General features: G+C 34.1%; 1 protein-coding gene across 1 annotated transcript; it reads right to left on the reverse strand.

The window, feature by feature from the left end:
* Window positions 1-32,896: 32,896 nt before the first annotated feature.
* On the reverse strand, window positions 32,897-36,325 carry LOC141714706 (ATP-dependent DNA helicase RRM3-like). The gene is made up of 4 exons (XM_074518207.1): window positions 35,749-36,325; window positions 34,072-35,640; window positions 33,174-33,316; window positions 32,897-33,091 (listed from the first exon to the last, which is right to left on the reverse strand). Exons 1-4 carry the CDS (start codon window positions 36,323-36,325, stop codon window positions 32,897-32,899), a joined length of 2,484 nt encoding a protein of 827 aa, XP_074374308.1.
* Window positions 36,326-72,089: the final 35,764 nt, after the last annotated feature.

The raw sequence follows: 72,089 nt of genomic DNA on the forward strand, positions 1-72,089 counted from the left end.
CAGTCTCTAGAAGCTTGTTTAAGTCCATAAATAGACCTCTTAAGCTTACATACCAGATGCTCTTGGCCTTCCTTAATGAATCCTTTTGGTTGCTGCATATAGATGGTTTCTTCAAGACTTCCATTAAGAAAAGCTGTCTTGACATCCATTTGCCAAATCTCATAATCGAGATGAGCTGTTATAGATAAAAGAATACGGATTGACTTAAGCATGACTACCGGTGAAAAGGTTTCCTCATAATCGATACCTTTTTCTGAGTATACCCTTTCGCAACAAGTCTTGCTTTCCAGGCTTTCACCTTTTTATCTAATCCCCTCTTTTTCTTGTAGATCCACTTACATCCAATAGGTTTTATACCTTTGGGTGGTTCCACGAGCTCCCAGACCTGATTAGAATACATTGATTCTATCTCAGATTCCATCGCCTTTTGCCAAAGATCTGCATCTTTTTCTTGTACTGCCTCTTCGTATGTACGGGGATCATCATCATGTTCACCAGGGACCAAGTCTGAAGACTCTCCCAAAAACATGAATCTATTAGGCTGTTGAACAACCCTCCCACTACGACGAGGCACTGGTGCGATATTAGTGACAGGTTGTACATTATGTTGTGGTTGTTCTACTTGTACTACAACTTCATGGGTATTATTTGTCCCTCCCACTAGTTCCTCTAAAATGACACTACTCATGGGTTTGTGATTCATTATATAGTCCTCCTCCAAGAATCTTGCATTGGTGCTAACAATGACATCCCGATTCTTCGGACTATAAAATAAATATCCTTTCATTCCCATGGGGTAGCCTACAAACAACCTTACTTCTGTACGAGATTCTAACTTAGTCGCGTTCTTGTTCAGCACATGTGCTGGACAACCCCATATTCGAATATGTCTTAGACTCGGTTTATCCCCGGTCCACAATTCTAAGGGGGTTTTAGGAACCGACTTAGAAGGTACTAAGTTCAGAAGATAAGTTGTTGTCTCTAAGGCATGTCCCCAAAACGACTTGGGTAAATCCAAATAACTCATCATCGATCTAACACTCTCTAAAAGAGTCCGGTTCCTTCTCTCTGCTACACCGTTCTGCTGGGGTGTGCCTGGTGCAGTTAACTGGGATTCTATCCCATTTTCTAATAAATATTCCCTAAATTCTCCAAGCAAGTATTCGCCACCACGATCTGATCATAGTGACTTGATACTTTTATTAAGTCGCTTCTCCGTTTTAGCTTTGTACTCTTTGAACTTATCAAAGCACTCAGACTTACGGTGCAACAAATAAACGTACCCATATCTAGAATAATCATCAATGAAAGTGACGAAATATTCATAACCACCTCTTGCTTGGATATTCATGGGTCCACATAAATCAGAGTGAACCAATTCTAACAGTTGTTTGGCTCTATTCCCTTTTGCCTTGAAAGGCCTATTAGTCATTTTACCTTCCAAGCAGGATTCAAAAACTGGAAATGGCTCCACTGCCAATGAGCTTAAAGGCCCGTCTACTACTAGTCTTTGAATCATCCTCAAGTTAATATGACCTAATCTCACGTGCCAAAGATATGTTTGGTTCAAACTAGAAGGTTCCTTTCTTTTAGTAGAGTTAGAAGATGTGTTGTTCAATTCCCTAAATTGCAGTTGCAGTGCAGGTTGACTAGGATTAATTATATTCAAATTGTCTTGCAATGTACCAGAACATATAATTCGTTTATTCATCATAATAGAAACATTACGATCCAAACAAACATTATAACCATCCAAAGCAAGTTTAGAAACCGAAATTAAATTCCTTCTAAAAGAAGGTACATAAAGACAATTGTTCAAAACCAAAATCCTATCAGAACCAAAAGATAAATGAATAACTCATACTGCAACTACTGCTACTTTCGTAGCATCTCCCATGAACACGTATATCTCGCCATCTCTAAGCATTTTGGATAGTTGGAACCCCTGCATAGAATTACAAACATGATCAGTGGCTCCTGTATCTACACACCAAGTGCTCGTAGATATAGCCGCTATAAATGTTTCTGTAACTAGAGAAAGAGACATACCAGTATTGTTTGTCTTCTTAGGTAGAGGACAATCCTGTTTCCAGTGACCTGCCTGTTTGCATCTGAAGCACTTTCCCTTAGGCTTTTTTACACCACCCTGAATTCCCACTGCCTTCACAGCTTTCTGTGTCTGAGCCTTTTTCTTCTTCTTAATACCTTTCGGCTTAGAGGAAGAACCTTTCTCAGCCACATTCACTTGAACACTCTGCCGAAATAATCCTTCAGCTGCCTGAAATTCTGTCAGCAGTTCCGTGAGACTATACTGCCTCTTGTTCATGTTGTAATTCAAGCGGAACTGCTCAAAAATCTTGGACAAGCTCATAAGGATAATGTCAATCTGGGTTTCCTCGTCAAGTTCAGCACCAAGGATCTCTATCTCATTCAGATGCGACATCATCTTGAGAACATGATCCCTTACAGGTGTGCCTTCAGCCATCTGAGTGTTCATTAAAGCCTTCATGGGTACTTGCCTAGCAGCCCTATTCTGATCTCCAAAAAGTTCCTTGAGATTAAAGAGCATATCCGAAGCAGTGGCCATAGACTAATGCTGATGCTGCAAAATACCCGACATTGCTGCCAGAATGTAACATCGCGACATCTCATCAGCCTTAATCCACCGTTTATAATACTATTTCTCATCTTCAGGAGCATCAGCAGCAGGTTGTTCAGGCTTGGGTTCATAAGTGCAAAACTTGTACTCCTCAGCAGTCAACACAATGTCCAAATTTCGTTTCCATTCAATATAGTTAGGTCCGGTAAGTTTGTTATCCTTAAGTATGGTGAATAGTGGATTAAAGCCCATTTTATCCTGAGAATCATGCATAAAAACATCATATAAATAAGGGTGCATTAATTATTAAGATCTAAATTATTAAAATTTAATGCACTAACATCTAAACACCATAACTTCTGGTACGCCACGATGTGTGACATGTATACCACCTAATTTTGTTTAAATGTTACTTCGGTCCTATTACTAAACAATATGCCACGTTGGGGTGGACTATATTATTTTTCATAGCTAAGTGTATACCATTATCAAATCTTAAATTATTCAAAATCTATGGAACTTGTTACGCCACGATGGGTGGCGTGTATACCTTCCAATATTCGTAATTTTGCCTTGAATAGAATACTTCAATTCAATATTCATCAATGGTTTGATTTCCAGGTAGTGGAGGAGTCACATCGGTCTCGCTTAAAACCCACAGCCTTACAAGTTCAATGAACCCGTTTTTGACAAAATCGCCCCAAATTAGAAATACAGGAAATCCGTATTTATTCCTTTCAAAATTTATTAATTTAAGAAGTTTGTTCTAGTAATTTCTATAACATTCTAGACACCATAAATTATATGCCACGATGGGTGACGTATATATAATTTATATTCGTCTTTATGTTAAATTACCTACAACCAATAATGGAGACCATGGGATTTAATTTCATATTAATTCCCTCTCTCACTTAGATTTTTTTTTATTAAAATTGAGGAATTTTAAAATTAAATGGGGCCCTATGTTGTTATAATTATGTCTAATCATGCATTCAAAATACACACATAATTTTAGCAACATATAACATTTAATTAAAGCAATAAATAAATTTTATGTCCATGTCGTCCTAATTAAGTTAAACATGCAATTTTAAAAGAATTACACACATAATTAATGACACACATAATCAATAAATTAAAGCAATAATTAAAATTTAATGGAAAAAATTAAAATAAATTTTCCACTATTATGGCCCTTGAAAAAAAAAACCAGCTCTCAAAAAAAAATCTGCCCCAAGCACGCCCCGACGCCCCCAGCAGCCCCAGCAGCCCCAGCGGCCCCAGCAGTCCCAGCAGCCCCAGCTGCCGCAGCGGCCACAGCGCGCGCGCCTGTTGCTTTTCTCTGAGTTTTGTTTTGATTTTGTTCGATCCAAACATCAACAGCAGTCCCTTGTAATCGCACAGCGGAACAAAAAACTACCGGAATTGATTTCCGATAGCACATAACTATTACAAAATACCCGGAACAATTACAAAAAAATAGATCTAATACAAAACTAATTTTGTAAAATCTATTCTAACACGATCAACCCTCGTGTAAATTACAACCACAATTAAACCACGTGGAAACCAAAACAAAAATTAACCACGATTAAACCACGTGGGATCCAAACACATAATTAAAATATACATGGCCATAATAGTGGATTAACAACCTGCATCAAAACCAATACAAGCAAAATACTATATACACGAATATATAATTACGACATGGACATTATATCATAAAATGTAGAACCCATTACCAGGCTCTTGATACCAATTGTTGGGAACCACGGACTTAGGGTGTTACTACATTTTACGATAAAGATTACGAAAAGAGGATTACCTTGTTAATGGTTGATTCCACGCTCTTCTATTGTATTCCCAAATTCTCTTGAGTGAAGTGTGGCCTCCGTCTTCTCAAGTTATCCTCTCTTCTTGCTCCTTCGTGACTACAATATGTTTTCACACAACTGCCAAGCAAGAAGAGAATAAGAATATATATAGGCTACAATAGGGACCATGGATAATTAGGTTGAGCCTTCTAATTACATCTTGAGCCTAGCCCAATGTAATTAAATATTAATTCAATCCACTAAAGAATTAATATTTGCACTACCTTTCCTAATACCGTAATTTAATTAATTCGGTTCCAATATTATTTGCTTATTAAATTCCCCATGTTTAAAATATCATATGTCCATTAATTAAATAAATTACTGATAATTTATTTAATTAATATCTTTTATCCTTGATCATCCACTCAACCTTTATTTAATTATGCCAGAATAAATTCCACCTGCAGGGTTTCACATAATTAAATCTTTTTGAGCTTTCAAGGGGACATCATTAACCCGAATATTATCTGGACATGGATTCCTTCAATAAATAATATCCACCATGTATATAATTCCATCACCCAAAATATAATGATATAATTCAGAAGAATTATTTCATATATAAATCAAAGCATGTAAATAATATACACATGTCAATTACTATTTCCAGATTAAGAACCTAAGCATTAATAATAACATAGAATCTTAGTTCTCCTTCTTAATCAGTATTAAGGGAACAATTCTAAATTTTATCTTGTTCAATATACACAAAGTATATTAGTATTATTTATTAGTCAATATAAACTAATCTAAATAATACTACAGCCATACCAGTGGATTGTCCAACACCACATGTGCTGTGAACCTTATTATATTATATAACCGTATTTAACAATCTAATATTCTGTATCCCATTTGATACTAGATTGTTCATAATATATAATATTAGACAACATGTAAACATTCAAATGATTCTCAAATAAACTGGCCAGAAATATATGTACATAGTTCAAATAAATATTTTCAGTATACACTAATACACTCTAGTAAAAGTTCTATGCAATTAAAGCTATCTCAAGATGTTAGTAAAGACAGACTCCAGAAAGCTGTAGTAGGACTCTATCAAGATAAGGAGTTCAATGAGCTACTGGAAGTTCTAAGAGTCTCTCTAGACAAAAACTACATCACCTATAAGAGAGCTTTGTCCGACAATATCAATTTCTTAAGAGTGTTAATAGTATAGGTTGACAACTTTTTGGAGAAGATGATAGTAGCCAATGTCAATGACTGTGGCTTAGACAGATGTCTGCAGGTGTCTCTCTTAAATATTCAAAGTATGAAAGCATCCGAGCTGGATGTAATAATAGACAGGGTTAATACAATAATTCCAGAGGACACTCAATTGCTCAAAAAACTCAATAAAGCCCAGATAGGTGCTTTTCCTGAAGCCTGTCTACATCCAAGCAAGGGGTGGCCCACATTTGTCCAAAAACTAAACAGTGCAGATACTTCACAGTACCCAAAAATTGTGTAAGGGGAAACATAAAATTAATTATGACATTGGAAACTAATCTAAAAAGGAAGAACTTCAAAACAACTGAAGATGAGGAGATGATTAGGATGCTGGGAAGATTCCTACAAAATGCTGAGACCATGTTGCCAACTACACAGTTCAACACAATAGATGACAAGGATGATGATGAGCAAAAAACAATGAGCAAAAACCTTCTGACTCAAATCCAAGTCAATCTTCTAGAGAAACTGGAAGCATAGTAGAAGACAAGAGAAGGATGATCAGAAGAGGGGAAATGAAAGAAGAAAGAAAAAGAGGAAGATGGTGAGGGTACCAAGAAGAATGTACTAAAAATTCAAACCTCACATACTCAGACCCTTAAGCCTATAAACTCAACCACCCTTAACCTCTAAGCCTAAACTTTTGTTCAAACAAACTGCAAACACTCTACTCAAAGTACCAATCACTTCTAGTCAAACCACCCTAAAGAAAATCTCAAATCTAACTTCATTTAAGCCACCAATCAAAACTCATTTCAAATCTGTTAGGAGAAAACTAAAGAAACTGCAAGTTAAAGGGGGGGCTATCTAGAATTGCTTTAATTAGACTAATTTTCTACCTTTAAATTGGTGCATCACATATGATGACTTCTTTCAACAATTAGCTGAGGAAATAGTCAAATTTTGGGTTGTATCATTAATAGAAGTCAAAATCTACTATCAAGATGGCTCATTTACTATACTTGGAAGGGATTTAATGGACACACTTTCAACCACAAAAGTTAAGAGGGTGATTAGCTTGATGAAGGATAAAGACATAAGTACACAGGCATAGAGGGCTGTGATGTGTGTATGGCTGAGAGTAAGAGATGATAGAAGAGAAAATACAAAGGCTGAAAAGGAAGAAAGGGATAGGTAGTATGCAGAAGAAGTTGTCATGTTCGAACAAAGATCAAATAAGCTAAAGGCAAAGGGGATGAGCATAATTTCTAAGGATGGATACTTTCTGAACATTAATGTTGGTAGATTCTCAAGATTCAGAGTAGGTTACTTGAATGGCTATTTATTGGATGATTGGCTCAAGCTTGTGGAAGCTCTAATAAGGACTAAAATAAAAGAGGAACTTCAGGTACTTGTAAATCTAAAGGACCCCGTTAGAAAAGAATCAGGCTATGAAAATTTTATGTGATGGATGTATTTATTAAACCCATGTAATCACTCTGTGTCTAAAAGTTGTATATCTTATTCTGTCAATTTTCTGTAATCATTTTTTGTTTTGTAACGACATAATTAATTTTAATACAAAGTGAAGTGAGTTATGAAAATACTATGTGTGTTGTGCATGCTTTATCATTTCTTTTAAACATAATATCTCAACAACCTAATTTTTTTTAATCAACATCCACAATAGTTTAAAAAGGCTAAAATATCTAAAATACATTCACCTTCATGTGTTGTATTCAATATCTAACATAAACGATCTTAATGAAATACATACATCATAAAGTGTTTGTTGTAATACTTAAATGAATTATTTAACTAGAGATTGATTGTAGTGGAAAATATTAATTTGTTAGGCCGTAATCAACTATAGAGGGGGTGTGCATACAATTTATGTAATCAATTCGAAAAAGCTTCAACAGAATCAACAATTTTTATATTGACAGATAAAAATTGATTACAAATGTACTTTCTCGAAAGGATGAACAATTATCCTTGAGAGCTTTTACGTTATGCGAATGATATAACACTTTCATAATGCATATAGCATGAACCTAATATGTGCTTTATATAGAGCATAACTATAAAATCAAATAAGGAATCCTATTCTATTTCAGTTTGGAAACCTATTCCATATCCATATTTGATTGCTTCTGAGATAAAGTCCTTCACCACCTTGAATTCCTACTTTTCTTTTCCATATTGAATATCTACTGAAGTGACAAATCCCGATGACATCATCTGCTGATCATCAAGTACTGATATAAGTAATGATGATGTCACACTTCAGTAAATATTGATATAAGTTCTGATATGAACTTCTGATAGTTTATGTTGATATCATCAATTATATCTAACAATATCCCCCAACTTGTGCATTATGACAATATGTACAAGTTCCAATTTGATGATGTCAAAACTATCTAAATGCAAAAATCAAGTAAGCATATTCTTTCTTACTTCGGTGAATATCAGACTTTACTCTTCATTCTGAACTCTAACACATTCTGGAAAATCTTCAAGAAAATTCCTCAGCAGATTTTCTTCCATTACATCCAAATACCATTGCATCTTCTGTTTATGTTCCTTTAGTTCATCTGTTGATTCATCATTCTGATAGATGGCAGCCATGAGATTATGTATCTTCGAATTTCCAAGACATGGATCATCCAGCTCCAGAAACCCAATTTTGTTTCCATCAGGATTAAAGGTTAAAATTTTAGTCCCTATACTCATTTTTATCTCTAAATAAAGGTTACACCCGTGATAAGACTTAATCACTTTTGGGACTGTAATAATAATCACCTTGTGGATTGATATACTCTATTAATGATTGGTTCGTTTCCAAGACAATAACCTGTAAGTGTGTGTGTGGATAAGTGTGAGGTCATAAAGGTGTGAGTATTTATATATTATTATACGAGATAAGTATTATACAGGATTCAAGATGGTGTGGCCTCCTAGATCCCTAACCTTGGATTTTGGGGCTCCACAGAAATGGTATCAGAGACTTAGGTTATCAAATATTGGAAACAATAGGATTATAAAATACGTAGACATAAGAATAATAATATTCAATTAGAACTCAAGTCGAGTTCATCGTTAGACTGCATGGGTAGTCTTGACAATTTTACCCTCAAGGGAATTCCGACTCTAAGTTAGTAACACCTTGCCTATTGTGTCAGGTACCAGTGGAGCCTATGGGGGAGGTTGACCATGTTGAGGATGTTATGTCCCTTGAACGCGACCCTACTCCCAAGCCAGAGGACCCACTTATTGATGAATCAGATGATGACCCTATCGAGGATCCCCCGGAGGAGGAGACCGACTTCCCTACCCCAACGCTGATGATGATGAGGTGCCCCGGGACGATGGCATAGACTGGATAGACATAGAGATGTACCCTCTCCGGACCGTTCACCCTCCCACACCTTACCCAAGGATGATGAGCCCTTTGCCCTATACTGATGAGGACGGGGATGACAAGATGGATACACAGACCTACGAGGTTCATGACATATCCTCCGGTAACCCGGACTCACCTCTACCACCCCCTAGTGATGATACATGTAGCTGTGCATGAGTGGATAGTGGCTCAGCTTAATAGTGAGATCACCGCGCATCTACCTGCATTATGGAGCTACAACGGGCGCTGACCGCCGAGAGAGCCATCAGGCTAGGATGCCTAGGGGACTTTAAAGCTGCTTCCCCGGCTATAGCTCACCGGGACATTGATGGGATTGAGCTCTGTACCTGGGTACAGATGAGGATGACGGCGATGGGGGATACATCCCGGTAGTTGATACAGAGCTGATGTTGGCAGGAGCGATGAGGACGGTTTGAGACCTCACATGTAGTGACATTGACTAAGAGGCCAGTGACTACTTATGGACCTTGTAAAGGGCTGGTCACCAAATTTGTTAGGATAGCTAGTAGTATATATCATTCCTAGCCCTTCAGGGTACCCAGTATATGTATTTATATTTCAGTATTCATGATGATTTAGTGATGTATTGTATACAGGACCATGTATGGAGTATGATGGTTATTTTATCCCCAAAACATAGTCTTGGAGACCCTATGATATATTATATAGCAGTTATTAAGAAATTGTCTTATCATATTATTTTACCTTGATAGAAGCATGCTAAATATTTAAATAACATGCTTATCTACAAATGAATTAATCCAAATGTAAAATATGCAATTGTATTGACATCATTTCATTATCAGAATGATGCCACCCCGTAGAAGAGGAACCAGGGCACAGCCCGTGAAAACTGTCAATCAACGATAAAATGAACTTGACCATAGAGTGAATGAGGAAAGTAAAGAGGACCTAGACTTTAATATATTTTATGAAGAAGGATATGTAGAGGAAGAAGCTGAGGATACCCATTAGGGAGGAAACCCCATGAAATAGAAAAGTCTTTTGAGATACTAGGTGTTGAAGAGCGACACCAGACCATCTTCGCCTCTTACATGTTGAAGAGAAAGCTAACTACTGGTGGGAGTCTAAACGTAACCTTGAGACTGATGTTGTGATCCCATGGGATAGATTTACACAATTGTTCTGAGATAAATATTTCCCTAGGTTTATGGAGACTCAGATGGAGATCAAGTTTCTAGAGTTAAAAAAGAATAGAATGACTGTGGCGGAATACGAGGCCAAATATACTAAACTGTCCTGATTTGTAACATAGTTTGTGAATACTGAAGAGAAGAAGACACGAAGGTTTCAGCTTCGTATAGAAATTCTAGAGCTAATAGATTATGCCACCTTAGTGCAGAAGGCCTCGATTATTGAAGCATGTAGTGAGAAGAGTTTGAAAGAGAAGAAAAGTAAAAAAAGGAAGATAGTAACTCAAGGAGCAGGAGGAGGAACCGCGAACAGGATCTTTCCAAGAAAGTTCGTTAAGGAAGTGATGTCCCAACATGTGAGAGGCCCTATATTTAGAAAGACCCCAAGTGAGAGCGTAGGCCAGGGCGGCGGACCATCTAGGGAAATATTTCACAGCCAACCCCGCGCCCCGATACCAGAATGTCGAACATGCAAGAAGAGACACCTTGGTGACCAGGAGAGAGCCCTGCTTAAATACTACATGTGGGACCAAACCTGACACCTCGCCAATAATTATACCCCACTCAACGTGGCGTGTTTCCAGTGTGGGAAAGTAGGGCACATGAGGAAGGATTTCATGGCACTAAGACCCCCAGCCTCGGGGATGAGCAGAGCTGCATCCAACCGATCCCCAGTTGCTAGGACTTTCTGTGACGCCCTCAAATCCGGGGTCAGGATTGGGGGTCACTACACAACTTTACATAATAATAAAAACCTGTATATTAAAATAAATATACAGATAACCCCTCATAATCAGGATCGCTTATATGTTATAGTATGAAACAAGAATCTAACCTTCTAAAATTACATTATCTAGGTACAATTCCATTACCTCATTACTGTGTTTCCTTGTATTGATCACTCTGACATTTCCAAATTTCTCCAGCTGGAATCTCACCACTTTTGTTGTCTATTAAAAGCTATTAATTTTTCCCTCATTTGATACTGAAAGAAATAAGAGTTCAAAAAGCAAGAGTGAGCCAAAAATGCCCAACAAGTATCATAAATGGTTTCCAGGTATCAGATCAGAAAACTCCTGGAAACGATTGTTGAATGATTTGAAAAACGTCTTTATATATTTAGATAGTTGAGCGAATAAAACATCGACCCTCATTGGCCTTTAATCATAAATCACATTTTTCTGTAAAAGAACAGTGATCGTTTCAATATTTCATCCTTTTGAATCAAATCTTTGTTTGATTTGTAATTATGAACTATTCAGGAAGAAATGCCATTAATGGCGATCAATAATAAACTAGACTGGACACTAGAAACCAACATATGCACTATAACATGCTGATCAAACATGATACAGTGCGGATATATACCCAACTGCATAGACCTAACCAACATATGGGGTACCCAGACAATTATGGCCTAAGGGTCCGGTCCATCCCCGACCCATAGGATCCAGCTCATCACTGGTCCTCATAATAACCGTCCAGCCCGTAGAGTATTTTGATATCAAATCATTTTGATTTCAAAACATCCCAAATTAAGGTTCGCAAATAACCCGAATGAATGGGTATTTGCTCAAGAGAGCAATCGAATTATAGGAATAATAATGAAAAGAACTGGCATAATAAGAGTAATTGCAGCAAAATATAAAACAGTTAACTATTCTGAACTTAGAATAGGAGCGAATAAATATTTGCAGTATTTTATGAGAAAGGTTAGGAATACTTGCCTCAATTGAGAATCCCTCTGATCTTTAACTATCTTCCATATTACTCGGTTCTGATATATATGTATTTCCATTAACATGCCACTTGTCCTTTCTTAACAACCGCTATTTCAAGTTCATCTCTTTATTCTGAATCCACTCGTCTCATTACTATACATACTCAGGCTTTACTTTAACAATCTCTGTCTGGCCTTGAACGTCTCGCATTATGTGCATCTATCACAAATTATACTATTCAATGAACTGACAGTATATAATTTTCTAGTCTATACATTTATCCCTATCGTTTACCCGGCGATAATAATAGATAAGGATCACATCTCATTCAAATAACGTTTAAAAGACATACTGACTCATTATCCACATAACACGTACACATATGGCGTATAATCATATTATTCACATAACACATAATCACGTAATTTATGTAGCACATAAGTTGAATCATCAAAAGATAGATCTTAATACATTTAGAATTGAAATCGGGTCAAAAGAATATTTTATCGATTAATTATTGACTCGGAATGTTCCATAAAACAAACATCCTTTTGATACAAAAAATTTAGGTCTCGAAAATATTTTTAATAGAAGCAAAATATTTTTCTGAGTCTAGACGCGTTCGTTTCGTATTAAACAGATGAACGGTTGATTTATTATGAATTTTTGAACATTTTTCGGAATTAAAACTGGACTCCGAATCATTTTATAATTAAATAATGGGGTTCGAACACCCGAATCTGACTTTAAAATAATTTTATAATAATTATCGAGCCTTGAAAATAATTTAAAATAATCTTTTAAAGGTCACAACTATTTTTCAGATTTTTAAATCCAAAAGAATTAATTAAATCTAATTAATTAATCAATTAAAATTAATTAATAACTAATTAAATCAATTAATCAATTAATAATTAAATTAATTGATTAATCAAATAATTAATTATCACTTAAAATTAATTAATTAAATAATTAAGATTTAATTTCAAATTTATAAATTTTTAAAATCAAAAATATTGATTTTTGATAATTTAAAAATAATTATAAACAGTTTTTTGAAAATAAACTATAAACTGAATATCGTTTTTGAAAATAACTAAAACTAAAATCAAGTTTTTGTAAAGATTTAAAACAGAAATTCTAATTTTGCAAGGTAGGGAAAGTTCAGGGGCTAAATGGTAATTTCGCCACCGTCACCTTCCCCACCTCGTTGGCTCCAGCAGCGGCAGCCATTAACGCCGCCACCGAGCTCGCCGGGAAACGCAATATGTGCCCAGAAATCGACCATATTAACATCACATGATCTCCTTGCTGTCAGGAATTCAGTTAAGCCATTAGTTTGATCAAACAAGCACAAAATCGACGGGAAAATCCGTCCCAACATTCCGACGCCGTCGGTTGTTCGTTTTCCGACCAACACCTTTCATGTATCGTCTGCTAATTTCATCTATACCATTCGATTCGTCTCTTCACGATCTATATATTTATACAATCTATTTCATATAATAACCCCAAATAAAGAAATACCCAATTTCCAATTAAGAACATTCAAAGTTATAAACCCTAATTTTAAAATCCGAGAATCAAACATCAATTTCTATATGTTATTGAACTCCAAATTTGAAGTATAATATACCAAAATGACCAGAAAAAGATTATCTACATGATGAAATCATCATATCATATCAAAAACATCAAGAACAAAAATTCCTAATTTAATTTATAATTAATTCGAAATAAAATAATTAAATTAGAAAAATACCTTGATTTCTGCATAAAAACAGATGATTGATTATGAAATTACTTTTCGAGAGCTTCATTTTGATATGTTGCACTCCCGAATCGGAGTTCGATAACACCCTCGTTCGTACGTTTGATTCTCAAGAACGTATCGTTTTTAGGGTTTTTCTATGTAATTACTAAATCTTTACTGGTTATAAATGAATAAACAAATAAAATGAAATAAGAAATATGCTATTTATTTTTACGGAATATTGGTTCTTTCTGGATCGTTAAATTAGTTGCTTAGCCGCTAAGTAACTGCAATAACGCTCCGATTTGATATCAGTTTTGGATAATTATCCCACCCGGGCTTTTTATAAAACACTCTATACAAAAATAATGTAATAATATCTCATCTTTTGAAAATACGGGTTTCGTTGATTTACCGAAATGATTGTCGTATCGAAAATCTTGCGTCGGGCCGCGCACGAGTCAAAGCCTAATCCGGATCGAAAAAGTCAAAACATGGAAAATGTCCGGAATTACCAGATTATGTTAGGAAGGAGTTTTCGGAAGAGTTTCGGGTTGTAAAAACGGTTGAAGTCAGACGATTCCCGGCTTTATAAAATAATTTTGTAATTATTCAGAAAATAAATAATAATTCTTAAATTATTATAAAATCATCTAACACTCCAAAAATTACCAGAAAAATACCTTAATTATCTATATTTTATGCTGAACATATTAAAATTTACATACTCACATTTTATTACATACAAACATCCAAATATTATTATCAAACACCAGATAATTCACCAAAAATGCATGTAATATTCACTTAATAATCATATATATTGATACAAATAATTACACGATATTTCCCGGATGTTACATCCCAATTGTGACGCCCTCAAATTCGGGGTCAGGATTGGGGGTCACTACACAACTTTACATAATAACTAGGGACTTTTTGCCCGCGCTACGTACGCTCTAAATTTGTTCAATTTTGAATTTTTATAACATAAATGGTTATCTTCTAGTTTTATTTAATTTATTTATTACAGTTATTTAGGTTCCGTTTATTTTAAAATATAAAATTGATATTATAGTTTAACTTTAAATCTCAATATTTTATTTTAATTTTCTTTCTCTCACATTTAACCAATTAAAATTCTCTTAACTCATATTTTAACATATCTCTTTTACGTTTTTAGTAGTCAATATTTTAATAATTTTTACAAAAAAACTGAGTATATATATTTTTTAATTAAATACTTTTTAAAAAAAATACAGTAAATATTTTTTTTCTCCGCTAACACAAAAAATTCGTCCATAACTTATATAATTTTAACTATATTATGAAAAATGCCACAATCTTACTTAAAAAAATGCTAAAGTTTTAACTTTTAAAGTTGTAAAAATTTACATATTATATTAAAAAATGATGTAATATATTATAATTGTAAAATTAGTAATCACTATTTTTTTCTCCGCTAACACAACATTCCGTCCACAACTCAATAAACAAATAATTAAATTCAAATAATTATGTTTTTAAATTTATTATAATAATTATGTAAAATTCAAATATTTTCAACATATCTCATTTGATATATTACGTAATTAAATTAAATTATTTTTATATTGTTTAGTCATACAATAAAAATTTATTTATTGATTCATAAAAAGGATATAAGTCGAAAGTAGTTGAATTTATTACTTCTGTCTAATATACAAAAGGGGTTGCATGCAGATATATGACCATCTCGACTCCTGCTCAAATCCCCGGGGTAGAAGGTCTATCAATCCTCATACCAAGCTCAATCCTCAGATAATCTACACTAAGGTACTAATTCATCAATCCTCTGTTACTGTTTCTTTAATTTGAAGTTCGGTTGTATGCTTCAATTTCTCCCAATCAGTTGTTATAGTAGTTTATCTAGCTTATCTGGTCTGATCTGTTTGATCATTGAGAATGTAATTCGAGTTGTATTGATCTTAATTGATGCATGTAAATACTTAATTTAATCGGGTTATGAATAGTAGTATCCACAAAATTTGAGAAGCAGAGCAAATTGATGTTTTATTTTATGAGTAGTAAACATGTAGGTATGTTCTATTTGATATATGCATTCACAATTGTAGTTTTTCCTTTTATTTAAAATCATGGTAAGGAATTTGATATGGGGCACTCTTCCCCAATTGTACATTATATGTTATACTCGGTGCCCAATTTATCATTTTTTTAGTAGTCTCCGCACAATGTGAGAAGCAGAGAAAATTGATGTTTAATTTTAGCAGTAGTAAACATCAAGGTATGTAGAATTCGATATATGAATTCACAATTGTAGTTTTTATTTTGTTTAAAGTCATGACCAAGTCATTTGATATGTGATACTCTGTTGTAATTGTACAGTACTTGGTGTTATACTCGGTGTAGAATTTTGATAATTTAGTAATGGTTAATATAATGGCCTTTAGTAATAGTAAATACTTGTTGTTCTACTCTGTTTTTTCAGTCGTGATACCATGATAGATTTCCAAAGTTTAGTTTGTTGCAATGGGTATAATGATTCGAATGTGTTCCTCATTCTTGTTACTTAATTGACAGTTAATTTAGTATAATTTTTCTAGCAAGTAAACATCGGAACAGTCTTGCTACTTTTTAGATGTATTAGGAGATGATAGTGTTACAGAGACTCTGATATACAATCATTGTCATTTCATATGAGCTATATTGCCTCTTTATATTACAGATATGAGTGGAAATACTGATTTCTGTAGTGCAAACATGCAAACCTTGAAAGATTCAGATATGGTAAACTAACATTCACTATCAATCCTTGTAATGTACTATAGTATATTAATAATTTCTAACTCTACATATTATGTGTGCTCTTTATCCAACATTACATCAGTTTAGGTACTTTAGCGAGGAAAATCCATCGTTCTTTGTAACTCTCCCACGTGAAGACAGAGACCTTCGTGAAATGGTATATTTCACTAATATTATGCTAATGTGCATTCTACTATCATTTGATCTTATTGCATACCTGAAGAGTTTAATGATATTATATGATTTAAAAGTACTAATGTGAAAACAAATTTGTCAATTTCCAGAAACTACCTGATAACTTTGTCAATAGTCTTCAAGAATCTATTCCTAGTAAAGTAATTCTTGTACTTGCTAATGGACATGAAACCTATGTGAGTTTCAAGAAGTTGGAACAGTCTCTCTATCACATGAAAGAGTTCAACATTGATTGTCGAGGTTTGTTCGGTTCCACTTTGATTTACTCTTATAAGGGCAACGGGAAATTTTTTGTGAATTTTTTAAAGGATGACCTCTGCGAGGTTACACAAACTTCATAAAAATCTTGTTGGACTACTATGATAAAAATAAAGTTTCTTATGAATTATATATTTTTTCAGATGTAAATACTTGTATAGGATGGAAGTTCCTGGTGTTTCTTAACAATCTTGCATTTCAAAATGGAGAAATTGTAAGAACACTATTTCCTGTCGGAGTCGGTTATATTATGTTTCTGATATTTAGGTAAAAAAAAGTAGATTACAGTGTTATCGGCCATATCCACTTGTACAGAGCCTATAATTCTGTGCACTTTAGTAATTTATCCATTTATTAGTAAAATGTAAAAGCTGGTACTTTATTAATATTTGATAGCCAATTCCTGCACATTTCTGGAGAGCCTTTGGGAAGTTGCTACCACCTAAAGTCCAGTTCTACATGAGACATGGAAGTCGATATGAAGGAACGTGTTCCAAAACTGAGAGAAAGATGTATGGCCTTGAAGATCTTGTGTGAGAATATGGTTTGAGCGAGACTGACAAAGTTTTGTTTACCTACTTTGGTGAAGGAAACTTTTTTGTTATGATATTTGATACATCAAATGTGGAAGTAATGATGCTTGACCAAGATTCCCAAAGTTCAGGTTATATATACTATACAAAGCAAGTAATTAATTTTAAACTTACATGTTCGTTCTTTTTTGAATTTAATGTTATTTATACTAAAGAGTCAGAGATGGAGATTGCTGATGAACCTGTTCAACTTCCTGTTAACCTGGAAGTTGATGTTCACAACAATGAGAACATGACTTTTACCCTTGTCATGACAGCATCCAATATGGACAACACAAAGTTGCCCTATTTTTTTAATACTTTGACTTGTACTTATTTTTTACATCTGTATTGTAGTATATCCCGAGCTACATTGAATCACCTAATGGACAATGGATAGCTGGTGACATGGTAAATTTCAAAACTGCTGCCGGGAGTTGGTATGTCGGTGTCGTAAAATCGGGGAAGATGTTTAGGTTTTCAAGTGGCTGAAATCAGTTTGTTAGAGAAAATTAGATCTCATTACATGAAACAGTTGTATTTCAATTGTTGGAAGAAGATCAGGCTGTAGTTTTTCTGGTGACTTTCCCACACAGGCCTTGAGATGTTTTTCCCATATAAGCAGCTTTAAGACTATGTTTTTTCAGTTCTGTTAATGTCTCAGACTACTGCTTCTCGTTCTCATCATGTTTTTCTAACATGTTACTTTACTATGGTTGTGTAACTACTTATTTGATTCGGGAACATTTTGTTGGAATTTAATTACACATATTTGGCAATTAATTTTTAGAAGAGGTAATAGGAGATTTTGGACATGACTTTTTTGCTGCTAAATGTGGTGGAAGTTAACTGCACTTACCATATTTTATGGTAACTAACTTGCGGTTACTTAACTGCATATTCTACAACATGGAAACTGCTATATTTTATGTGCTTATATAAGAGTTATTGTACTCACCTCAAACATACAAACAAACACAGAGGAAAGAATTATTATTGGCGGATTAGAAATGGCTTCATCCAGTGCAAAGAGGAAACGATGGTCAGGGATGCAAAATGTGGCAATGCAAGAGTTGCAGACATTGGCTGTCACTTGCGCAGATTTCAACACTGATTTGGAAGACGCAAATGTTTTCTTCTCAGAGTTGTACGCACCCATGGAAAGTAGGCAATCCGATTTGTTTGCTCGCTCGGTTGGCCTGGAAGAACAGATCAAGGATTGTGTATATGTTTATATCTTTTAGTGTTTTACCAATGCTTGGAAACTGTCTTTATTCATTTTACATCTCTCCTTTACAGCAACATAGAAGATATTTTGCAGAATGGATCAAGAAAAAAGCCTAGAGAATCATCCCAAAGCAATGAAGAAATACCAACATCATATATGAAAAATCAACCAAAATTCCTAAGTGATACGTCTTCATCTCTACGTGGGCATGAGACAACCTTGAAATTGACTGCTGCAGAAATGATGAGTGCCTTTCAAAAGTTTGACTACGGGTGGAAGGAATATCTTGCTAATTTCAATGCTCGGGCTGATAAGTTGATTGAGTCAATTGGTAGAATTCGCATATTAATGGATGATTATAGTCGCAATATATGATGAAACTACATTTGATTATTAGAAAAATTTTAGCATGTATTCTGTAATCAGGTTTAGTATAAATTAGTAACAAAGTTGTTATTCTGGAAACAGTGTTTGTAACATTATTGGATCAAAGTGAACATTGTTGTTATCTATAATCAAATGATTTCATTGTTGGATTACATATTGTTTCATGGTAAGATCATTGCTTTATTGGATTTCCACTTAAATCATGGCTACATAACAACATGGATGGTTTACAGATTTGTAACATGTCATAAGAAAAAATTAAAATTGGCAGTGACATATAACAGATTGAATAAAACATCCATACAACTCAATATTCAGAAAAGAAATATTGGCTAAATACTTAAGTTTCAAAACAATCCTCTTTAAATTCATATTAAGCTTTTATAATGCAAAATAGCAAACATTAAAACATTGCAATGCCATATGTAAAACTTCACGTGAATAGTCATTTATTTAGACCAATCCAGCAAGTATTCTGTAAACACAATAGTGCAAGGAATGTTCATTAGAGTTTATACCTCTCATATTAATGTTTATATTGCATATATAGTAATAATTGACATCCCTCAAAGAGTGTTGATACCTTTGCCTCAACACTTCAATAGCAGGATGATTAATATTGAAATAAATCCGCGAACATGATGAACTTCTTATCTACAGTGAACCTGTTAGAAGCAATTCAGCGATAAGCTTTAGTTGACACCTTGAAAAACTATTATATTTTGTAGTAAAGATATGTAGATTAGTAGAAAATGGAACCATTGTGGATTAGTGGCCTCATGGTTGTCAAGATAACAATTGCAGGATACCCAACATATCCCTGAAGTGCATTTGCTACATCAACAGTAAATTCATCCCAAGCAAAAATCTTAACCACGTTGCTGAAATGGAAAGAAAGATAATGAGACTATCAGATAAACATTGTTCAACACTGATCGACATTACATTTATTACTGAAATGATGGTCTTACCTGCCATCAAATAACTCAAATCAAAGAAACTTTTTCTCACCAAAATCGTGTATAAACTTGCTCTATAGGATCAATATTCTGAGGCATGCCAACAATATCTACAAAATAGTTACTATTTAGCTTTTTTCAATCATCAATTAAATTAAAAAGAAATATGTGATAATATTCAAAAATACCTACAGCATGTACAGGAAGCACATGTTGAGAGAGTGACATTGCAAGATCAGAAATCTCAAGAATGGTTTTAAGCCCAAACTTGTGCCTTAGAATGGTATTTACTTCAAACAGAATATGATGGACAATGGTATCATGTGAAAAACAATTATCTTATCAGTAGATACAGGCCTCATAAGTCCTGCAGGCTCCATTACTATAAAATTGTAAATATCATATATGTTTCCTTCAAGTATGATATTGCTAACATCATGCCAAATCACACGATTTACAAATGCAAAGACATGACAATCCTGCATAACAAAAGCTCATTGGAAACTCTTCTATACAAACAATAATCATATACTACTACTACTACACAAAGCACAAGACATTACCTCTGAATCAAGCACAATTAGATTACCACCTCGGAATTGTTGAGTGCGAGAAAATGAAGGCCACATTCTAGTAATACGTACACGAACCTTGCAATCAGTCCTAGTGCTATTAACCAATGCAAGGTTGTCTTCCATGGCAGCAATCACAAAAGGTTAACTAACAAATTTTTTTTCTTAAAGGGTTATTACTTTATGATATTCATATAACACATGAAAACTATATATATATAAGGATTAGTACGTCAGCCATGGATTTAGGTACATGATTGATGTTAACATAGGTGGCGTGATCTTTAGATAAGAGTTTGTTAGGATTTTACTTCTCCATTACAAATGTAATATTCTGCAAATAATTTTAGTAAGTTAACGTGATATCAACATGACCTTAAATTTAGGTTAAATTGTCTTATACAATCTTCACGTAAATTATTTCATTGGAATTATCATTTTCGTACATAAAAACTCGATTCGTACGTTAATTATGACGAACTATGGGTATTATTAATTTTAATTGTGATGATATTATGGCGTAAAATAGAAATATAAAAGTTCATAAGAACTAAATTTTTTTAAAAAATAGTAGAAATAAGTCATAATGTTTGAAAATGTCATATATTTTTTTTAAGACTGTAGCATGCAGTTAAAAAATAATACACTATAATAAATAATAAAGACATTTATTCTTATCTGTAGTTGAGATTTTTAATATTTACCAAACATTTGATAACAATTGTTCGAATTACTTTGTTCGTCAAAACTTTTCTGAAAAATCTATGTTCTCTATAAGTCTACTATTATTTTTATTCCAACTACAATTACAAAGCATATTATTGCAAAAAGATATTTAATACAGGTCCGTAAAATCTTATCAGATATCAAATGTATTTTGGAAACTATTACAAATTTTACATGGAGATATGAGAGAACATGTATAAAAACATGACACACAATCTATTAAAATCAATCGTTATTAGTTTTGTGTATTTTGATGATATATTAGCGTGAATTGGCTAATATAAAACCTCATGCAAAACTATTTAGAAATTAATTATCTTACATAAATAGTAAAATTTATAATCCAGCGAACAACATATTCGGACAAATAAACTATTTGAAATATAAGAAAAATAATTTGTAGTATTATTCTGTTCAAACTTTGGCATAATGTTTTACAAATTATTTTTTTTATTTGAAAAAATATAATAAATATTCTTCTCAAATGTAAGTTTGTACATTAATTATTTCATGGGTGTTATCATTTCCCCACACCTAAACTGGATTGTTACAGTAATTATGAAAAACTATTTGTTAATTTATTTTAACAAATTGTACTTACAGTAATCATTTCCTACATAAGCAATTTTAAAACCTCAAAAGATTATAATTTGAAATTAATTATCTCGATCCAGTTGGAATAAGTGTGATGATATTATCTTGATCAATGCAAACATTTATTCTCATCAAATATGGTATTGCAATAGTTTATTTTATATTGAATTCTCTTCCAAATTGTATGAATGTGAAAAAATTTTGGAACAACAAATGGAATATCTCTTACGAATTTTTCATGGGAAGATGACTAAACATGGATTCCAAAATAACACATAATCTATTAAATACAACGGTTATTAGAAATTTCCCCCTATGATGATATTATGGCGTAAAATACAATACTAAACGTTCATAACAAAATACTTTGTGATAAATTAGCTCGAATAAGTCTTAATGTTTCAAAAACAAATGTTTTTGTATTAATTTTAATCCTTTACCATAGGGTTATAAACTTAATACAATACAATAAATAATAAATATATTTATTATATTATGTAGTTGAGATGTTTAATATTTAATAGAAATTTTATAACGATTGTTCGAATTACATTCTTCGTCATAACTTTAGACATAAATATAATAAGTCTATAAGCCTATTATTTTAATTCAAATTACAATTACAAAACATCTTATTACAATAATATATATAATACACCTCCAAAGATTTACAAAACATACCAAATACTTTTTTAAAACTATTGAATGCTCATACATGAATATATGAGAGAACATGTATAAAAAATATGACACATAATCTATTAAAAACAAAATTTATTAGTGCTATGTATTTTAATAATATAAATAGTAATTTTATAATCCATATTCAGGGCAAATTCAGACAAATAAACTTCTTGAAAATTATTCAAAATTATTCTATAATACGATTCAGTTAAAACTGCACGAGAGAAAGCACTAGTAGAATCGGCATCTTCCTACATAATGTTTTCTAACTTAAATTTTAATATTGGAAAAATAAAATAACATAATATTCTTATCGATTGTAAGTTTGTAAAATTAAAATATTATTTCAAATACGTAATTTGAATGCATACTTAAAATATGTAATCTTACTTAATATTCATAATTATGTACCTAACATGTAAATTTTATTACATCTTTTCCATTAAATAAGCAGTTATTGTAATTACACATAAAGAACCGTGTTGATTGACTTTTGTTCACTGGATCAAAATAAACCCCTGCATGCAAAAGACCATTCTCATCAATACTAACACCGAACAAAACTCCAAACTCGGCACAAACAATCGTCAGGTGACTTTTGATTTTCATCATTCTTTTCAACTCATGGAGGTATGTATACTCTGTCATTTAATTAGTAATGTGATGAATGTAGATCAATCTACGTTTTGTGTTAATTGAATTTGATTTGATTAATCTTGCTCATCTCTGTTTACATATAAATATTCTGAATAGTCTACATTCATGGTGCTATGAAATTAGTTATTAACATTAAATAGATTTATCATTGTAATCTGATGAAAAGATTGTGTATTGATTCATATTGGGTATTTTTGTATACAGTATTGCCATATTATATATTGACTTATATGTTGCAAAATCATTGTAAAGTGTTTAAGTATGTGCTTTATACAATGAAACCGTTCTGGGTCGAAGTGTATGTTGTGATCTTGGGATAGTTGGTTATGTGTTGGGAAAGTCAGTAGCATATTGCATATAGGTATATTGATTTCTAATCCTTTATGTTCCAATGAAAAAGTATTTCCATCTGTATATTGACTTACATGGTGCAAAAAAACTTGTAAATGTTTTAAGTACCTGGTTGATAGTCACAATCCGTTTTGTCTGGAAGGGTTTGTTGTGATTTTTGTCTAAAGCTGTTATGTCCCGGGACAGTCATTAAACAATGTTGAGTCTGGTTTTTTGATTTCTAATCGTATCCCCCATGACTTCCTGGACTTAGCCATTCATTGAACTGATTTTTGTTGAACTCAACATGTTTTACTAATTGGAATATTATACTATTTATGTAGTTGATAACAATAACTATTTTTATTATTCAAACGCAACATACTACCTCTGACCCTGTGAAGATTCCATCATTCATAGTTCCGTTTGATCCAACTATGCTTGAATTGGTAAATAACTTTATATTTTGTATGAATATGTGATCGTGCTTGTTAATTGAATTATTGAAAGGCTCTTTATTTACGGTTGCAGAAATTACCAGCCACTATTGTTAATCAATATGGTGGCAAACTTGCTGTTACTGGACACATAATGCTACCAAATGGCGAGAAGCTAGATTTCACTTATGATAATAAGAGTGGCAGCCTAATTGTACTTGGGGAACTCATCCAAGTTTACCCAAAAGGAAGTGGTTGTAAGCTTCTTCTCTGTTTTGAATCTTCAGGAAATTATTGGGGTCACATATTTGATAAGACTAGGTATGAGATAAACTATGTCAAGCCTGAAGATCCAAATTTCTATGCGGCAAAGATAGGTAATACTGTCTTCTGCTCTTCAATATTTGGTTATACATTGGAAAGCCGATCTTAAGTCATTATCGTTATTATACTGTTTATACACATGATCAGCCAATGTTACTGGAGCTGGAGTTAAAATTCTAGTTAAAGCTACTGAGAAAACAATCTATGATGGCATAATTGTAAGTTATTTTCTCATTAACTTGTAATATGTTATGCACATGTGTTTTTTTTACAAAATATAAAAACATAGGATTAATTTGATCTAACTCCTATTGCAGGATATTCCACATCCTTTTGTGGCACGATATGGCAAGCATATCCCAGAAGTTGTTCTCTACTGTTTCCCTTTGGACACAATGTTTACAGGTTATTTTTCCGATTATGAGAAGCGGTTCTTTGGTCTCTATAAAATTCCACCAAAACTTAGCCTCAACATGGGAGATTTTATAGTGTTCACAAACTGGGAAGCTGGTCGGTTTGATGCTTTCATTTTTGACAAAGATGGAGTGCAGAAGTTATTTGAAGATCAGACCCCGGGGGCTGGTGAGAGCTCTACTAATAACAAAATTGTAATACAATATGGTCATATTTATTGACAATAATTGCTTATAACTTCTTTTTACTTGATTGAAACATGATTGTTTGACTACATTCTTTCACACACATCTAAATCTTAAAATTATCTTTCTCTTGATGCAGAGAATGACCAGGAAACACTTCAGGGATAATGCAATGGAGAGGAATTGGTCTGAATACATCTCATTACTATGCTTGCATTTAATCAACATTAATAATATTGTAGCTTATACTCTCGGTTTCAAGACATGTAATGTTCATACTTTAGCCAATTGTTGTGGCATGGATTTAATTCGTAGATGCAATGTGTACATAATGGGATTTGTATGATTGGCTATTAATGGATTTAAATATTATGTGATAACTATTGGGTACACACGCCATTGGGCATAAGTACTGATTTCTTCCATGCTTCAAATAAGGTACTTACCTAATCATAACATAAATTCATGACATAAAAATACAACATTTGTATATTTTAAATCTGTTCAGTTACACTTGATTTGTTAGACACTAATATGGGTTTGGTATCGTTTTGGTACATCATTAGCTACAAATCAGGGATACTTTTAGTTAATGAAGATTTCCAACTAACCACGTCAAATAACTTTAAGGTTATGTTAGTATGGCATAATCCCAAGTTCTCAACAAAATCGGCAAATTATGTAGTCTGATCAATATTTTAATTGTGGAAGTGACATCACAAAATCTTTACTTATATAATTGCTGTATTTATTATATTCTTATTTTTTATAACAAAAGATTGTGTCATACAATCTATCTTGGAATATATACCACAATAATGTCATTTCCATGTTCAAAACATATATATCACAGATCATTGTCATGTAACTTTAAACAAAAAAAAAGAACAACAATAGAGCATTCATTATCAAGGCTAGAAATAACATAAGTTCAACTACCAAAGGTTTTAATTTTGTACTAAAATTAAATAAAAGTGCAACACATCAATCGCAAACATCACCCAGCAAAATCTTGAACAAAAGTAGTTGCACTTTGCAATGACCACAACTTGAATTCCAGATATGTGACATTGTTAAGCGTGCATGATAGAAATCACCTTCTTCACTGTACTTCTCCTTAACAGTTAACTCACAAAGTGAATACCAAAGCTTTTCACCAAAAGGATTCCCTTCAATCATGTTGATCGGGTCTTTATTTATAGCATTTGGACAAAATTTAGAAACAGGAAGCAGATTATCTACGTTCGATATGTTCCAGTATATATCTTCAAGCAAATGAACAATGTCTAATAACTTCGATTTAAGATCAAGGATTGTAAGAATATGAGACATTTCTTCAACAACCCGATCTCTTTCATATGGTCTATAAACTGCTTAAAAAACACATAACTAAAATAAGATGGGAAATGATTAATGGAGAGAAAAGAGAGAGTTTGAAGATTATGATCCACATTGTTGCATATGAAAAGCATTCGAACCGAGTTATAAAACATAGCTTGCTCAACTTCCAGAGAAATGGCAAAAAGAATGAAACCATGGAATTGGTCACGCCGAACTTCTAGATAATGATTATGGTACTGGTATAGAGCATCCCAGTTGAGCTTCTGTAATATCTCCTTAACTTGTATTCGGCTAGATTTGGTATAGTAGGCCATCAGGAACTTTCCAAACATTTGAAAGCTATCAAGATCGTGTATTAAGAAGCCAAACCATATAGACATAATGTCATTATTGACGGTGAAAATGTTAAAGTTTGGCATGATGAACTGAAGAGAGTATTTTGGGCAATGAAGAAAATTAGAATTTAAACTGATTGTGATAAGGTCTATAAATAAGGAAACGTTCTACAACTATTATATATGTAATTGATAGCACACTTGGAACTGAGCAAGTTTGTGAGAAAATAAGATGCTTTCTATATTCCAAATACTGGAGTTAACTGAATTGAATATGAATAAAACCTTTTCATTTCCTACTCTACTTTGTAATTGTTTAAAAATATGTAAATTTAGAAAAACGTAAAGTAACAATGGGGGTTTCTTGGATTATTGGAAAGGAATACTACATCATTATGACTTGTAGTAATAAAATTAATTTCCAATATATATTTGCCTTGTGGAAATCAACATAATCATGACTCGAATTGATAAACGTGTCAGTAAGAAAGATACAACTTTATAGATGTGGGTCAAATTTAGTGATGGACAATGCATATAACATCAAATCATTATCTTTTACAGAAAACATTTTTCAACAAACTATTGAACATGCTTAGAAATTCACAACCTGTCCATCTTGAACAGGTTCAGGGTCATTAATCTCAACATCCAAAAATCGTGCTTGTGGAGGGCCAAGACCTAAATCCATATTAAGAAATTCTCGAATGTTGTCAACAGGCCGGTCCAATGTCTGCAAATTGTGCAGATTTTGTCTACCAATTAATGTCAGACGTCTTGCAATAGAGTTCCTCTGCGGATGTACCAAATTAATTTCATAACGAATGTTAGGATCATTAAGACGTGAAAGGATACATCTGAATGTACTCCTAGTATGTGGTGTTATTCCATCCTCTCTATAATACTTGCATTCACGGTAAGCCTGGATATTATCAGTCTCAATGATAACGCGTTCATACTGGTCTTGAAATGCTCTACGCATTCCTATCAAAATAGCCCATAAGGCACTATTAAGATTAGTTAGGCCCGGAATGGTACCATATGTTAATCGAATAAGAAGGCCATTTGAATCTCTCACAACAACGCCGATGCCATTTCTATTCTGACCTTCAGAAGCATTCTGAATAAACTCACTGTGAACATTTATCTTCATCCAACCTTGAGCAGGGAATTGCCATACACGTTCAACATGTTCCATGATTTGCGTGTTTCTTTGGGTTCAATCAAAGGTTGACAGACTAACTAATCTCAAATGTAATGACACACTTCTATAAATACTCCATACAATGGAAAGATGTGACTATTGGGGAATGGCTACCAATTTGTGACATGAAAAAAACTAACTTAAAACAGTTATACTTATACTATAATACTAACTTGAAACAGTTATAACTAAAAACTGCTTACTAAACTTTGGTGTCCCCATTAGAATTGTATTAAATATCAATAACGCAATTTGATAATAGTACGAAATAAATGACAAAAACAACCAAAACACATTCTTCATTGATTCAAATAGAAAAAAACAAACTTTCAACATCAGTAAACCAAGTTTAGAGTTCAATGTGATAAGGAAATTTAATAATTAAAAACTTAGGAAATTGAATTGCCAACACAAATGATGCATCCATGCCAAATAAAAGATGTACAACTTGAAAATGATGATTATTTAAAACGAAATTCAGAAATGCTAAACGCCAATCCAATCCAGTTTTCGTACATAACATCAAGCAAAATAATTGAGTGCTAAACTGCTGTATTACTTCTCCTGCAAATTTTATCAAATTAAAAATTCTTAGAATATGATTTTAACAACAAAAAAAAATAGAATATATATACTTATAAATATATTTATACCAATCAATTTATATCAAAATTGTAATGTAACTCAGACTTACATCGAGAACCAAAACCAATATGTAATCCTTTAAATTTAACTTAGAAAAACAAATTATCTTACAACTTATGAGGATAATTAATGAACGGAATGTAAGTGATTAAAAGCAAAAAAACAAAATACAATGCATAAATGTATCTTACCTTTTTAATTTTTTTGGTAACTGATTTTGCAGAGCCTGGAGTATGATCAATGGCATCAAGATCGACAGACTAACACAAAAACAATTACACTTTGTAAAGATTTATTGGAAGACTAAAAGTTATAAAATTATAATGGTTCGAGTATTATAACATATAAAAACCAAACTTACATTAACGGAAAAGTTGATGGAGGAAGATTCTGATATATGTACAGATTCAGATGGACTTGGACTCTGCGTAGTCGTGTCAAATATGTCATTTGCATCAAATATGGTACTATCCTCAGTTACATTTGCTTTGTTCAATTGAATAATGACAGTGACTTCCTTTCCAACCAAATCTTTAAGTACATGAGGAAGGACTTCTTCAGGAGCCTGAGATAATGTAATAATTATTAAACACTTTAATTAATAATTTAGAACATTTCATTGGATCTGCTTTGTTGTAATGAATTTATACCTTCTCAAAAGCATTATACGCTTTTGCTGCACTTGTGCCAACAATCCTTCTAGCAGCTCGGTCCATGAGCATAATATTACATGAAAATGTATCATCTTCGGCAAGGACCATGATACGAAACCTGAATTTATAAGGAATTTTGTGATAACTATTGAAAGTTGACTTTAATACAGACTAAAACATAATAAATTTTTAATATAACTCTAATTTGTTCTACCTTTTAGGGGCAACCGGAATTATGCGAGGGAAATTATTACATTGAAATCTCCTGTCAAGCCGCTCAACCTCTTGTTAACATTTGTTACAACTGTAAAACCACCATGCTACATCCTCATCCACCTTAACAACTGAGAACGTGGTGTATATCCTTTTCTGTTTGAAGTGAAAAAGGTTCAGATTTAAAAATAAATCATATTCAATATGGTTGTGTCGTGCAAATTTCCTAAAGGTAATAAAACCTTCAAGTCATCATATGTCAGCTTTTCATTGAGATCCTTTAATGTCATTTGTTCCATAAAGAGTTGAACAAATTCAGATTTTGCCGCCTTAAGATATTTTTCTCTCTTTGACAAATATCCCTCCTCCTTCAACCTACAAAGGTAAACATTGATGTTTATTAACTCAGCCTCCTATCAACTGTTATTAAACATGCAAACGTGTTGTAATTATGTAATTAATATATTTCTTAATCGTACTACCTCATCCTTATATCAGTCACAGATTCATCATCTAGGTTGAGGTACAATTTTGAAGATGGCAAAGTACCAATCTGCACAGTATCTAAATCAAAGCAATATAGTTCAGGAAATTTTTGTATAATGTCAAGGTCATTTATACTAAGTAGTTAAAGAGAACTTACTCATGAAAGTTGTAACTTTTGTGCTCGATATTATTGCAATTACTGGAGCCTGGAGTTCCTTAATATAAATGTTATTGGCCAACACAACAAGATCTCCCCAAACACTTACTTTATGCTGATTACTATATTGAAAAATTAACATATATTTCAGTATATACAACTTCCATATTAGAGACGGACTCAAAAAATAATTATAATTACAGGATAAATATTAATACATTCGACAAACCTGGAATCACAAATCCTGAATTTGACAATGTCTCGCATGCCAAATTTTGTATCAAGTTTCTTTAGAGGTTCAAAATCCTCAATAACTCCAATTACATCTAAATTAAATAGAGTAATATATTTAATTTAGTAAAAGATAAAATGCAGTGAAATATTAAGGTACGCATTTTAAAAAACTAATAATCTGAACCAAAAGAGTATTATATTAAGGTCACCTATAACAAATTCAGGCTGTTGTAGTGGCTGATATTTGCTGGCCTCAGCAAAAAGATCACCTAAATCCAGAAATTCGAATTTGTAGGCAGGAATCATGCCATCTTCTTCAACAGCGGTGACCGTAGTATATTGTGAAAATCTGAAGCAGATATCAGTTTGTACAGGCTTCAGATTACCGACAGCATCTTTCACAGAAAATTGGTCAAAAACATAAACGCCTCCTTCAATCACCGGAGTTTTGAATCCATTCCAAATATTGGGATAAGCAAATGCATGGACGTGATTATTCTAAAACAAAAGAGGATGTTACATTTGGTATACAAAAGAAGGTAGGATTTTACGTAATACCATAATAAAACTTTACAACATAAGACTTACATCATCATCAAGCAGAATGACATTATATCCTTTGACTGATCCATTCTCAGAGCTAACGCTGGTCCACATCCTAGTTACTCTAGCCTTAATCTTTCAATTGGTAGTCGATTGATCAAGGTCTTCAATAAGATTGAATACTGCAGACTCCATTGAAGCTTTTGTTCAAGTCAATTAAACAAAGTGTCAAGCATTAACAATTGAGGAATTAAAAACTTCAAAATATTAACAAAAAATGACAGCATGCACGATGAAGAAATAATGATAACATATTAGATCAGTTCGTACCAATTAATGATGTTTTTAGAGAGAACAAATAGAGAGGAAACCTAAAGTTTTATTTTTAGTGTCAGAGTATGTTTGATGTTTATCTCAGGGCATGAAATTTAAATGTATTTGCAAATGATATATGCAACTTGATAGGTTATGATTACTATTCAAACTGGTAAATTGATGCTAATTGATACTCTATTTTAACTGTATGATAAAGACTGCCAACAATATGGTCCTGATTGATTCTTTAATTATTCATCAATTATCTTATTCAATCCGGTAAGTTGATGATAATTGTTCCTTTTTTTAAAAATATGTACGATAAAGACCGACAACAATATAATCCTCAATGATTAGGTCATTAATCATCAATTATCTTCCTATCTATTCAATATAATTCTTGAATATATAAGTACAATTTAGATGTAACAGAATATTATATTTTAAATTTTGAGTTAATTAATTAATTAAGGTTAATCAATTCAATTAATCCAATCATCACAATCAAAGTGTTATTGATCTCATTTTTTTATTAACTTGTATATTTTTTTCATACCTCTGTTTGTTTCTCTAATTAATTTAAAAATATGCATAAGATATGAAAATGGTATGAATATTTATAACAGAATCTGTTCGATTCTTTCGAAATGGAATTATATATAACATCTTTTTTTCAGAACTTTAGAATATACATATTAAATTAATGTATTTATTTAAACTGTTGAGTTGAGATAATGTGATCAAAATTGTTCCAACATTTAATAAAGACAAATACTGAGAGAATTATGATTTACACAGAAATTATAAAATAATTCATAGCGTGGTAAATAAGTTTAATAAAAACAAATACGACAATGCGGTTGAATCAGGAAGTTTAATAGAAATGCAGTAAAAATAAAGTGTCTTCAAGCTTCGTTGATGGGAATGGTTCTACAGCGTCAAATTTGGATTTGTCAAATGTCCATCAACCTATATTGCAAAGTATGTAAAAATTATAAGCGTTTATATGAAAAAAATGATGTAAAAATAAAAAATATATAATTTATATTTAGTTACCTCTGCCTAAAATATAAGACATCAGGATAATCAAGATGGACAAAAACCTTTGTTGACGGAATATTGCTGATCTGCGCTCTTCCTGTTTTTAAGAGCAAAAAATATATATTATTTAAGAGCTAGAAGAAATTGTATAACCTATGAGAACGCTTACAATTTTAAAGGTTTATAATATAAAAAATAAGACATTAACCTCGATACATAAAGACTCTAACAGATGCCAGAATCACAATTTTGGGTTCAATTTCAGTAACTTGGTACAATGATTCAAAATTTGTTGGCAAAGAACCGTTAAACACACTTGGATGGCCCTCCTAACATGAATATAATAAAATGTCAAACACTTATGGATGTTCAATAGTGTTAATACGTAAAATATGAAAACTGGAGGATGGCGTAGTATTTTTATAATTATCAAAAAATTTATTGAAGAGTCTTACACGCCATCTGAAATTCTGAAGCGTAACACTTCCTTTTCAACAAATCTTGTCATAATAGATTGTACTGGTTTCAGGAGTTCAATAATTCCAATAACATCTACCACAATAAACTTAAAGTTAAACACAACAAATTATAAGCGATTTGATATAAAATTTTATAAGCAATACTAGTTGAATAAATAGGAAGCTCATCGAGAGCAGAACAATGAGGAGAATTATATAGGAGCGTCACAGGAACTAAATTTCCTCAGGTTCTAACACCACCACAGTGATGGGAAGAAACATGATGTGATTTGCAGAACGTGCAGGCCTCAGAAATCCAACAGCTGGAAGAACCTGAACATTTCTGATACGTAACAATCTGCCAGGATGAATGATAAAGTAAAACAAATTCCAAAGAGCTTGTGGAATAATTGCAAGTACGTGATTATTCTGCAAAAAAGAAAATCTTAGGATGGAGGCTGGAAAACACAATCATAGATGTGGTATAAGTCATATAGTTATTCAATCAAACCTCACAGTCCAATAAAATAAGATTGTGCCTGACTAAGACACCTTGTCGATTAGTTGATACCCACATTCTTGTCACACGGACCTTCAAAGTCCAAGCAGTATTATTAACATCCAGATTGGATAAATGATTATCGTCCTGTATATCTGAGTAATGAAAAAGTTAATAGATGTTATCAAAAAGGAGTATATTAAATGTTCATTTCAACAAATAGGTAATGAATTGTAATTATACTTGGATGTTCTGCCATATGAACTCTGAAATTAGTTTGTGAGTTGGATATAAACAATCCGAATGTGAGGAGCGTTTAAGACAATTGGCTATATTTTTAATAAAGATATACACTATCTTTATAGTTAAGGTGATAGGCTGATAATTAGTCCATGAAAATCTCAATCAATAGATATCTATTAGAGTTGTATGATGATCCCTAACAGCTTAAACCAATATTAGCATGGAAAGAAAGATTGTGTTAAACTAGAAGATCAATTAGTAACATAAATGTGATATTAAACAAATATTTAAATATGAGTTAGTTATCTGATATACATTGTTGTTATCCCATAATCTTCTCTGATTATCATAATGTCTCCTTATCAATATAAAACATATCACATCTAATTATATTGAGAATTTGATATGCATAAAAAAACTATTCCAGAATCTTCCTTCTACTTAGTAGTTATATGAGAATGAATAACCAATATGACCTGATGTAATTCTAATTTAATAACAAAAAAAATTCTCGTACTACCAATTATAATAAAATGATGAATAACTTAGTCAGGATTGTAAATGTGCAATACAAATAACTACTATGATACATTATCATCATTTATGCTCGGTAGGTTGTAAAATACTTCTTCATAGACTACATTTGATGTAATATTTGTGGTGGTACCATCTTCACTGTCAATGAGAATGTGGAGACCTTCTGGTCTTGTAACTCTTGAGATGGTAATGTAGACATGGCCATGAGAAAACACTGCTCTGGGAAGGTATAGACCAACCGTGTCAAGTGATTGGCCCTGGCTCTTATTAATTGTCATTGCATAACAAATCTGGAGTGGGAACTGAATTCTTTTAAACTCAAAAGGCCAGCTGGTATCTGTTGGAATCATCTCTATCCTCGGGATCAAATGTTTTAACCCAACATGGGATCCGCATAATATTTCACACATAATACTATTCTTCTTGTAGGATGTCACAATCATTCGCGTGCCGTTACACAATCCCATAATTTGGTTTAAATTTCTCATAAGCATGACAACGACGCCAACCTTGATGTTTAACTCGTGCTTAGGAATGCAAGGCATATTTAATGAGTTCAGGTACTCTATTGGAAATGCTGATCTGAAATCAGTATCTTTATCACCAGCATCGTCAATTGAATCCTGACTAAGATATGTGTGTAGACGTCCAGGAATTTTCTCAAGAATGCTGTTATTGATGTCGTCCACCACAACATTAGTTGGTGTTAGGATAGCTCTTGATCTTAGATAAGAATGTGAAGACATGTTTTTTAGAAAATTCGGGTAAGTTATTTCAAAAAGACTTTCTATAGGACTTTGTGTGGTATGAACAACATATTGATCTGGAATCTTTATTAGCATTTCACCACTATCTGCATCATGACTAAAGTTCTCAACTTTACCATCGCCAACTAAAAGCTGCCATTTACTGAAATCAGCTATACCCTTATTCTCCATTTCTGTATTTCTTGCATGAAGCCGCATATTTTGCTTAAGTAAAAAAACTTGGCAAAATTCCCAAATCTTTGATTTATCGAGGGTGGAACCTACTATTTCAACTCTGGATGCCTTTTGAATCACGGGTAAAATCTGCCTATAATCTCCGCCAAAAACTACTGTGATACCACCAAATGGCTTATTTTCTCTCCTTTTGTCAATAGCAGACATTATATCCCTCAAAGAACGGTCAACAGATTCAAAGGCATGACGATGTTGCATTGGCGCTTCATCCCAAATGATCAAATCAGTTTGTTGGATTAATTCTGCAATATCGGTTCCATGTCTGATTCCGGCTGTAATGTCTTGATCAAATTTCAAAGGAATATGGAATCTTGAATGTGGAGTTCTACCACCAGGCAACAATACGGCTGCTATACCACATGAGGCAACAGGAAGCACAATCTTTCCTTCTGAATGAAGGGGAGAACATAATGGCTGCCACATAAATGTCTTACCGCATCCTCCACTTCCATATACAAAGAAGACACCAGCTACCTTATTATAAACATTTTGTATGATAGAATTGTAAACGTTCTTATGTTCAGGGTTGAGCATTACATGATTCTTTTCATGCAAAATTTTGAGTTCTTCTTTATCATATGAAGTTTCTTCGTGGAGTAGTCTGTTAACAGCATTGCTAAAATAAACTCCACTTGGAAATGGCATTGTCGCGTAGTCCTTCAAACTCTTCTCGATGTCATTACACAATTTTTCAATTTCTGCGGGCACAAATATATATGAAGTATTATGATTAAAAGTATACTACATATAATATCTAAAACATATTTATGTTAAATATTCAGGTGGTATGATAATGAGATATAAACCTGCAAGTGCATAATTCTTCAAATCTTTGTCTGATAGGTATAGATGAGGATCATTAAGCATATGTCGCCTAATGATGAGAATATCGTCTGACATACATTGCCAATTAGCTTCCCAAAGTCTAAGTGGATCTGAAATAGGTCTGTATGCCAAAATATTGACAAACATTTCACGTAACTGTGGAGGTAATGATGTATGGGAGTTTTCGGAAATTGCTTCATGCCATTGGTTATCATTTTGTAGAAGACCAAGGGCCGCGCAAGCTTCCTTGAATTTTTCGTGGATGTGTCCATTAACAGTTTTAAGATCTTCAAAAGACATGGAACCTTTCTTCCTAAGTAACAGCATGCAGAGATATAATAGTTCACCACTTGATGAATGCACTTCAGAGAGTCTCCCAATAACATCTCCTTTTTTCCTTTCTTTCCAGATACCAGGTTGAGGATGCCAAGTAAATTTATTTGGAAATTCAGAATAACTATAATTCCTCGCATTTGGGAAAGTCTGATTTGCACCAAACCATGCTTCTAACTTGGTTTTTTTTTTATATTGCCTTGTCGCAAACATCCTCCAAGACATCTCCAGCCTTAAACGAAACATGCTTCTCGCCTGGTAAATGTATCGGTAACCTCTCTACCGATGGCCAACGGGAATGAATGTCAAAATCAAATATCCTCCAAGATGCTTCTGACGCGTAAACATATCTCCCATTCAAAAAATGTTTTACCTCATCAATCGAACCTTTTGGTGCTTTTTTTGGGATTATTGCAGAAGTACCTGTACGTGTTTTCCTCAAAAACATTGTCGCCGTGTCATGACCCTTTAGACAGTATTTGAAAAGGTACTTTAATGATCTTGAATTATTGCAAATCTCCAGATTCATGTGACATTGAAAATGCACCAAAAGATCGTGATTGAATGGGACAACAAAGCAATTATCAAGATTGATCCCCTTCTTGTTAATGGTAATTCTAGTCCTCCTTCTTTTATATATGGGGAATCCACACTCATCAAAAAATGTATGAGAATTATACATATAATAAAACATTTTTAAAATTATAAAAAATCTATTAATAAAATTGGAGTTATTAACAAAGTAAAGTATTTATAATTTAAGGATGTTAATGAAAATACCGCTTAGGGAAATGCTTTATACAGTTGCCTTTGACCATGCATGGAGATTTAGTATAATCATGATCACATGGTCCGTGGATCATATAATTGCTCACGACATTATATTCAACTGGATCAATTTCTGGATCGGGAATTTCAGCTAATACCATTTTATCAATTTGCTCAGTTGTTTTAGGTCTATCGTCGGGGTGCAACCAAATTAATATATGAGCGTGAGGCAATCCACGCTTCTGGAATTCAATTACATGCATCACCATGGAAATATTGTAGAAAAACGGTTAGTAACAGGCAAAATATATACTAAAAGTGCATTTTGATAGAACAATTTATGAATAATAAAATGAGTATAAAAAACTTAGCTAAAATGATACCTCCTATACATCTGCCAAAACAATTTTTCTTTTTAATTATATCCATAAGTTGATCAACCTTCATTTTAAAGACTCTGGCTACAACATCAGGTGCATCAGTAACATCAACACCAGGATGTCCTAAAGTTCGACATATTGCTAACGAGTCATTTAGTATTAATGGTCATAGTAAGGAACAATGAAGGATGTCCTAAAGTTCGACATATTGCTAACGAGTCTTTAAAATACTGAGTCATATAGCGCTTCCTTCCGGTGAATGAAGCGGGAAGAATGATTGCTTTACCAATATTGGATGGATTTCTATCTCCCTTTTACATTGCATCTATGATATTATGGTAGAGGTCAGATCTTATAGTAGTTTGATGGTCTCTAATCCAATCCAATCTGTACTGCTCAATTGCGGTAAAGGCATCCACAACATATTGCTGCCATAAACGACCTCCAAGATGTGGTGTCAAACCTGTTACAATAGAAGGTATAAATTCATCGAATATAAACTAATTATTACAAAGTTCAACAGCTGAATGAGAAATTATAGTTTCGTTAAATAGCATATTTGTACCTTCTGAAAGACGTATCATTAGTTTATAATTATAAAACTCTCTCATTGTAATATACTTTCTAGCACCTTTTTCTTCAGGATCTTCAGATTCAGTAACTTCTACGGCTCTCTTGGAATGCTTCACATGTCTATTTAATGGGATCTCACGATAATATCCAATATCTCCGTGAGGGAAAAGTAATGGATATTGAAGTTGCATGAAACGTGGATCGGTCTCATAAATCCTCTGTAATCCATCAACTTTAGAATCAATGACAGTATCTCGACAGCCTTTTGCATAAGGAGAAGTAACAATCAATCCTGCTACCTCATTTGATGGAGCAATGTGATTTGGTCGGCCGCTTGCTGAACTGGATGAAATCAGAACCAATTTAAACTCATCTACTACATTTTGCCTAACCCTTTCGCGAGCAATACGAAAACCTTTAACCAACCTGTTATGCTCATCCAACATGTGCAACAAAGATTGTACAATTTCTTCATTAATAACATCCATGCAACCATTAACTGCATTCATCCTGTTGTTGATTTCGTCCTCTGTGTCATAGATATAAAGCTGACAAAACTTTGGAGTGTTATCGTCAGTTGGGACCAGACTTCCTATATTGTGGTAATTAACACCTGGGACCTTGAAGCAATATGGCGCACCGCCTCTATTTATTGAATGGTCAATTTTTCCTCCAGTAGAACTCATGGCAAACATGCAATTGTAAAACCTTATGTTTTGTTTGAAATGCTTAAAATGAACACCCCTAGTAAGGAGAGTAGCCAGAGGTTCAGGAGGCTGTTTCTCCTTATCCAGTACGACTTGATCATTTTTACAACAAAGATAAAATGTTGGCGGCTTATTAGGAGAACTCTTATTGTTTCTTTCGTGAGTCCACATGACAGCATCACTCTTCGAACATATTTTATCAGGGGCTCCAAGATTCAAGTATCCATCCCACATAGATTGATTATTGCTCAAATATTCTTCATTAATATCCTCAATATCACTTGCCATGTCTGTCGAAAAAATGGAAATTTATAAAAATCATCATTGAGCAAAAGTAGGTGATGCTTCAGACAGTAAAATAATTATTAATGTCCAGCAGAATTAAACATATTATTCAAAAACTAATAATTTATACCTCCACATGTTGTATCACTGTCGATTGTAACATTGTCATCAACATCGTTGAACTCATTCATTAAATTTTTTTACCTAGAACTTTCACCTTTTTCAAATGTACTATTTACATTTGCTGTATTGAATGACGAAGGACCTGGTGATAGTTTTCCACAAAACTTTTTTAAAGGATTCTGTTCTTCTTCATTGTCAGCAACAATTTTATTTTTTACACCTTTTTGTTTGTGAACAGTTGTCACACAAGATTCAGGAATTGAGAATATGAGAGAACTGTCTCCAGTGTTTTTAATACTCTAAAATTCTGCATTTTTACAATTATGTTCTGCATAATATACATTAGTAGATGCAGAGTATTAAACATGACACCTTGTTTAAATAATCCTTCAAAGTTTTGTAATTAAGGAATAAGCCGCAAAATTTTATACCTTTGACAGGAACGTTTGGCGTATTATGCGAACAAATTGATTTGTACTTTGTTCACCAGTCTGAGAAGAGGAATACATCCCTGAAAAAAATATTGTACAGAATACTGAAATTTCTAGAATTTGACATAATTTCGTAATCAACTGATACATCCGAAATTGCATTTTATTTTTTAAAAAATTACCTGATAACTGTGGATTAGTTGCAGAAGAAAACTGAATATTAGGCGATGAAGTACATTGTCCGGATATTTTTCTCAAATCTGGTAAGGTGCTACGAAATACACCGAGATTTTCTTTGTTGAAATTCTTTGGACGAATCCTAACTTTATGCACGACATAGAAGATGGTAAACATATTTTAGCATCTGCACTGATAAACACTCATTCACCAAACTAAAATAAGAAGTTCATGAAAGTAATGAAAATTAACCTGATTTTGAATTTGATGGAATATTAGGAGATATATTTTGATTAAATCTTGATAGAGGACTCGGCAGACACGATTGTGATTTTTTACCGCAACAGGCTGAATCATAGATCTATTGTTCATTGCTGCAAATATTCCCACAAAATCCACAATTTCAAAAGCAATTTAATTACAGATGTATCAGAAAAATGAGATATATCAAGAATTATACCATTAGGTTCTTCTGAACAAATTATGTGGCTTTCAAGATTTTCTGCAAGAGAAGTTTGCAGGAATAATTTGCTTCTGTTGTGTTAACCGGGAATTCGGATATGAGTAGCTACCTGAAACATGTCTTCGCTATAAATTGTTGCCTCATATGTGTTAAAAATAGTTTTCGTGAAATAAATCCAACTAAATTTTACCTCTCGACGATCTTAATGATATATTAGGCGGCACACGTTCATCAGATCCTGATATAGGAGTTGTCATTGGATGGCCTATATTATTAACTGCAACACAACAAATATAGGAAAATTGATGGCAGAATTATAAAAAGGTATGATACATCTCGGAATGGAGTAAGAATGATACCATTATTGTGCTTTGGTGTTATTCTATTGCTTTCTCCATCTGCTAAGGTGTTACGAAAAAGACCGAGATCTTGTTTATTCAAATTTTTTGTTTGAATTCTTACTTTTCGCACTACATAGAAGATGAAAAATAAATGGAAACATGAAACATGACCAACATCTCCTAATAGGCTGGAATAAGATGTTCATCAAACTCTTTTAAAATTAACCTGGTTTTGAGGTTGCTGAAATATTAGGAGATATATTTTCATCAGATATTGAAAGAGGACTCTTCAGAATACTTTGCGGCTGCTGCTTTAACCTTTTAAACTGAGATGAAACTATACCTGCATGAAGTTGTTAATCAGTAGTAATGGGTAAAATAAATATGTATCTTACATATTGATAATCTTAACAATATGTTATGCTTAAAATATTAACAATAACACAACAGATCTAATAAATGATCGAAGACAAAATTGGAAAAAATGTTGGATACCAATCAGAATGGATAAAGAATGATACCATTATTATACTCTGATGTCATTCTATTGCTCTGCAGATTTGCTGCAAGTCCGCTATGCAAAACACCTTTCGAAAACTGTCTAATTCCTGATTTAATTGAAAATTCAAGCCACAATTATAAATGCTTATATTGAAAGAATCAGACGGATAAACAATGATACAAATACCTTATTCTGGTGTAACGCTTTGATAAATCATTGATTGCGGAGTTGTTACTGAATGACCTATTTTATTATTAACAGCAGCACGACACATATATGCAAACTTAAGTAATTATTAAAAAATCTGTATAATAACAATCATAATGGATGAAGAATGATACCATTGATGTAATCTGATGTCATTTTTTTACTTTCCAGATTTGCAGCAACTCCGTTCTGAAACACTACATTTTGAAAGATGTCTTATTCCTGAATGTTAATAGAAACTTCAGGACACATTTATCAATCCATGTATAAAAATAATCAGGGGGATAAACAATCAGGCGGATAAACAATGAGACCAATACCCTGTTCTGGTGTCACGCTTTGATCAATAATTGATAACAGAGTTCTTACAGAATGACCTGTTTTATTAACATAAGCACAACAAATATATGTATAACAATGTACATTATCATGACTCATATGCTTGGTCGGAGAAGATACATGGTATGTTACATAACATCAGTCTGTCAAACGTATATACACATTAACCAATCTGAAATTCTTTAGAGAAAGCTTACGTGTATTATATATGTTTGCTGAATTTGTGAGATTCTTGTCCACTATTCTTCCCACGCGTACGATGTTAGACAACTGAAATAATACATGAACATTATTATCACTTTCAATAAACGAATCAGAAATGGAATTAAAGTGTACACTACCTTGATTCTCTGATTCTGATGGATTTTAAACAAATTTTCAACATTTCGTCCACGAACACGTCATTTTGAACCTATAAGAAAAGCATGATCAAATCAAATATCTACAAAACGATGTTATTATAAGTAAACTGACAAAGGAGATGAATACCTGATGTACTGGTTCCTCGACAATCCATCCGGATATATTCAGTAAATCATGAAGCTGTTTTTAACAGATGAACAACGTATTCTGTAAGCTTTTACGACGAACATGATACACATCAAATCTACATGAAGAATTTTATGAAAAAATTAGGTCAAAAATCTAGAGCTATTATCCTCAAAAATTAGGCGCTGAAACTGAAGTAGGAGATGAAAAAATTAGGTCATGCTTGCAAAAAATGAGAGAGAATAAGGAAATCAATAATTATCATTGAATTAGTGTTGTAACAGATATGAGAAAATCATGCAACTCTTTCCTTAGATAAGATGTTTAAATTTTAAAATTCAAAAAATTTCCACGTTTAGTGTTTTGATGGGTAAAAAATTGGGTAAACTTATATGGATATATCCATAGATATATAGATTTTATACTTAATATGGGTCATGGGTAAATTTATTTACCCATTGGGTAAATTTTGTGGATATATCCATGGATCTAGTGATTTTATACTTAATATGGGTTATGGGTACTGTCACACCCCAACTTAAACAGCAGATTAAATATAGCTATTACAATATTTTAAAAGAAATAACCTAACCAAATACAAGATCTTACAGTTTAGGATTTGGAACAGCCCAACACTACCAACTATTACAGCCGGTGATCAGCCGCGAAGTAATCCCGAACCTCGCTGGGTTCTAAAACATTAATGGGAATCCCTAGGAAACTTTTAAGCCTAATAAAAGTGTGGAAAGGACTCGTATCTCAGTCCAGATCCACTATTCAAAGAAAACATTTATCCCCCTTTGGGACTGAAAACCCAAATTTTATTTATTTCAAAAACTGATGCCGAATTATAACCAAATCTCTTTTTACAGTAAACATCTTTATCAAGGGATTATAGATTAATTCGAAACACGGGGAAATGGTACTAACTCTCAGAGCCATGAATCACAAAACTATACTCTATTAGGGTAACTGAATGGTTTTCATATTTCAAAGTTTGGACAAGGGAATTTAGTGAGGCTATTGGATATCATGAAGGGAAATGCCAAATTGGGCTTAAAGCAATGGTTTCTCAACAAGGTTCAAGTGTTGGATCATCAAGGAGGTAAGCTTCATGAATACTAAGGGTGTTAAGGTATGAAAAAATGATTTTTAGCTCAGGATATATCAGAATTGTCAAGCTTTAGGATAAGAAAGAGGGGTATCAATCAATGAGGAATCACTTGATAAGTATCTGACTTTCAGGGTTCAAGGTAAGGTTCTATAGGGGTTCAAGTATCAGGATGAGATATCAATACTTAGGAATCATCAGCATGTTAATCAAGAGAATCAACCAAGAGTTATAACTGCCCTTTTCTTTTATCATGGCATTCGAATTACTTTAATATACTATCATGATAAGACTACTTTGCAATACGTACTCGAGGGTTCAGGGCATCTCTATATAATTCAAAGATAAACATAAGATACGCTTGATTTAATATATCAAATGACACAGGATAGTTGCAGCAATGTATGAACTATTAGCAGCAAATACGAAGGACAAGTTGAATCACTTGCCTTGAGAAGGCTGGTCTGGTCTGACTGGTAGGAGCAACTGGAGCTTCACTCGACCTTTATGGCAAGTTTCCCTCGTCTCGAGATCCTACATAAATAATAATAATCTTCATTATAATATACTCTCACCAACTAAACCTATTTACAACCTGAAATTAAACACGGATGGCACTTAGGCCTATATGCACTTAATTTTATATTCACCTTTAAATTACAATTGAACACACATAGCCACATAATCACATATCATATATTAATACCAAATAACACCATATACACCATAATGCAACACTAGGCTTGGATGATCTCGACTCACAACTTAAGTCACTTGGTCGCTAAACTAGACAAAGTCTTCAAATTTTGGCTTCCTAACTCGATGTGCCTTTACTAAACTAATTAAAACCTATTGACCCTCACTTGTGCCTTTTTCTCTACTGACCTTATACTATCTTACAACTATGGTGGTCAACCTAAATCTCACTCCTAAGTGTTCTAAAACTATGTGATAAGTGAAAGTGCTCACTGGTGCAAATTTCAGAATGACAACTATGGTTTCTTGAGTGCATTGGACACTCTTAAACTACAAGTTTTCCTTCAAAACTTTTACACAAGACTCTCCTGACCTAAGGGCATCTCAAAAACTTGATTTTGCTCAAGGGCCTGGCTTGGGCCTTCTTGGGCCTAAGCTAAAAGTCCAAGGTTCCCCTGTTTTTCTGGGCAGAAAACGCCCTGACTTGAATTAACTTGTGACACATGGTTCTAACTCATATCCTATGAACTATGGTTGGACAAACTTCTCTGACACTCCCTCGAACTAAGGCCCAACAGGGCCTAATGAGGGCCTACCCATGACATGGTCAAATCTCCCTATTTCTAAGTTGCAACAAAACTGTCCCCTGCTGGACAGATTTTGTTATTCTAGTTGTGCACCTAACCAAATGACATGCAAACCTCCAACCAACACCTAAAACCTTTTATATACTCCCAATACTAACTTCTGGTGGCTTGGGCCTCAAAGTGCTTATCAATGACATGGCAAAACTCACTCTAAACCTCAGGGTACTAAACTGATTTTCTGCAGAAACTATAACTCTCCTTTCTCCAAGGTTTTGACTTGACAAACTCAACTACCAACAACCCAATACCCAAACCAAGACTTAAACATGGTGATCTACTGAACTAACTCCCTTATTCTCAAAATAACTTTGGTGGAGATCATCCTTTACCTATGGTACAATTATGGCAAAACAAAAGAAACTACACTTCCCAACTCACAAATCATCAAGTTTTTGAAACAACAAGATATGCATTTTTATAAAAGATAACCACGAATTATTACCATGCATCAAGGAGCATTAATCAATATTAACACCTTAATCCTACTGAAATTAAAGCTTACTAACAAAATCTTTCCAAATGATCAGAATCTTATAACATTCTAAGAGAAATTCACATGCGTGCATGTCCTCGAGTTTTGCAAGCCAAACAACATGTTTGCTAAATATGTTTTACCAAGAAATTTACATGCAAGCCTAGCATGAGCTATATCTAGATGATCACTTAGCATGCAAGGAGTTTCATCAAATTTTCACCATAAAATTCAAGCCATTATCACATAAACATGCAAAAATTGAACAAAGCGACAAGAATAGTCTTAAGGACCATTCATTCGGCTCCCCTATGGTCATGGCCGAATGAAATGGAAGGGAATGGCCATTTAATCATCAAGAGTTTCCTTCTCAAGACTTGGCACTTCTCCATTCCTTGTATTCCTCTCAAAAACAACCCTAAACTCACAAGAATCAAGGTTGTACTTTGAGTTTCAACTAAAACCTTTACATGCAACCTTAAAACTTAAACTTTCTACTCAAAACTCTTTGAAATATGAGTGATCATGGTATGGGAAGTACCATTTCTGTAACACCCCCAAATCCGGGGTTGGGGATCCGGGTTGTCACGAGTTCCATTTCCCTTAATAACACCCAATCTTAATAAACAATCAACTACTCTGTACTGTGACCCCACAATAAACACACACACCACAAGTTATAGTCTCAGAGATGAATATCCAAAAATAATCACAAGTCGTTTTATTCCATAATTAAATGCGAATACACCTTAAAAGGTTTATGAATAAATTTATATTTCTTTGCCATTATTACAATTCATAAATATACATAATCTGGTACTTCAAAAGTTGAAAGCCTAGCCTATTGGTAGTTCCTACCTCAGCTATGGCGGCATCAGTGCTTCTAGAAAACTGCGGAACGTCTCCTAACCTCTTGCGAATCGGGAGCTTGGTCCGGTTCATCTTGTCTATCTGATGTTGTGTGATGAAAGAAGAAAGCAAGGGTGAGCAGCAAGCCCACCAAAATAATATGTATAATGATTAACAATATATGAGCCTTCTCATAGTACTCATGAAAGTCTTGGTCAAAAGAAATGAACCAAGTTGATATCTTAATGCGATGAAGTCGCAAAATATTCAGTATATATATATACATATATACTTTTCAAAATATTGGAAGTCCTCTTCCATGCATAATATACACAAAGTCCCAGTGTATAACTGTATAAAAAAATATCGTTGCAAGGTGATCTCATATATCTAACCTTGTCTCAACGTTTTTCTGAAAATCTTTGTCATTCATAAGACAATTATTAATTAGATATAAGTTTAAAAGATGAAGTTACAAGATACCCCAATATACTTATATCTTTCCCAAATACTACTTGAACTACCACCGTTCAAGTTATAATTAGCTTCAAAAGTTCATCACATAGATGAGACTATAAGGCAAGATTTGAATAGATTAAATCTTTAAAATATTATCAAAATAAAATGAAGTTACGAGATACTTCATTTGATGTAAACATCATTTTGAAAACTTGACCCTGCCAACACTCAACAATCGCCCAACCGTAGCCTTTCTATCGAAGTGCTCTGGGTAGTGTTGCAGAAATTATCCAATTGGATGATGAACTCATTACGGGAGTTTGCCGCGCCAGGAAGACCACTTACGATGATCAGTCGTAGTAGTACAACCCCGCCATTTTCTACATGTAGAGGAGAACCTGTCGGATTTACTTGTCAACCGAACACTGAACTCCTAAGGAATGGACCGCCTTAGCGGAACTTCCAGGCCATTTGGGCCAATATAATAAGGCTGGGCCGGCGCTACTCGGCCACTTACGCCACTCCTAGTTCAGATGAAATCCATGACTCTGAAATGTAAAGCTCGTCCCCACTTTCCCCAAGTAGAAACTTGTTGATACGGCTCCACCAAGAAGTCGTATCTATTTGGAAAGGAGAACTCACCGATATTTCCCAGGCGATGCCTGTTAATGGATTAACTTGTTCCAAGAATTTTACTTCCCGAGTGTTGGGTAAGTAATCAATTCATTTATCAAAACAGCAACCTTGTTGCTAATATAAAACACACCACAGAGCCGGATCCCTCAGGTTTTGAGCGAGTATTTAAATCCCCTTCGAAAGGAGGATCTTAAAAAAAATGAGTTTTGGGATCCGCTCTAACTTTAAAAAATCATTTTGAAGACTCGCAAAACATTTTTAAGAATGTTTGGAGTGAAGCTGATTTAATGAAGTAAATCAGTCCCCAGAATATTTAGAAAATGTCTGAATATTATTATTTAAATAATATTCCCATAAAGAATAATCTTTATAAAATAATTGAAGTAGAAGTATTAAAACTTATACTTGAAATGAATAGCAAATAATCAAAGATATACTTATACGAAAGTAATATCTTTATTTGAATAATCAAAAATAAGTTTAATTATCGACACCTTATTCTTTAATACAATAAAGAATATTATTAAGTAATAAGCGGAGTGATAATACCTCGAATGAATACTATAAATAATATTCATAAAATAAAGGAGTCATACATCCTCAAATGAATATCCAAGTAATATTCAATAATAATATAAACTGAGTCATAAGCCCTCGAATGAATATTCAAATAATATTCAAATAATAAAATAAACTGAGTCATAAGCCCTCGAATTAATACTCAAATTAATATTCAATTAAGTAAAATAAAGGTATCGAATAAACCTTTTTCGATCCTTCGCGAGTTCCTGAGCGACTGGGGGTTACGAATGGCTCGGGACGAGTCTGATAACCTAATAAACAACAAGTAAGTTGGAATTAAACCAAAGTCACTTGTAAATCTATACTCTTACCAACTGCCTAACACTCTTACCATAATTGTTTCATACATTAATTAACCCTTTTTGGTCTTTAACCTATGTTTCAAAGTAAGGCGAGGGGAAAAGTTTCGTTCGCGAAACGCCGTTACTTGAAACGGTCGTTTCTCCTAAACCGTGCATCGGAATCGAACGAACTACACATCAAAACGAAGCTCGTAATATGAACTATCTAAACATGGCAATGGTCAAAATCTAGCAGGGGGTTCTCGGGTCCTAATATTATGTACAAAAACAGTCTAAAGAAAATCGGACGTTACGACGGCTATGTTTACGCGTTTTCCCAATTTTAAACCATTCAAAACCAACCACAAATCAACCCCAAATCAATCATACAACCAATATCCCTCCAAACCACATCATAACAGCCCCAAAAAATCCACATTAACCATTTATACTTATTCCCCACATGAACTAAAAGCTTTACTTAGGTTCTTTAACTAATTACCAAGATTTACAACTCCAACAATGCAACAAAACCAACTAATCTCTACAAACTCAACCAAACTTCAACCAATCAAGCATCATGCTTCACATATGCTATATCAAACACATTCAATCCTAATTACTCAAAACTAAAGCTAGGGTTTATAGTTTATACCTTCCTTGGAGAGTGGAGAATCAAGAGAATGACTTGGAATCACCCTTAAAGTCCTTATCCAAGCTTAATCTAAACAAAACTTCAAGAACACAAATTTTATTTCTTGAAAAACACTATTCACCATCTTCTTCCATGATTTATAGAAAATGATTGGCTTGGAATTAGAAGCTTAAACTTATAGGAAGTATGTAACTATCCATGGGGAAGCTTAGATAATTACCTTGCTAAATAGTAAGTGGTGGAGCTTGGATCTTCATTTTTTAAGAAATGGGCCGAGAGCATGAAGAAGAAGAAGAGAGATTTTTGTGTTTTGCCTTGTTTTGCTTTTGGTTGGTTGATTTTTGTTGTTTGATTTAGTCAATTACCTTGTTGCCCTTGAATTTGTGTGGTTCTCATTCAACCACACCTCCTTCCTTCCCATGTCATGCCTACATCACTTTGTGATGTCATCACCCCTCCTTTGTCCTCTTTCTATTGGTTGGATGACATCATCCCCACTAATCCCTTTGATTAGCTTTTAACTGTTTGCCTAATGAGCCGCTGATCTGTTATACGGTTCGCTTAACTTTCGTTTTCGTTTATCGTTTGAGGGATCATACCCGGGATCTTATTACTTAGGTTCCCTTAACCTATCTCAATACATTATATTCCTTTTTATGATCCTCTCTTATAATCCTTTAATTTAAATCCTTTTTATCCTGTTACCTTTTTCTCAATTCTTTCCGTATCTAGTGGATTTCCGGGAAAAATCAAAGTGTTCGGAAATTGGATTCTGACGATCTTTACATACACTTATATACCACATAGAGTACTAATAATATCCCAGAAGATCAATAACAGAACCCCTACATAGTGTGGCATGAAAAGTTTTCTCATTCAGCAAAAACACTATTCATAAGGGTTTCAAAAATTTTCCAAAAATTGGGGTTATTACAGTCTCCCCTCCTTAAAAGGATTCCGTCCCGGAATCAGATAGAAAATGAATAGGGATACTTTCTTAGCATTACACTTTCTAACTCTCAAGTAAATTTTCCCACATTGTGGTTCTACCATCAAACTCTTACTAGTTTGATAACCCTTCTCTTAAGCACTCGTTCCTTCTTAATCTATACCCTTCCTGGTTGCTCCATATAGGTTACGTCTGGTTGCATGTCTATGTGCTCCTATGCCCCTATTTATCTGGCATCCGAATTACACTTTCTTAACATTGATACGTGAAACACGTTATGACTTGCTACATGTTCTGGGGTAAGGCTAGCTCATATGCTAACTTCCTAATACTTCTTAATATATCCAAGGGTCCAACAATTGGTGGACTTAGCTTTCCTTTCTTTCTGAATCTCATTAATTCTTTTCAAGGGAATACTTTTAACAATACAAGGTTGCCTCCTTCCTATTCTTTGTCCTTTCGTGTCAAATCGACATACTTATTATGTCCTTCCTGGCTACTACCAGTCGTCCTCTGATTAAATCTATTATATCCCTGGTCCTTTGGACTACTGCGGGTCCGAGCATCTTGCGCTCTACAACTTCATCATAACATAAGGGAGATCGACATTGTCTTCCCTCAAGGATCTCATAAGGCGATACCTCAATACTGACATATGATCTATTGTCGTAAGATAACTTAATCCGCGTTAAGTGATCATTCCAAATTCTGTCAAGTCTATTACACAGACTCTCATCATAGCTTCTAATCATTATAGCTTTTGCTTCTTAATACCCATTATTTTCCAGTTCGTAATCGCTACTACCTTCCGTTCCTAATATTATACTGGTTATACTTTTGCTCGTTAGCGTTCTATAACCTTTTAATAACCACGTCAACCTTAGTATCACGAATGTGTTCCCATTCCGCATACTACCACCACTTTATTACTCCTTTTTCAGTTGTTTCTATTTTCCAAAATTTGATCAATCAAATAGAAGTAAAGGAATTTGTTGAGAGATCACTATGATCATGAACACTTGTTATATCGCATAGTTAGTACAGAAGGTGGCCAGCCTTTAGTACTTGACAAGCAATTAAACAATAGCTGGTATCCTACTAGGCTTCTATCACACAGATAGATAGTCATTCGGCAATACCTCCCCTTTCTGGAAGGGTTGTTCTTCTCAGCTTACATGAAATGAAAAGAAGAGAAAAGAACGAATGGAAGAGAATTGTATATATGAAAAAAAATATACTGCCACAAAATATCTGGCTTGGAACCTACCTCTGAACTATAGAGGTTTGTCATAGGAGAACAAATCATATACGTATATAAATCAACATTAAGCATTATAGCCTCGTATTTCCCATGCCTAAATATTTTCGCTATCCCGTCCATCATTCTATGGACCCACACTCTTCCTCGAGCTTATACACAATCACCTTTGAAACTCCCTCGACATCGAAAATCGAATCTGGGATCTCATTCTATACATCATCGTTACTAGAATTCTATGCTTGCACCGCAACCTTCCTCGTATAATAATACGACTCTCTATTGATAAGAAAGAATAATTATTCACTAGGTAGATACTCTACTTAATTAGTCTATCAATGATAACTTATACACTACCACGACCCGATTAGTGGTACTCAATCTCAACACCCATTCCAATACAACTCTCACGGTTGTATTCAGCTCAATACTCGCAGAATCATTGCTGCCTTACTATGGTCCACCACTGACCTACTGTAGTCATTCATTTTCCTTGAAGTCTTAATAGCTAACCATACGGAGTCCATACATATCGTATCGAATTCTTCTAAGGAGGTAACATAATCACCATTCATGATTCATGAAGAACACTCCTGATCCTGACATACATACATGACATGAAGCAGATAAAATTTTAGAAGAGTTTCAATCAAAGCAACGATAGCAGGTTAATACCATTCTAAATCATATGCCTTAAATAGAAGACTTACTCAAAGGTTCGTTTAGTCCTTTTGAAACATGGTCCAGGCTCATTCTCAAGATAGTACCTTCTAAGATAGATAGCCCATTCATGCCGATTACACGAATTAAACCTTTACCAACTACTATTACGGCTGGGTATTGCACAGTCATCAGAAGGAATGTCAATCTTCCAAACCATAATACAACCTTCAGCTTTTAACCATCATCACTGTATCCTTTGGCACAAGCGCCTATAATTATCCTTTTACCGTTAAAGTGTCGGCCACCTCTTTGGCCTTTCCTGATAGTAAAATTTCCTTACAGTCAATGTCATTTTAACCACCTCCAAATAATTTTCTACCTCATTTCAATCACAGCTTATGTGAAGATGTTTTCCTTAAAATCTGATGAGTAAAAAAAAATCACCATTTTTTTTCCATAAGTTATTGCCTCAGTCTTTAGAGGTTAATCACTGTCATGACTGACTCTCAATTATACTTAGAGCATCTTCTATCTTAAGTCCTAATTGCCCTGAACAATTTCGACCATTACTGGTTCGATCCATACCTTCTCGTGGTTTAACACGTGCCTCACTTGGCATCAATATAATTACGTCATATTTCCTTTATCAACATTTCTATTCTTGAAAATTTTGAATATTACCTTTCTCCTTGTAAAACCTCTAGGGTTATCCTTGAATCGTTCCTCCTGTATTCCTTAGATACAGGGCATATCAAAATACCATTTACTACTACTAGAACCATTGTCTATATACTTCCGAAAAATTTCTCCACTGATTCTTAAAGGTTGTTATTACCTTAATCCTTTCCAATTCATCCTGTCAAAACTCACACTGTCCCTATTAAGGGTGAAATGCCAACCTTTATGCATTCCCCTAGGATTCATTTTAAGTTACCGATGTTCTATTCTTAATTCCACCTTTAAAAAGGTACATGCATCCTTCCATGGATAAATCAAGTCATATATCCTTGATAGATTATCTTATTCATCATTCCCACCTCGATAGTCTATACCTAACTTCATAATAGCATCCTTATTCAAATTGAGGTCAATCCATATGGCCTCCAAAAGATAACAATGGTCATCCGCTTTTCTTTCCTGATTTGGTAATGATAACATGGATGTTCTGGAAGATATTGGTCATGTTCAACGTGAACCTCTTCTTAATAATTCCTTATTTACTTTTGTTGTTTATCTCAACAGTCATCTCAATGTTGGGATATCTCTCATACCTGGCGTCTCCCTTTCTGGGTATCGAGCCACCGGTCTTACATTTCACATTATTGAAGGTCACTTCCTTCATCCAATTTTTCCTGATATCTTACTTTCTTGTCTCCTCAGTCTATCCGTGTCTCAATATTTATCCTTCGAACTATCTCAAGGTTTCCTCGAATCCTCCCAACTTAAAGGGGGTACAATATATGTATCTCTTATGCCTTCAACCATCAATTTTAACTCATGGTGGATCATCATCATCCTGACGATTACATACTTTTCTATTTCTATTGCTATGAGTCTTTAGGGTTTCCTCATACCCAACTCCCTTATCATTCCTCAAACTCTATTGCCTTTATATTCCTTTCCACTTCAGTTTCTTTTTATTTTCCTTTCTCTTATCATTATTTCACAAACCAATCACAATATAAGCATTGATTTCAAACATCCCGTCATTCTGGATTCGTGTCCTCAGAACGAATCTTGACAACTTTACAACTTAGATTCATAATTTATCATACTTGTCTGCCTTTGTTCTGGCTCTAAAGCTTTTACACTATCTCCTTATCTTTGGGAATTACTTTCCCGAAAACAATTGACTGGACTTAAATCAGTTTATTATAATCTCTTGCTCCGTGCCTTTCTTGGTCTTTCACCAGCGGGTGGTCTCTCTCTTAGGAGGGTAAGTGACAAAAACAGTCCTTTTGAGATTCGTCAATCATTTAGAATCTCAAATGATTCCTATATTTCCTTTAGCCAGGCTCTTGCCTCGATTGGGTCAACCTGTTCCTTGGAACTCTGAGAGCTTAGAGACTTACAGGTCCTGAAAGAATTTCCTATCGCATTGTTTCCTCAAGGTGGTGGTTGGGGATAATAGTCTAAGTTCTGTCTAGACAGGTCCATGAATTGCCGTATAGGAGTACCGTCTCGGGTCTCCTTTCCTTACTCGACTTTCTATTTCCTTAGTATGAAATGTTTTATCCTACTCCCCATAATTGGGGTCATCTTTTAATTTAAAATCCTCATTTTCCACTCCGATATGTCATGGGTTCCTTCTATCTTGATGGTGACCTCCCTGACTATCACGTTCAGGGTTTGCTCTAAATCTTATTCCTCAAACTATGGCTCTCATCTAAGTTCTCATCCTTACGCTCTTGAACTTTCGGAACCCAAATTCTATAGGAATACCTCATTATTCCCTTATCATCTTTCTCGGTATTAATCTCATATTTATTTGTTGGCTCTCTGCCTTCATTCATCACTTTTACTGGCACAATATGTTCTTTTCCAATAATTCGGGCTGTATTGCTATCTCAAACAGCTTTTCGGTACCCGGCTCCGGTTACCTTCACTACTATTTCCATTTTCTCAAAATCTCTTATAAACTCTCCAAAAGACATTATCATCTTGAGTCTCTCCTTTTTACTAAGGGCATCAGCCACCACATTGGCTTTCCCCGAATGATAAAGAATCTCCCAATCATTATTCTTGATTAGCTCTAACTGCCTCCTCTGGCAAATGTTGAGCTCTTTCTACGTGAAAATGTACTAGAGCACTTATGGCTTAGGTAATTCTCGCACTTCTCTCCATACAAGTAGTGCCTCCAATCTTTAGGGTAAAACTATTGCCACGAGCCTAAGCTCAAGGGCGGGGATATCGAATTTCATATTACCTTAATTGTCTTGACGCGTACGCGATTACCTTGCTGTGCTATATGAGAAGCACCCTAATTCCTTATGCGAAGCGTCACTACACTTCACAAAATCTCATTTTCCATCCGGCAACGCCAACATAGGGAACGTCACCAACCTTTGCTTCGGTTCTTAAAAGTTGTTCTCGCATTTCTCTGTCCATTCGAACTTCTCAGTCTTACGAGTAAGCCGCGTTAAAGGGGCTATTATCTTTACAAACTTGAACGAACCTCCGGTAGTGACCGACCAATCCTACCTCTGGTAGTCGACCTAACCATGGTCATCAATTCATCAGTGGTCCTTTTATTCATTCTTGTCAGGATCCTCCATGGGATCCTCCTCAACAACTATCCCTTCTAGGACAACATCCTCAACCGCTACATCCTCAATATCAACATCATCCGGTCCTGCATTAGGACACTCTATCGGATCCACAATCCGATCTCCAATTACTAATAAAACATCATCGCGTTGTTGCTCCTCAACCTCAGGGTTCGGAGTTCCGCTACCATATACGATAACGAACTACGCTCCTATCACGATATTTATAAGGGTTCCCATAAGGGTTTTAACTGTCAGTACTACGTTAGGTAGTCCGACTATGAACTTGATAAGAGTTCTTATTATCTTAGTGAACTTATTATCTTAACGTCCCATCATCTCTGAGGTTTATAACGCTTAGCTCTGATACCATTTCTGTAACACCCCCAAATCCGGGGTCGGGGATCCGGGTTGTCACGAGTTCCATTTCCCTTAATAACACCCAATCTTAATAAACAATCAACTACTCTGTACTGTGACCCCACAATAAACACACACACCACAAGTTATAGTCTCAGAGATGAATATCCAAAAATAATCACAAGTCGTTTTATTCCACAATTAAATGCGAATACACCTTAAAAGGTTTATGAATAAATTTATATTTCTTTGCCATTATTACAATTCATAAATATACATAATCTGGTACTTCAAAAGTTGAAAGCCTAGCCTATTGGTAGTTCCTACCTCAGCTATGGCGGCATCAGTGCTTCTAGAAAACTGCGGAACGTCTCCTAACCTCTTGCGAATCGGGAGCTTGGTCCGGTTCATCTTGTCTATCTGATGTTGTGTGATGAAAGAAGAAAGCAAGGGTGAGCAGCAAGCCCACCAAAATAATATGTATAATGATTAACAATATATGAGCCTTCTCATAGTACTCATGAAAGTCTTGGTCAAAAGAAATGAACCAAGTTGATATCTTAATGCGATGAAGTCGCAAAATATTCAGTATATATATATACATATATACTTTTCAAAATATTGGAAGTCCTCTTCCATGCATAATATACACAAAGTCCCAGTGTATAACTGTATAAAAAAAATATCGTTGCAAGGTGATCTCATATATCTAACCTTGTCTCAACGTTTTTCTGAAAATCTTTGTCATTCATAAGACAATTATTAATTAGATATAAGTTTAAAAGATGAAGTTACAAGATACCCCAATATACTTATATCTTTCCCAAATACTACTTGAACTACCACCGTTCAAGTTATAATTAGCTTCAAAAGTTCATCACATAGATGAGACTATAAGGAAGATTTGAATAGATTAAATCTTTAAAATATTATCAAAATAAAATGAAGTTACGAGATACTTCATTTGATGTAAACATCATTTTGAAAACTTGACCCTGCCAACACTCAACAATCGCCCAACCGTAGCCTTTCTATCGAAGTGCTCTGGGTAGTGTTGCAGAAATTATCCAATTGGATGATGAACTCATTAAGGGAGTTTGCCGCGCCAGGAAGACCACTTACGATGATCAGTCGTAGTAGTACAACCCCACCATTTTCTACATGTAGAGGAGAACCTGTCGGATTTACTTGTCAACTGAACACTGAACTCCTAATGAATGGACCGCCTTAGCGGAACTTCCAGGCCATTTGGGCCAATATAATAAGGCTGGGCCGGCGCTACTCGGCCACTTACGCCACTCCTAGTTCAGATGAAATCCATGACTCTGAAACGTAAAGCTCGTCCCCACTTTCCCCAAGTAGAAACTTGTTGATACGGCTCCACCAAGAAGTCGTATCTATTTGGAAAGGAGAACTCACCGATATTTCCCAGGCGATGCCTGTTAATGGATTACTTGTTCCAAGAATTTTACTTCCCGAGTGTTGGGTAAGTAATCAATTCATTTATCAAAACAGCAACCTTGTTGCGAATATAAAACACACCACAGAGCCGGATCCCTCAGGTTTTGAGCGAGTATTTAAATCCCCTTCGAAAGGAGGATCTTAAAAAAAATGAGTTTTGGGATCCGCTCTAACTTTAAAAAATCATTTTGAAGACTCGCAAAACATTTTTAAGAATGTTTGGAGTGAAGCTGATTTAATGAAGTAAATCAGTCCCCAGAATATTTAGAAAATGTCTGAATATTATTATTCAAATAATATTCCCATAAAGAATAATCTTTATAAAATAATTGAAGTAGAAGTATTAAAACTTATACTTGAAATGAATAGCAAATAATCAAAGATATACTTATACGAAAGTAATATCTTTATTTGAATAATCAAAAATAAGTTTTATTATCGACACCTTATTCTTTAATACAATAAAGAATATTATTAAGTAATAAGCGGAGTCATAATACCTCGAATGAATACTATAAATAATATTCATAAAATAAAGGAGTCATACATCCTCAAATGAATATCCAAGTAATATTCAATAATAATATAAACTGAGTCATAAGCCCTCGAATGAATATTCAAATAATATTCAAATAATAAAATAAACTGAGTCATAAGCCCTCGAATGAATACTCAAATTAATATTCAATTAAGTAAAATAAAGGTATCGAATAAACCTTATTCGATCCATAGTTTAAAAACTATATCCATATAAATATATATATATATATATATATATATAATATACTCGGGAACATCGACTCCCGGTTTAGAAATATGTTCACCTTTATCCCCTATACTAAGGGTATACGCAACTACTTGCTTATTTCTAGCATAGGTATTATGCAACTATAAGCATTGAATCAACAGATAGATAACCAGATTACGAAACAGACATGCATATATACCATATCAGCATGCTCCAATATATCGCAAAATTTGCTAATAACAATCATGCACTATCACAAGATAATGCATATACATATATTTACATCACAACAACAGTATATCGGGTAGAAAACTTGCCTGAGCGACTGGGGGTTACGAATGGCTCGGGACGAGTCTGGTAACCTATAAACAACAAGTAAGTTGGAATTAAACCAAAGTCACTTGTAAATCTATACTCTAACCAACTCAGACTCTAACGCTCGTTTTGCGCTTACTGATTCTCTTAAGTCACTCGAGTACCCTCGGCTCCACCATTTTTAATAATTTAACCTTACCATAATTGTTTCATACATTAATTAACCCTTTTTGGTCTTTAACCTATGTTTCAAAGTAAGGCGAGGGGAAAAGTTTCGTTCGTGAAACGCCGTTACTTGAAACGGTCGTTTCTCCTAAACCGTGCATCGGAATCGAACGAACTACATATCAAAACGAAGCTCGTAATATGAACTATCTAAACATGGCAATGGTCAAAATCTAGCAGGGGGTTCTCGGGTCCTAATGTTATGCACAAAAACAGTCTAAAGAAAATCGGACGTTACGACGGCTATGTTTACGCGTTTTCCCAATTTTAAACCATTCAAAACCAACCACAAATCAACCCCAAATCAATCATACAACCAATATCCCTCCAAACCACATCATAACAGCCCCAACAAATCCACATTAACCATTTATACTTATTCCCCACATGAACTAAAAGCTTTACTTAGGTTCTTTAACTAATTACCAAGATTTACAACTCCAACAATGCAACAAAACCAACTAATCTCTACAAACTCAACCAAACTTCAACCAATCAAGCATCATGCTTCACATATGCTATATCAAACACATTCAATCCTAATTACTCAAAACTAAAGCTAGGGTTTGTAGTTTATACCTTCCTTGGAGAGTGGAGAATCAAGAGAATGGCTTGGAATCACCCTTAAAGTCCTTATCCAAGCTTAATCTAAACAAAACTTCAAGAACACAAATTTTATTTATTGAAAAACACTATTCACCATCTTCTTCCATGATTTATAGAAAATGATTGGCTTGGAATTAGAAGCTTAAACTTATAGGAAGTATGTAACTATCCATGGGGAAGGTTAGATAATTACCTTGCTAAATAGTAAGTGGTGGAGCTTGGATCTTCATTTTTTAAGAAATGGGCCGAGAGCATGAAGAAGAAGAAGAGAGATTTTTGTGTTTTGCCTTGTTTTGCTTTTGGTTGGTTGATTTTTGTTGTTTGATTTAGTCAATTACCTTGTTGCCCTTGAATTTGTGTGGTTCTCATTCAACCACACCTCCTTCCTTCCCATGTCATGCCTACATCACTTTGTGATGTCATCACCCCTCCTTTGTCCTCTTTCTATTGGTTGGATGACATCATCCCCACTAATCCCTTTGATTAGCTTTTAACTGTTTGCCTAATGAGCGCTGATCTGTTATACGGTTCGCTTAACTTTCGTTTTCGTTTAGTCGTTTGAGGGATCATACCCGGGATCTTATTACTTAGGTTCCCTTAACCTATCTCAATACATTATATTCCTTTTTATGATCCTCTCTTATAATCCTTTAATTTAAATCCTTTTTATCCTGTTACCTTTTTCTCAATTCTTTCCGTATCTAGTGGATTTTTCGGGAAAAATCAAAGTGTTCGGAAATTGGATTCTGACGATCTTTACATACACTTATATACCACATAGAGTACTAATAATATCCCAGAAGATCAATAACAGAACCCCTACATAGTGTGACATGAAAAGTTTTCTCATTCAGCAAAAAACACTATTCATAAGGGTTTCAAAAATTTTCCAAAATTGGGGTATTACAGGTACCCATTGGAAAATGGGTAAATTAAGGAGTAGTCATTAAGAATATATAGATAAAAACCTGTATATTAAAATAAATATACAGATAACCCCTCATAATCAGGATCGCTTACAGGTTATAGTATGAAACAAGAATCTAACCTTCTAAAATTACATTATCTAGGTACAATTCCATTACCTCATTACTGTATTTCCTTGTATTGATCACTCTGACATTTCCAAATTTCTCCAGCTGGAATCTCACCACTTTTGCTGTCTATTAAAAGCTATTCACTTTGCCCTAATTTGGTACTGAAAGAAATAAGAGTTCACAAAGCAAGAGTGAGCAAAAAATGCCCAGCAAGTATCATAAATGATTTCCAGGTATCAGATCAGAAAACACCTGAAACGATTGTTGAATGATTTTAAAAAACGTCTTTACATATTTAGATAGTTGAGCGAATAAAACCATCGGCCCTCATAGGCCTTTAATCATAAATCACATTTTTCTGTAAAGAACAGTGATCGTTTCAAATATTTCATCCTTTTGAATCAAATCTTTGTTTGATTTGTAATTATGAACTATTCGGGAAGGAATGTCGTTAATTGGCGATCAACAATAAATTAGACTGGACACTAGAAACCAACATATGCACTACAACCTGCTGATCAGACAGGATACAGTGCGGATCTATACCCAACTGCATAGACCCAACCAACATATGGGGTACCCAGGCAATTATGGCCTAAGGGTCCGGTCCATCCCCGACCCATAGGATCCAGCTCATCACTGGTCCTCATAATAACCGTCCAGCCCGTAGAGTATTTTGATATCAAATCATTTTGATTTCAAAACATCCCAAATCAAGGTTCGCAAATAACCCAAATGAATGGGTATTTGCTCAAGAGAACAATCGAATTATATGAACAATAATGAAAAGAACTGGCATAATAAGAGTAATTGCAGCGAAATATAAAACAGTTAACTATTCTGAACTTAGAATAGGAGCGAATAAATATTTACAGTATTTTATAAGAAAGGTTAGGAATACTTGCCTCAATTGAGAATCCTTCTGATCTTAACTATCTGCCATATTAACTCAGTTCTGATATATCTGTATTTCCATTGACATGCCACTTGTCCTTTCTTAACAACCGCTATTTCAAGTTTATCTCTCTATTCTGAATCCACTCGTCTCATTACTATACATACTCAGGCTTTACTTTAACAATCTCTGTCTGGCCTTGAAGTCTCGCATTATGTGCATCCATCACAAATAATACTATTCAATGAACTGACAATATATAATTCTCTAGTCTATACATTTATCCATATCGTTTACCCCGGCGATAATAATAGATAAGGATCACATCTCATTCAATAACGTTTAAAAGATACACTGACTCATTATCCCATAACACGTACACATATGGCGTGTAATCATATTATTCACATAACACATAATCACGTAATTCATGTAGCACATAATTTGAATCGTCAAAAGATAGATCTTATTACGTTTAGAATTGAAATCGGGTCAAAAGAATATTTTATCGATCAATTATTGACTCAAAATGATCCATAAAATAAACATCCTTTTGATACAAACAAATTTAGGTCTCAAAAATATTTTTAATAAAAGCAAAATATCTTTCTGAGTCTAGAGGCGTTCGTTTCGTATTAAACGGATGAACAGTTGATTTATTATGAATTTTTGAACATTTTTCAGAATTAAAACTAGACTCTGAATCATTTTATAGTTAAATAATGGTGTTCGAATGTAGCGCCCTCCAAACCCGGGTCAGAAGTTTGGGGTCCACAACACATATACAATATATAAACCTGAATAAGAAATATTATTTGCAATGACCCTGCTTTACATAACCACGGATCGCAACAGGTTAAAGTATGAAAACAAGCCACAATCCTAACCTTTATTACAACGTACCAAATTCCAACTAATTTAACTTACAATTGATAATAAAATCATTCTTACAATCTGACTATCTCTATATCGCATGAAGCTTCTGCTACCTCGATTCAACTCAACTGGCACCTTAGCCCGCACTTTGGACTGAGGAACTTCACTATCATCCATATTCTTTTCAACTGTAAAGTATATAAAAGAATCGCAAGGGTGAGCTAACTAGCTCAGCAAGTCATAATAGTGATAACTGAGGTTAAACAATGATCAAATGAGATGATTCAAAGGAACCAAATTTCTTTTAACTAATCATTAGAATTGGATATTCATTTTAAGTTTTAAAAACCAAGATTAGGCTGATGATCAGTCACGCACTAACCCCGAGCAAGCACACAGCACTGCTCTAATTACTGGATCCAAGGCACACATTGGCCTTACTTGACCATTGGTATGGTCTAACCACGAATCTGGTCCACATATATAAAAACTATCCAATCCTAAAGCAGTTCAATATGATAACAATATGATTCAATAAAACAAGATTATAATCGATGATGGTTAAACATTTGCATAAAAACGTAAGGAAACTTATGGATATCTCAAGGGTATATCAGGTATGTATAAGAAACGGTTTTTAGTTTGTACAAGGGTCAGGTATCAGACCAGTAATGATTTTTCAGGATATGGTTCTTTGATGTTATTAAGAATGATTGGAGTATAAAAGTTCCTGTGTTTTAAATCATTCTCTTTCAATGGTTGGTGTTTGGTAATTATATCTTTGAAGAGTAGTATTATATTTGTATGGTTTGGTGTTGAGGATCAACAAAGGACGGTTTGCAAAGAATGAGGCTTACGACTCAAGATCAAGAAAGAATCAGGGTTAAGGGTAAATAGTTTGAAGCATATGCATTATAAAACAGGAGTTATGTTTAATACTAGTAACATGTTATGAAACAGTTCGAAAACATTGGTAATATATCTTGAAGAAAAGTTCAGAAATACTTGCCTTACAAGGCTTTACAACTATTACTGATCAACTCTGAGCCGACTTTCCTGCTCAGGCTCTAACGTCTAACCACTAGATCCCATTGGATTTGATTTCGACACTCAGGTCTTCCTGTTGAAACTCTACTGAGCTCGTCGACTGACCACTAGGTTATCTTTAATCCATCGTCCACTTTCAGGTTCTCGACTATAACCTACAGGGTCGAAATACCCTATGTTAGACGTCTAGGTATGCTTGACATATCCTCGATACTAATTCTTACCCAACGATATTCAAACCCGACTCGTAATTATTCATATTAGAATAACACAGAAAACAATTAGGGTTCATATTCTCAAAATCGATCCAGTGTTCATTTCAGAAAATACGTATACTCGTCATTTTACGAAATTAGAGTTACTGTGTTTTGGTCAAAACATACAACACATCATACCATCAGGTTCTGTTAATCATATACGTATATGTATTTACTTATACTCGCTCGACGTCCCGATAATCCTCGGATACGCTCCCGTATTTCCGTAGTTCGATTTTCCCGGAAATCGGGCAGCGTCCCCTTTGTTTATCGGACTACCCGTCGAAACATCAATCGACGTCAATTCAATAACGACAATCCAATACAATTCCAATCCTCAGTTTAACCCAACAATCAATCCAATTACAATTTGTCAACTAAACTACGTACTTGACTTAATGTAAAATCAAATTCTCGTTTCAAAAATAATTTCACGAATTAATTGATTTATTTTATGAAAATTAGGACTCATAATAAATTCATCACCGTCCACCGTCGACTCACCGAAGTTCACCGTCAACGGCGGTAAAATTCGTCGGTGCCCGAATAATTCCGGGTTTCCAATACGAATTCTACCGATTATTTGCTAATAATACCCGCATAAAAATTTATTTATTTCACGAAATCAGTCAACTATTCCCTGCACAGATTATAAAGAACCATTCAATAATTACCAACTGAAAACAACCATACGGCCGAAAGGACAAAGGCCGGAGATACCAAAACCAAAATTAGGAACATAGAAGGAAACACAACACCACGATATACGCACATAAGTACATATATAACAGCAACGCAACTGGACCTCAAGCGCGTGTATCACACGCACGCCGGCCACCATGCCGGAAAAGCACACGGCGGCGGCCGGAGAAAGAAAAGAAAACCCAAAGAAGGAAGCACAGAAAACACACGCACAGACTTCACATACCACCACACATATATACATACAACTGAACACACACATCGTATGTATATATATGCAGCAGAACCCACACAATTAATCACCACCAGCGGCTACTCACCGGAGCAACACACGGAGGCGGCACCGAGAAACAGCAGGGAGAGGAGAATAAACAAGGAGGAAAAGAAATAAAAGAGAACAGGGGGAGATTGCTAATTACAAATTAACGACTCGGCTTCTACTTGCTAATTACAATTTAACGATATAAGGTATAACTAAATATTGATCAAATAATACCAAATAGTCTGAAAATTTTCTAAAAATCCCGAAACTAATAAAATAAAATTTTCATAATTTTTAAAACATTTTTGAAATGTAACTCGTATCCCTATTTCATAATTAACGAATCGAGCTCCACTTGAAACAAACTCAGAAAATCACAAAAATAGTCTTAAAATGTTATAAATATCCCGGAGTTTATAAAAACATAAACTTTGTAATTTTAAAATAATTTCTGAAACACAACTTATACCCGCTTATAACAATTAAATGAATCAACGCACGGTGAAATTAATCCCAAAAATTCCCAAAATAATTTTAAAATTCTCGGAATATTCCAAACTTAAATAAATACGAGTTTCATAATTTTTGAAGAATTATAGAATTAAATATGGATTTTACGAATAAAAGCATTCAGAAAATCATTTAAAAATAAATAATTAATAAAATATTGATTTCTAATTTTATAAAATCTTAAAAATAATTAATGTGATTGTAAAATCATAAAAACAATTTTAGAGACACTCCAAGTATTTACGCAAATAAATTTGCACCAAATTCACTTTTGAAAATGAAAACAATCCAATACGATCCTATAATTAATCACACGAACAATCCAGTATATTACAAATCACACATTAATAGTCAAACAACACATAGCTGTCAAAACCATACACATATTTTATTTATTTAATACTTTCCATAAATACATAAAGAAATAATTCAAAAATACACGAGTCGTTATATCCTTCCCCCTTAAAAGGATTCTGTCCTCAGAATCTGGTCTAACTAATTAAGTGAGGATATTTGTTAAGCATATCTGACTCAAATTTCCAGGTAGACTCTTCTATTCGGATTTCAAACGTATTCACAATAGTTATACACTCATTTCCAAAGACTCGCCTTTAACGATCAAGAATTTGGATCGATTACTATATGCAAAACAACTTGGACCAGAGCCTATTGGCTCCTGATCAACCACTTGGTTCGAATCAAACACTTATTTCCCTAACCTTGACAGGAAAAACACACTATATGTACATACTGTCATGATGGTAACATTAACTCATGAACAATTTTGTCTATATTTATCAATACCTCGAATGGTTCACTAATTTTAGGACTTAGCTTGTCGCTTCTACTCAAACTTATCCAATCTCTTTCAAGACGACACTTTTACTAACACTACTGGTCCTATTTCTATATTCAAACTTTCTCTCGATACAATTTCGTCTTCTTTCTTTATCTACTCCGAGCTGTTTTAATCAATATTACTATGCTCTTGGTGTGCCGATTTAACTTAGAATTTGACAACCTTCTTTCTCCCGCTTTATTTTAATAGAAATGGGGAACTACACTTGCGTTCACATGAAGCTTGATAAAGTGGCATTCCAAAGCTGACATCGCTGATAAATGATCGTTCCAATGTTTCCTTAAAACTTCACCTCTCAACATATCTTACATTTCCTAAATCATTTTCGTACTTTGACTCTCCACATAAGGATGTTAGACGGTGCTCGTTTTCCACTTAGTTTCTAAACGTTTAAGCATCTCTTATCATTTTTCATCAGTTAAGGCTGAAAAATAGTCTTATATATTCACGTATTATCACCTTTAAGTATTAAAGCTTCAGATTCCACTCTTTCCCATTCATCTATTAATTTCTCGGTGGTCTTAATTACATCAATCTTCTCTGTCGGCATAATGCATCTGTTACCATACAGCTTTGCCTAGGTAGTTGTTAATGGATTAATTCAGAATCTTTTGTTAACCCTAGTCAAAATTTCATTCTTGAAGACTCAACATATAGTTGTTTTCCTTCTGATTTTTAGAAAAATCCTTGGGCATCCCACGCAGATTTTCTTATTCCTTAAGTAGCTGAGGATGTTATCAATAAATACAGTTTGCTTATCCAAGTACTCCTTATACACCATTCTTAATTTTATAGCTACCTGATACACTCGTCATTTCACCTAATATCACCAGAGCTTGTAATGCTCTTAACTCACTTTAATCGTAATCTCTGATATTTTCTCAGGTCAGATCTTAAGTTAATTCTCAATACATAACACACTTCTTAAATTAGGTCTTATAAGTAATCAATTCTTTATAGGGTCTCACTTCTTCTTATTCATTATTTTGTTAAATTCCCGATAATCAGTACATACTCTTATAATTTCATTCCTTTTCTCCATGAACCTCACTGGTACCTTTCACGATTCACTTCTTGTAAAACCATTCCATGGGTGCCTTATCCATTAGGCCTCCAATATTTCACCTTAATTCCTTGACGTGTCCAACACTTTCTAATCCATTTTGAAATATCCTTCTTATACCTGGTTATCGTTTTTTTCTTTTATTTCCATATATTTTGGCATCTCTTCAATAGAGTATATACTTTATACTACGAATTCCCTGTGGCATTTCATATCTTAATTCTTCTACTTGTAACTTCCAAGAGCTGGAGGAGAACCTGGGGATATCGTGATCATTTCTGGGCGATAAATTTCCTCTCACTACTGCTAACATCGTGATCCATTATCTTCTCTTGACATTTTATCTTTCCCTTCACAACTTCAACTGAAAGGTCACACTATCCATCTTTCTTCCTTTTGGATTATGAACTTTAGCTTCCAATTCCAACTTCGAGAATCCTATAGTTAATCCTTCTGGTGTAGTCTCTATGTTTGTTCTCTCCTTTTTGTTTATCGTTTGCCACTACATTTGTTTTTCTCGTGAATACTTACTTCAAACTCTTATGGTCCGTAGATCTTACACCTTTCTTCATACATATCATGTCTCCCCATTTTTCAAAACAAATATTATTACTGTTAGACCTAATGATGAGTAGGATACTTCTGCTCATAAGATTTGGTTGTCTGGGTGCATATACAATAACTTTATTATACAGCATCAACACACATCCTACTCCCTTATGAGAAGCATCACTATAAACTACCAAATCTCCTTGATATCTTCAAAGTGATAAAGCAGGTACTATAACCATTCCTTCATTTAACTCTACAAAACTTTCTTCACCCTTCTCCATTTCATACTCACTTATTGCTTTTTCCTAATTAGCTTCATCAAAGGTATTGCAACTTTCAAGAAATCTTGTACAAATTTTCAGTATAGCCGGTCTATGGTAAAACTTCTTACTTTTGTTGATGCTTTTGGCCTTTCTTTATTCATGGTGACTTTAATTTGACTGGATCTCCTCTAATCTCCTCCTCACTAATTATTTACGCTTTCTATCATCAAAACTTTCACCCTGCAACTTTACATACAACTTTTTTTTCCAACTTCTCAGTTATCATTAAATGCATGGTCCTCCGTTAACTTTAAGTAACATAATTACAACTCATCTAGATATTCCTTAAAGATTCTGTCCCTAGGTTCAATCTCCAATTTGTAACGCCTAAATCCTAAATCAATTTTAGATAATACTTTGCTTCTTCTGTTTGATCAAAAATCTGTAGTTCGAAGTAACAAATATTTACTCTTGACAGTAAACTTGTTGAGCTTGCTTTAGTCGACACATAATCTCATACTTCCATTTTCTTAATAACAAATAGTACGGTGCATTTCATGGGATACACTGGGTTTAATTGCTTCTTCTTCTAGCATTTCTTGCATCCGCTTTGCTAACTTCCTCATTCTAACTGGTGCCATTTTATGTAAGGCCCTGGTCACTGGCTCCGTTTCAGGTGTTAAGTCAATCGCGAGCTTCATTTCCTTAGCTGGAGAAAATTTTGGTAATTCGTCTGGAACTATATCTTTAAACTATAAAATCTTCAAATTCTGTTTACTCCTGATTTCTATTCATAATCACCATAGTACTTACCTCTTGGTCACCGTAACCTCTTAGCTTAAGTCTTCGTTAACAAATTCTCTACCTTCTTTCATCTTCTGAACCTCACCACCTACTCATTTGGCATCCTCGGAACTATCCTTTCATCACGACGGTCTGTCTGGGCATCACGCTTTAATAGTTAATCCATTTCTTAGAATAATATCAAATCCTTTCATCTTTCCTGATATCAATTCTTCACAACTTATTGCCAAAAATCTCAATTCCCCCATTGGTACCCACTTATTTAGCAATTACACATTCTTGACTTACTAGTCCTTTAATCACAATCTTATCAATTCAACAGGGTAATTTATTTTATCAACAAAACCTTCAGAGATAAACAATTAAGTTTCTCCCACATTTTAATACTTTAACGCATAAGGTATTCACCCTGATCATCCATATCATTACGTCCGTATTCTGAATAACATATTTCACAGGAAATCGCATATTCTCGTTCTCGAAAATGTATTCCTTATTGAAGTAGATTCCCTTGACTCGTAATGCGTCCCTGGCTAGGGTTAGTGATTTGAAATTCTCACCATATGCCCTTGTTTCCTTCCATGCATGAAAGGTAGATGAGACTTTGCCCGTTGTGTGTATAATACGTTGACTTTGTTTAAAAGCTCTCGCAAAGAACAACGGTACAACGAAACAACTAGAAGAATTCATAATTTTAATAAACTTAGAGTTGAAAAGAAAGAAGAAGTAATGATTTGAATATGAATGAGACAACCACATTGGTACTTAAGATGGCCAGTCTTTCATACCATATGGCATACATCACATGATTAGGTGGCGTCCCACCCGACTCTTTGTCATTCCAACAAAGTGTCTCACCATAACACTGTTTGTCCCAATCAGAAAGCAAAACTTGAGGGAAGCAAATAAATTTGAAAGGAATGGAATATCCTCTTTTTCGATATCATTGAAAGAGCTCACTGGAGAAAAGAAGTTCATACATTTTTAAGAATTGAGAAGGAATATACGCTGTAATATTGAAAGCTAGAACGATACCATTGGTCACCATCCACATTTCACTTGTATTCATCTTTCGAGCTTGTTCAATCACATCCCAATTGCGTCATATAACAACTTTAGTAAGTCCGCTGAAATGTCTTTGCAACCAAGCATTATAACGAATTCTTATTTGCTAAATTTTGCGTCTTTAACATCGCACTTTCACGTATAATACCTTAACAATTCGATCATAATGGCATTCTTACCTGATAACTTCAAGATTCCTCTTTAATTTAGAATAATCACGTACCATTCGACATAACGATCCTTTGTTAATAATATTCTGCTTTTAGAGAGGTCTGGAAATTTTTCCAATCTTCTTTGATCACGCTCCGGCTTCTGTTAAATCAATGAATTCTTCGAACTCTGATAATCCTATTAATTGAATGTATAGTTACTCTGTATGCTGATTATGTTGTAAATTTTATCAAACAATACTTGCACTTACTGTTAGGAATAATCAACTTCTTCATAATCATAGGTTACTTCGTTCTCGGAATTAGCAATACTAAGTCTGAAACAGCATCCTTCTAAGTAATCCGGGCTTTCCAACAAACAAAAAACTCAAGTAGTAACTTGACAACCAATGTTTAAAAATCATTTTATTCGAAAAGGCTTTTAGAAATTTGTAAAAGAAAATCATTTTGAAAACTTGTTTAAAAAGTTTGGAAAATCACAAACCTGGTTGTCCTTACTATATGAGTTGGTTGTTGTCCTTCCGACCTATAACAAGGTACCATATTAAAGAAATAATTACATAAAAGTTCGTTCACTTCAATCTACCTTTTCTCCTTTATCGGGTCCATTTTCCTTCCTTAATCGACGAAAACTTCAATTATTGTTGCATTTATCTTATTCGTAGCTTCACATCAAGGCGCCCATACTGGTAATACTCCTGACATTATCGTTGCAGTAGTTAAGTAGAACATGCTACCCAATAGTCAACAAGTCTATTTCATAAACAAAGTTTGCTCGTATCACATCACATCACTACTTTACATATCGCATTTATCATTTAATTCCACCAAAAATTCCAGATTTATACCTTTCTCTCTAATTCTTTCAAAATTCATCTAATTCATCCCATAATTATTCACGGGTGGCTTAGTCACTAATGGCTTCTTTTAACCCAAACAACTATCCTTTGAAATAATTAAATTTCCTCTCTAAACTTCTTCTCACCTTTATTTATATCTCAAGCGCTCCCCATTTACTATAACTCTCGAATCCATCCTCGTAGATACAATCGCTTCATAGGACAAATTCTAAACTGGGGTATAGAACAGGATATAGGGTAAACTAAAGAGATACACTCACAGCCCAAATGTCCAGTGAAACAAGAATAACTAGATGGAGGTTCTTGAATAGGTAATCTCATATCAAGAGGTGGAAAAGTAGCATAGAATAGCTTGAAGAGGTGCAACTGACATAACGGAAGGTAGTGCCATTAATACTGATGGAGAAACAAGGTGCAAATCCAATCTGAGAGAAGATGACAATCCACGAACGGAAAGCTCCAAACGATCAAATGACACCGGAAAATCAGGATCTGCCATTGCCGTTGTCTGGAAATCACTTGCAAGCTAAGAATCCCGAATCGCAACACGAACCGTGCCGAAGACTTACTATATAGTCGCACTCATCCTCACGACGTCTTATCTTTCTATTTTCTATTCCTAATCCTAACCCTCTACCCAACAATCTAGGCTTGTTTCAGTGACTTATAACCTGTAGCTTGATACCAACCTGTAGCGCCCTCCAAACCCGGGTCAGAAGTTTGGGGTCCACAACACATATACAATATATAAACCTGAATAAGAAATATTATTTGCAATGACCCTGCTTTACATAACCACGGATCGCAACAGGTTAAAGTATGAAAACAAGCCACAATCCTAACCTTTATTACAACGTACCAAATTCCAACTAATTTACTTACAATTGATAATAAAATCATTCTTACAATCTGACTATCTTATATCGCATGAAGCTTCTGCTAGCTGATTCAACTCAACTGGCACCTTAGCCCGCACTTTGGACTGAGGAACTTCACTATCATCCATATTCTTTTCAACTGTAAAGTATATAAAAGAATCGCAAGGGTGAGCTAACTAGCTCAGCAAGTCATAATAGTGATAACTGAGGTTAAACAATAATCAAATGAGATGATTCAAAGGAACCAAATTTCTTTTAACTAATCATTAGAATTGGATATTCATTTTAAGTTTTAAAAACCAAGGTTAGGCTGCTGATCAGTCACGCACTAACCCCGAGCAAGCACACAGCACTGCTCTAATTACTGGATCCAAGGCACACATTGGCCTTACTTGACCATTGGTATGGTCTAACCACGAATCTGGTCCACATATATAAAAACTATCCAATCCTAAAGCAGTTCAATATGATAACAATATGATTCAATAAAAAAGATTATAATCGATGATGGTTAAACATTTGCATAAAAACGTAAGGAAACTCATGGATATCTCAAGGGTATATCAGGTATGTATAAGAAACGGTTTTAGTTTGTACAAGGGTCAGGTATCAGACCAGTAATGATTTTTCAGGATATGGTTCTTTGATGTTATTAAGAATGATTGGAGTATAAAAGTTCCTGTGTTTTCAAATCATTTCTTTCAATGGTTGGTGTTTGGTAATTATATCTTTGAAGAGTAGTATTATATTTGTATGGTTTGGTGTCTGAGGATCAACAAAGGACGGTTTGCAAAGAATAAGGCTTACGGCTCAAGATCAAGAAAGAATCAGGGTTAAGGGTAAATAGTTTGAAGCATATGCATATAAAACAGGATTATGTTTAATACTAGTAACATGTTATGAAACAGTTCGAAAATTGGTAATATATCTTGAAGAAAAGTTCAGAAATACTTGCCTTACAAGGCTTTACTATTACTGATCAACTCTGAGCCGACTTTGCTGCTCAGGCTCTAACGTCCAACCACTAGATCCCATTGGATTTGATTTCGACACTCAGGTCTTCCTGTTGAAACTCTACTGAGCTCGTCGACTGACCACTAGGTTATCTTTAATCCATCATCCACTTTCAGGTTCTCGACTATAACCTACAGGGTCGAAATACCCTATGTTAGACGTCTAGGTATGCTTGACATATCCTCGATACTAATTCTTACCCAACGATATTCAAACCCGACTCGTAATTATTCATATTAGAATAACACAGAAAACAATTAGGGTTCATATTCTCAAAATCGATCCAGTGTTCATTTTCAGAAAATACGTATACTCGTCATTTTACGAAATTAGAGTTACTGTGTTTGGTCAAAACATACAACACATCATACCATCAGGTTCTGTATAACATACGTATATGTATTTACTTATACTCGCTCGACGTCCCGATAATCCTCGGATACGCTCCCGTATTTCCGTAGTTCGATTTTCCCGGAAAGGGCAGCGTCCCCTTTGTTTATCGGACTACCGTCGAAACATCAATCGACGTCAATTCAATAACGACAATCCAATACAATTCCAATCCTCAGTTTAACCCAACAATCAATCCAATTACAATTTGTCAACTAAACTACGTACTTGACTTAATGTAAAATCAAATTCTCGTTTCAAAAATAATTTCACGAATTAATTGATTTATTTTATGAAAATTAGGACTCAGAATAAATTCATCACGCGTCGACCACGACGACTCACGAAGTCACGTCAACGGTGGTAAAATTCGTCGGTGCCCGAATAATTCCGGGTTTCCAATACGAATTCTACCAATTATTTGCTAATAATACCCGCATAAAATATTTATTTATTTCACG

This window comes from Apium graveolens, chromosome 3 (assembly GCF_009905375.1).
Source record: "Apium graveolens cultivar Ventura chromosome 3, ASM990537v1, whole genome shotgun sequence".
Taxonomy (NCBI): Eukaryota; Viridiplantae; Streptophyta; class Magnoliopsida; order Apiales; family Apiaceae; genus Apium; species Apium graveolens.

Excerpts from the sequence above, each read along its gene's own strand:
- LOC141714706 (XM_074518207.1), bottom strand. The coding sequence starts at position 36,325 with ATGTCTTGGAGGATGTTTGCGACAAGGCAATATAAAAAAAAAACCAAG. Across the intron at positions 35,641-35,748 it reads GAAGAATTATGCACTTGCAG|AAATTGAAAAATTGTGTAAT; the intron begins GTTTATATCTCA and ends TTGTGCCCGCAG. Across the intron at positions 33,317-34,071 it reads TCTCATTGACAGTGAAGATG|ATATACAGGACGATAATCAT; the intron begins GTACCACCACAA and ends TTCATTACTCAG.